Raw genomic sequence first — 70,922 nt, 5'->3', positions numbered from 1 at the left:
CCTCACAGAACCAAGGTGACCATGTTGTACTACAGAACCTCGTGGAACAAGGGGGTCCCTGGTGACATTGCAGAACTGTTGCTGAGAGTATGAAAGCTCATGGAACCAGGAGTCCATTGTGACCAAGGGGCCACTTGGACACTGAGGATCCAAGGAGACCATTGTGACACTGAGGACCCTCATGGAACCAAGGGTCCATTGTTACACTGTGGGGACTCATGGAACCAAAGGCCTATTATGACATTGCAGGCCCTCATGGAACAATGGAGACAGCTATGAAACAGAACCACAGAATGAGCGAGGTTGGAAAGGACCTGTGAGATCATCTAGTCCAACCTATGACCTAACATCACCTCACCAACTAAACCATGGCTCTGAGTGCCACGTCCAGTCTTTTTTTAAATGCCTCCATGGGTAGTGACTCCACCACTTCCCTGGGCAAGAGATTCCAGTGTCCAATCACTCTTTTAGTGAAGAATTTTTTTCCTGATGTCAAACATATCCTATCCTTGGCTCATCTTCAGACTTCAGACTCTCTTTGTGTCAGTGGTTGCCTGGGAGAGGAAACAGACCCTCATCTCACTACACCCTCTGTTCAGGTGGTTGTAGAGAGTCCCACTGGAGACCATTGTAGCCATTGGGGCCATTGTAGCATGGCAGGGCCTCATGGAATCAAGGGGACCACAGTGACAGTGTGAGGCTCTGTGGGACAAAGGGGCCATTCTGACACCATGGAAACAAGGAGAATTTTGTTACAGTACTTGACATCATGAAACCAAGGATGTCATTGTGACACAGCAGGGCCTCATGGAACCAAGGAGGCCATGATGACACTTTGAGGCCACGTGGAACCAAAGGACCATTGTGGCACTGCAGGGACTCATGGAATCAAGGGCACAAGAGTGACACTGAGCTCCAGGGAACCAAGAGGGCATCCTTACATTGAAGAACCAAGGATACCATAGTGACACTGTGGGGCTCCATGGAATCGAGGGGCCATTGTGACACTGTGGAGTCTCATGGAATCATGTAGGGACACATATTGAGAAATCAAGAAAATTACAGCCTGAAAAATATTCCAGGCTGCAGCTTCTCAGCTCTGTTCCCAGCCAATAAGCTGGTCCAGCTCAACGCAAGGGAGAATTATTCCCACGGTGATAATTTGGTCAAAATAAAAAGGAATTAATAACAAGATAGAACACCTGCTGTGGTGCATGACCTGGGAATGGGGTGTCTTCTCTCTAAACCAATCACCTTTTCTCTACTCTTGGAATTGCGAGTCATGCTATAAAACCAAGTGTGTTTCTGAAGAAACTTGTCTCTCTCTTTCTATCATGAAAGACGACCGTGTAACTGTGCATCTTATTTCTGCTGCACTTAAAGAGTTAAAACCCCTTTCCACAGCTACAGGGAGGTGCTGAAGGGTCGTGCAGGGACGTTGGGGATCCTATCAGAACTTTTTGGGGAATTCAGAGGGTGCCCCTCCCTGCCAAGCCTGGCGATCTAGGGGCTCAGTGTGTTGGGGAATTGGGGTCGTTCAGGGTTTCTAGGGGGCATCAGGGATACTGGGGGGACCTGGAGGGAATTGAGGGTCTGGTGGCAGTTCAGGATTCCCAGAGGTAGATGGGGAATCAAAGTCACTCCTCCGTTTTTCCTTTGCAGATGCCAGGAAACACCAGGAGAGGTGAGTGCAGGCTTTGACCATGATTTGTGTTTTCCCCAAATCTCGAGGACCTCCCATCCTCTTCCACACATCCCCTTATTCCCACGGAGCCCCCATGGTGGAGGATCCTCAGGTGGCCAATGTGGAGCTGCAGGGGCCACATGGGCAACCATGGGAACCCCGTGACATCTGTGACATTCTACAACAAAAGTTGTGACCCTCGGGGAAGTGGGAGGCACTGGAGTGATGGGAAGCCCCCATAGTGGAGGCAGAGATTGGGCAGCACCCAGGGCCCCTGGGCTGGGGGAGACTGAGCCCGCAGTGACCTCGGCTGGGGGTACTGAGAGCTGTAAGGGGAATTTGGAGGGTCTTGGTTGGGCTCCAGGGGGATCACTGGGTGGGTTTTCAGGAATATTGATGTGGCACTGGGAGACCCTGGAGGGTTCAGGGAACTCTTGGAGGGTCATGCAGGAATGTTGGGGGATCTTTCTGGGGTCCTGGGGGACTTTGAGGGGTGCCCCTACCTGCCAGGCTTGGAGTTTTGTTGCTCAGAGGGTCGGGGGCACAGGGGGCAATGGGGGCACTGTGGTGCTGCAGAACTTCTGAGGGATTCAGGGGTGATTGGAGTGTCCAGGGGCAATCAGGGGTGCAGTGGGAATCGGGGTGCAGTGGGAATTTTTGTATCCCATGGGTTGTTGGAGCTGCCAAAGTCCCAGGAAGGGTCAGGGGTCCCGGGGTCCCCATGGTCACACCCTCCCATTTTCCTTGCAGCTGCCAGGAAGCCCCAGGACAGGTGAGTGGGAGGCTCTGGCCAGGACTCCCCTTTCCCCCCTGCCCCAGACTCCACCCAGAGCCCCAGTTACCCCCATAGGACCCCCTGGAGGAGGGGGCAGTGATGGACCCCAATGCTGTGGGCACTGAGTGGGCAGGGGGTGAGTATGGGTGAGAATGGCAAGTCACCCACAGGTGTCACCCCCACCCAGGTCTCCAACCCTGGAGTCTCTCTCAGGTCCCCGCCCAGCACATCCCCAGGTGACCCACACAGAGCTCCTGGGACCCCAAGGACGACAGCAGGACCCTGGTGACATCTACGAGAACGTGCTGTGACACTGGGGGCACTGGGGGTTCCTTTCCTAGGGCACCCCCCCCTTTGGCACCCCCCAGGCTCCCATGGGTGCCCACCCTGACTGGGAGATGGCCACGAGTGGTGGGTCCCATCTGGGGCTGCACAGAGCTCCACGTTCCAGTGATCCCAGTGCTCCCAGTATCCCCAGGGGCTCCCCATTCCCTCCCCCAGTACCAGGGGGCAGAGGACCCTTGTCCCTCTCATTGGACAAAATGCAGCTTTAGGATTAAACTGGGAGAAATGGTTTTGGTTTGTTCAGCTCTGCCTGCTCAGCTCGGCCCGAGGAGGGTCCCGGTCAGGCTGAGCAGATCCTTGTGGGATTTGCAGCAGTTTTGGGGCTCTCTCAGTGCCTTGGGCACAGGGACCAAATGATCAATTGCTGCATTTCCGGACTGGTTCCCTCGCAGCTGCCCCCGCAGGGGGGGTTTCCAGCCAGCCCTGCTCTGAAAACCATCAAAGGCCCTGGCAGAGCCACTGCTGGGGCTCACACCGGGTTTTGTGCTTCTTGCAGGGCTGAGCAAACCACAGCCACGCCTTTTTCCCCCACAGAATTCTCACCTTTGCAGCAGCTCGAGAGCTGCGAGAATCAAAGCCAAGGGGGCAGGGGGAGCCTCAGGTCCTGGCTGCCACCTGGGGCTGGCCAGAGCAGGGCTGGCCAATGCCCATCCCTGTGCCCTGGGCTGGGCCATGGCTGGGCCCCACACTTGGATGGCCACTGGCTTCAAGGAGGAGCAGTTTGGGAGCTCCTTCCTGCCTGGAGCTCCATTCCCAAGCTGCTCTTGCTGGCTCAGATCCTGCAGGGGTCAAGAATGGAGAAGTCTGGAAAAGGATTTCTCCCAAAACCCAATAAACTCAAAGTGTCCCAATGCCTCAGGACAGAAACCATGTGGGAGGAGTGGGGAGCAGGAGAGGGAGGGGACAAACCCCCACGAGCTTCATCCCACCCTGATGTGGTATTCTGGTCCCCCCAGCATCAATCTGGGGCCAAGTCAGGGATTTCCAGCGGGATAAAACTACATGTTTTCATCTCAGTGCTGGGGGCAAGGGGCAGGATGGTCCTTGGGTGTTCTGGACACAGAGGAGATGCTCAGGGACGTCACGAGTGTTTAATTTTGGGGTGTCTTGTCTGTCTCCTGGTTCCCAGTGCTGAGACTCTTTGAGGGGTGTGCAGGTTGTAAGAGTCCATTCAGAGTTTCCCTCATTTTGCCTCACGACTGTCACAAGAAGACCCCGAGGACCCCCACCCAATTCTGGCCTGGCCGAGGTGGATGCTTGCCAAGGGACTGTGTGCAGGTGCTCGCTGTGCTCCATGGTACACTGCTCTCGAGCAGGCACTAGCTGGAGCAGCAGGTTCTGTACACCTGTTTATTGCAGCAACCCTCACAATGGTCCATAAATCTCCCTACTCCTTGGCCAGAGGCCACTTGCTTTGGAAAAGGACTATAAAAGTGACTCTCCGAAGAAGATTTTTTGAGACCCCCCCCCCCCCCCCCCCCACGGATGAAGACCCGTCTGTTGGCTGAGGACCATGAAAACATCTCTCTCTTCTGTTGGTAGCTATTCCCCCATCCCCTTCTTTCTCTCTCTATACTCTGTTTCCTATATCTCTCCCCTCTATCTCAACTGAGTTGTTGGCATTCAATAAAAATGCATTTCTGTGAGTAAACTGATTTGTCCCCTGCTGTGTCTTTTGCACCCCTGAGATCAAACAATCACGACCTCTGCCTGTGTTGGCAGATTGTGACAGGCCCTCATCCCCCATAGTGGCCCCATGGCCCTCATCCCCCATAGTGGCCCCATGGCCCCCAGATCCCATAGTGGCCCCATGGCCCCTGTTCCCCCAGTGTTCCCTATATCCCCCATCCCCCATAGTGCCCCCATGGCCCTCATCCCCCATAGTGGCCCCATGGCCCTCATCCCCCATGGTGCCCCCATGGCCCCCATCCTATAGTGTTCCCTATGGCCCCATACACCCTTAGTGCTGCTATATTCCCTGTACTTCCCCCATTTCCCTCTCCATAACACCTCCTAGAACTCCCATCCCCTGCATCCCCCCAGCCCTCCTGGATGGTGGATTGAGATGTTCTCCAGCTTCTCCATCATGTCCACCATGAAGTCCTGGATGGCCCCAGGCTAGGAGGGCTCATTCTGCTGGAGCAGTGGGACACCAGATCCACCAGGCCCTGCTGGCACCTTGGGGTTCATGAGGAATTACTGGGGGGTCACCATTGGGCTGAGAGGGGTGCATAGGCAATGGCTCAATGCCCTCGGGGCCATCCTGGCTCCATGATGGCCTCCATGGGTCAAGCATGGTTTCTTGGGTCAGCCAAAGCCACTCCTATGTGGGTCTGGGTGCTGTTCCCTGGGGACAGGTCTTAATCCTAATCCCACGCCAACCCTGCCTTGAACCTGCCCTAATCCCATCCCTCTCCATTTATAATCACATCCCATGCAATCCCAGCTCCATCACCCCTTCTAATCCTGCCCTAATCTCACCCTAATCTTGCTCCCACTCTAGTCCTGCTCTCACTCTAATCCCACTCCTAAAATCACCCCAGCCACACCCACCCATACCACAATCTCACCCTAATCCTACCCCACTCTAATCCCATCCCCAAATCCCACCCCCAACCCTAATTCCACTCCAATCTCACCCTAATCCCAACCCACTTCACTTCTCCTCCACCCCAATCCCATCCCAATCCTGCTCTAAACCCATCCCTAAAGACACCTGAACCCCCACCCTAATCTCACCCAAATCTACCCTAATTCCACTTCAATCCTACCTCTAATCCTGCTGCATCCCCAGGACTAATTCCACTCCATGCCCACCCCCAATCCCTCCATTCTCACCTCCCAGCACTCTCCACTCTGTACCACACTCTGGCACATCTGCCCCCATCTCCCACCTCTGACGGGGTCCCCACCAGCACCCTGGGGAGTCAGGGTTATTTTGGGACCCCCAGGCAGTTGGAATGTCCCAAGCCCTGGGGGCAGCCCCACAATTGGGGTGGCTCAGATGTCCAGACCCCACATCTTCTACCAGGCCCTGTCCAGCAGCAGCTCTTGGTGCCCAAAGCTCTGGCTCCCACCAGGGATCAGGACTTGTTACCTGGAACAGAGACTAGACAGAGCAAAAGGAATAAAATAGGTATTTTATTATTGCATTTATATTTCAATACATTTTCAATGTGAATTTTCAATTGAAATTTTAAATTGAAAATTTCAGGAGTATTGGGGGTTCCTGGGTGGATTTTGGGGTGAAATTTGGGAGATCCCAAGTGGGCTTTGGGGGTCCTGGATAGGTTTTGAGGGAGATTTGGGGGATTTTGGGGGGTCCCTAAGGTATTTTGTTGAGGATTTGAGGGAATTTGGGGGTTCTCAGATGGAGTTTGGGGGATCCCAGCTGGGATCTGGGAGGTCTGGGTGAATTTTGGGATGAATTTGGGGGATTTGGCGGGGTCCCAGGTGAGGTTTGGCATAAATTTGTGGGTGACTAGGTGGAATTTTGGAGTGAATTTGATGAATTTTGGGGGTCCCAGGTGAATTTTGAGGTGAACTTGGTGAATTTTGGGTCTCCAAGGTGAATTTTGGGGTGAATTTGTGAGATTTTGGGGGTCCCAGGTGGGTTTTGAGGGAGATTTGAGGGATTTCCAATGTATTGAAAGGATGCACCTTGGGCAGTGCAAGAGCCTGGCTGAGGCTACATGCAAATCAAATCCAGGATGGACCCTGGTCATGAGTTTTTACACGTTTACAAGTTTTGGTTCATCTCCATATTGGGGTCAATTATTGTCTTGGTTTAGGGAAAATTTGGGAGGAAACCTCTGAATGGGTTCCCTCTAGGAAAAAAGATCCAAGCAGTCCCTCCTCCAGTCGGCTTAGGGAAAAAAAAATTCCTCTGAGAGAAGTGGAAAAAAGAAAAACTGTTTATTCAACAGGCAACACACCTCCCAGCACAACAATGAACAATGTCAAACAGCAAAACCTCTCGCTGTTCCGAGGAGATGGCAGATTTAGAAGAGTTCTTTCCGTGGCTGCCTGGCTCACTCAGGCTGCTCTCAGTCCTCCTGTGCTGGGGAATGCCCGGTGGGCCACAGGTGTGAGCACCTGTGCTCTTCTGGGTTTTCAGTCCAAAGCAGGTTCAAACAGTTCCAGGAAAACAGAAAAAGGGAAAAAACAACAATCCAGGGGGCTTCTCTGCCTCAGCTAGCCAAAAACTAACCAAGAGCAAAGGAGAGCTCTCTCTCCCTGTCCACCGCAGACAACACAGTCTGTGTGCAGGAATGCAGGGGAGCCAGTGCAGTCTCTGGTAACAAATTCTGCACTTCTTCTTCCCCCCCTTCACTCCTGGAACCAGTCTTAAAGTTGCAGAATTTAATATTCAACACCAACAGAACAGACGATTTGGGGATATAGGCATCACACAGTCACCCCAAGACACACCTATAAAATTCTGTATATCCAAGGATAGGTACCAGAAAAAATCTGCCAGCACTGTCTAATCTGGGTGTCCTTGTCCTCCAGTGACTGCCTCTCATCTGCCCCTGCAACACTGGCACTTCCTTGTTTCCTTCCTATGGAGACCATGGTGACACTGCAGGGTACCATGGATCCAAGGGATTTTTGTGACACTGTGCGGACTCTGTGGCACCAAGGACATCACTGTGGCCCTGCTGGGCCACATGGTGCCAAGGGCCCAGTGTGAAGCAGCAGGGCTGTGTGGAACCAAGAGGCCATTGTTGCATTCCAGGGCCTGGTGCAGCCCAAGGGCCGTTGTGATCCTGCAGGGCACCGTGGATCCATGGAGACCATTGTGGCATTGCAAGGCCCCATGGAATCATGGAGACCATTGTGACACTGTGGGGAACCAAAGGGCCATTGTGACCCTGCAGGGCCTCATGGCAGCAAGGGGCCATTGTGACACTGCAGAAACAAGGAGAACATTGTGACATTGAGGGGCTCCATGGAATGCAGGGGACATGGAACAGATCTGGCTGGATTGGCCTCCCAGGGGCCACCTTACAGGTCCAGCTGACTTTGTCATGCCAAAAGCTGCCTCTCATATCCCCTTGGAGCACTGGGGCTCCGTGCTTTCCTTCCTATGGAAAAGAACCTTCCCTTTTTCCAGGAGCCCATGGCTAAAATTGGTACTGACCCTAAAAAATTCCCAGTATCCAGGGATTTCTCGCAGACAAAATCAGCCAGGACAGGCTCTGGTAATCACCTCTTATCTACCCCTGTAGCACTAAAAAAATCAGTATTTGGAACATTATTTTACAATGTTATTATATACATATAAATATATACATTAAAAAATAATTGTTTTTTACATATGCATATAATTATTTATTATATTATTATTATTTCTCTTGCACAAACAAATCCAAGCTCAAGATTAAGAACCTCTTCTGCTCCTCCATGTGATAGAGTTCCAACAACAATTGATCCTTCTGTTGGTGCTGTTTCTGGGATTCTGTTTACAAAATTCACCCTCATCTTCCTACACCCATAAGTTCTTTTCCTTGTTCCAAGTGCAATTTTTGGATGCATTTTAATACATCCTGTGGTTCAGCTTCTTTCAGCTGCCTTCCCCATTGCTCACACAGTGCTCCAACCTCAGCCCCCTTTAGAGCCAGCAAACTCCAGGGAAGGTTTTCCCCATACCTGGGAATTTCAGACAAGACTGATTCCTTACATTTACATTTAAAAAGCAACATTTTGTGGTGATCTGGCCAGACTACACCAACTTTGTTTTACCAGTGGGCAGGGGCAGCAGCAGAGACACAGACACCAAGTTCAGCAATCAGTGTCATTTACTGTAGTTCAAAGCAGCAAAGCATCACAAAAGGAGAAGCTCAGCAATGCAGCCAACCATCAGCACCAAAGATTGCCTGCAGGGATTAAGAGACAGCACCAGTCACCCTCAGACTTTGCCATCAGCCAGGTGCACACATCAGCTGGGGAAGCTGTCACAGCCAAGGACTGCAGAGCCACTCCTGGACACTGGGAATTCCTGCAGGTGCCTCCAGCCACAGGGGAGGCTTCCAACCCCGCTGTGAGAGGGCCCAGCTCTGATAGTGCTGAATAAACAAACTGACAGCACTTCTAGTGCAGGAACAGCTGCTTTCATTCTCCTCCTGGGCTCCTCCCAAAGCCTGGCCAGGCCTCAAGGAGGAACCAAGGGAGGTGCCTTTGACCATACAGCCCCAAACAAGGACAGATGTCAGATTTCATGGCCTTGTCTGGTTTCTAAATACAGAAAGGTCAATCCATGTTTCACTCATGAGTGGATACATCTATCACAGCACTAATGACCATGTATATTTGCTAATACAAAGATAACCTTTGGTTGGAAGGTTCATCCAGAGGTCACCTTTGGCTCAGGGCCTGTTGTCCAGGCCTTGGCACTTCAGGGACTGGGTTAGTGCTGGGCTTGACAGTACTGGGTGAACAGCAGGACTGGATGAGCTCAGAGGTCTTTCCCAACACAAAGGATTCTATAATTCCAGGATTCCATCTGCTGCGTTCAGTTAGGCCCCTGTTGGCAGCATTACTTTGGTCAAAAGTTCCCTCTTGGTCAGCTCTTGTGGCCTAAGGCTTCAGCTCCTTTAGCTCCTGGTGCTGAGCTGCTCATGCTGAACGAGATGGCTCAGAGAGAAGAATACAGTTCATCCAATTCCTCCTGGGACACTGAGAGGGGAGGCTGTGGAAACAGGAGCATTGTTTGCTGTGCTCTCCTCCCTGCCCTTCACACCTTTGAGCACTTTGAAGCAGCCAAGAGCTTTCTCCAAGGGTGCAGTGAAGCAGCTGTTCCTGCTCCCAGCTCTGGCTCTTCCCAGTCTCTGACCTTGACTGGTTTTGTCCCTCTTGCTGTGCCCTCTGTTCCCCCTGTGCTCGGTGGCTGCTGCCCAGGACTGTGGGACTGGCACAGATCAGGGGCTCCAGTCCCTCCTTTCTGTGCCCTTGGAGCTGCCTGCTCACAGCAGCCTTTTCCATCTGGAAGCTCCACATGGACAGGGAGTCCCCACCTCTGTTCCCTGCACAACCTCCAGGAGCCCAGGGCTGCCATCTCCAGTCCCTGCTGGCCCTGGGGGCTCCCAGGTGGCCCAGGCTGCTGTGACACCACTGCACTCGGGAGGGAAGAGTGGCAGGGGCTGTGCTGAAAGTCAGGTCCATGTGCTGCTGCTGCTGCTGCTGCTGCTGCTGCTGCTGTGGGGGTCATTTGTCCAGCCCTGCCCCAGAGTCAGGGATCAGATCCAGGCCCTGCTGCTGCTCCCTCGGGATCAGCCACAATTTGGGGGTTGCTGTCAGTGCCAGCAGAGGCGGTGGCTGCAGCAGTGGGTGCTGACAGTGCCCCAAGCCCCGGGGCCAGAGGGGTCCCTGGGCTGGGGGCTGGGAGGGAGCTGCCCCTTGTTCTCCCTCTGCCCCACACAGAGCTGGGCTGGGCACAAGTGGGGCAGCACAGCAAACAGGAGCCTGTGAGTCTCTGCCAGCCCTGTCTGCTCAGAGTTTGGCCCTTGCAGCTCCAGGTGGACAAAGGCAGCTGCTCCTGGCCCCTCTGTGTGTCCCCGTGCTCTGCAGTGCTGCTCCACCAGTCTGTGCCCAGCAATGGGGAAAAGCCTCAGCCCTGCAGGGCCAGGAGCTGCCGGGCTCTGCCTGAGCAGCTCAGCCAGGAGGAAGGAGCTGCTCCACACGGGAACCAGCAGCAGAGGACACTCCTTTTTTATGGCATGTTTTCTGTTTTAAGGAAAAGAAAAAGGAAAAAGGAAAAAAAAGCCTCTATAAAATGTGGAAGATAAAAACACCCAAGTGTGCAGTCAAAAACCTTCTGTTTCAACTTTCAATTAAGAGGTAACTGATCTTTTGAAACAGAAAACTCAGTTATTTACTCTGTAAATGAGCTGATGGCATTGATGCATCTTACTGGCCTCAGTAACCTTTTTAAAAAAAAAATTTGGGGTTTGTTTCCAATATTATTTTAAATTGTGGTGAAACTGGTGGGAAGCAAGAAGAAATTCCTTTGTGCCCTGCCAACTCCAAGCAGGACTGGGAATCTAAATTCTGTCACAGTCCAAATCCTTTAGAAGATGCCCTTCCTTCTCACCCTGTGAATGAGCTGCACATTCCCTTTGAAATTATCAGGGGTTTCTTAAAGAGAGTCTCACTTATGGCTTTTTGCTTGGTTTGGAAGTACAGAAGGGCAATTCTCCATCCTCAGCTCCAGCCTGCACTGCCTTAGGAGCATGGCCCACTCACTAGGTTTTGTCCACTCAGGGCACTTTTAGAGAAAGAAGAAAGTGCAATTGCACAATTCCAGCTAAGAAGGAATGAAGAGTGGGACCAACAAAACATCCTGTGGAGATCCAGGTGTTCAGCTGGGACTGTGGAGAGTTTGGGCTCTTGCCAACTGGATGTGTGTCTCTAACTGCAGTGTCTTGGCCTGCAGGAGAGTCTCACTCACCTGCAGAAGCACAAAGCTCAGGTGCTGTGCTGGGAACGGGCTCATCTGATGCAAAGCTGTCAGAGCCATGTGAGGGCAGAGCGGGCCCAGCCGTGCCCAGGGCTGAGCCCAGCAGAGCCCTGGCAGAGCCCAGAGCAGCCTCAGCATCCACAGAGCCCGGCTGCAAGGAGAGAAACCAGAAACCGCCCGTCAGCTGAAGGCTCCTGTCCCCCTTGTCCCAGCTCCCACCGTGCCCAGGCCATGCTGGCCGTGCCCAGAGCGGTGCCCAAAGCTGCCCATCATTGCTGCCTTGGGCACAGAGCAGGAGGGCAGGACTGTGCCCAGCCTGCAGCCAGCCAGGGCACATCCAGCCCCTCAGAAACTGCCCAGAGCCAAAAAGCAGCTTGGCAGCCCCTGAAGAATTCATTGCATCTGCCCCAGCAAAGGGGGGAACCTTTGGTGCCCGGCCAGGCCACGCTGTGCCCAGATCTGGGAGCATCCCCCTGGCTGTGGACTCACCCACAAACTGGGTGTGGATCTGTGCAGAAGGTGCCAGAATCCAAGTCCATCATCTTCAGCTGGCCAGGTCGAGGAACAGATTGTCATCATTGAGGTTGTCCTTGGTGTCTCCAGCAGCAGCCCCACCTGGTACAGCTTCTCCAGGGGCTCCTTCTCCTTCCCTGGGGGCCAGACCAGGCTGTCAGTGTTCTGCCCAGGGCCCCAGCCATCAATGAACCAGACAAGGAAACCCAGGATGGATGGTGGCCCCCAGTGCTTGCCACACCAGGTCTCCAGCTCAGCTCCAGCCCAACACCTGCGTGTTCCCTTCTGATGATCCCTGCTCAGAGCTACAGCAGGACAAAACCAGTCTGGTTTGCTTTGCCACTGATTGCCAAGAGATGTGTGCAGCTGTTGCCTGCCAGGCTCCTGGATCCAACTGTGCCCGTGGATCTCTCCCATCTTCTGGGGCAGATGAACACCCTGCAGCCAAGGATCACAGAAAAGGTCTTCTAAGGACAGCCTGTCCAAGGGTTGTATGGACAAACACCTCTTAATAACATCTTGGCACTCTGAAGAGAGAAACCAGAAATCACCAGTCAGCTGGAGAAGTTGCCCCCCCCGGTCCTGTGCTCAGGCCATGCTGGGTGTGCCCAGGGTTGTGCCTAAACTTCCCCATGGATTCTCTATTTGGAGGAGAGCAGGAGAGCAGGACATGTGCCACCTCCTCAGCAGCTGCCAGAGCAGGATGCTCACGAGCCTGCTGCTGTCTCCCAGCACTGGTATTCCCCCCGTGCCCAGAGATGAGGATCCACCTTGAGAGAGCCGTCGTGGGAACAAGATCCATCCCCAGATGATCTCCTGGCCCCTCCTGAACGGCTGCTTCCCCATGACCAGGTGGTACAGCAGGAGGCCCAGGGACCAGATCGTTGCTGCCTCGCCGTGGTAGCGTTGGTGGTGGATCCACTCTGGTGGGCTGCAGGACAGGGCTCCTATGGAATACAGATGAAATTTGTTATAAATGAGAGACAAAAGTCTTGATATTCAGCAAAATTGAGATTGCTTTATTTGATATAGTCAGAGCAAGAAGCACTCTGTGGAACATGAGGGGTCACCGCCCACTCTACACTCCAGTGAACCCCGGCCTGCAGCCTCTTCTTATACTATTGTTTCCCACTACAATCAATCATTTTTGTTTTTTTAGCTGTCACAATTTTGACAGGTAAGCAGTGGTGGTCGAATAAACATCCTTATCCCAATTCACAAAGTCTCTGGCCATAGCCATTTTCACAGATAACCGTCTGGTCTTTGTATATAACCACCAGTGAAATTCTGGAAGTTTGGTCCTTGAGATAGGCAGCATTGATCAGACAAAGGCAGGAAGGGCTATCGGGAAGTCTGATTTGGGGTATTTGGAAGTTTGATTTTGCAAGCTGGTAGTAGATGCAACTTATTTGGAAAATATAACCTAACCTAACATAACCTAACATAACATAATATAATATAACATAACAAGGTTATTTTAAACAGAATGAATTTATCATATAATTTCCTTTATCTAGTGTCCATGCTTCACTTCAGAGCTTAGTATTCTGGTTTATACAAACCCCAATGCTTTTGTGATTAGCATGAATCTTTTATCAATTATCACAAGTTCATCAGGGGGATGCTGCTGCTCCCAGAGCCTCATCCCAGCATCCCTGGGCATGCAGGGGCTGCCCCAGTGGCACAGGGCGTGACCCGCTGTCCTCTCAGCAGCACCTGGGACTTGTGTACAAACTCGGGGTTGGAAAAGAATTCACTGGTGCTGGAAGAGGGCATCAGAAGCCCCAGGGAGGCCCAAGCATGACATGCAAAAGAAAACCCCACCCAGTGGTGGAGAAAACCCACTCTTCTCCCCACCTGCATGGCCCCCAAAAAATGTTAATAAGCCAAGGCAAACAAGGGGAGCAGAGCAGTTCAAGCCCTTCCTTGCCTGCACACCAAACTGAGCAGTGCACGGGTCTGACCCCCCTCTCTGCTACCCCCATGGGTTTTTATCGGCCTGGCTGCCCCAGCTCCAGCTCCAGCCCAGGGCAGAGTGGGTGATGAAGGCTGTCAGCAGGGCTGGGAGCGGGCACCCCTCACACCCCCACCCAAATCAACTTGGCTCAAGCATTAATCCCATCCCGGCTGTAACAGGGGGAAGCCTCGGTGCTACAGCCAGGCTGGGCCATGAGATGCCCAGGAGCATCCTCTGGGAGGGCTCATCTGCAAACTGGGTGTAAGTTGTCCTGGAGGAAGGTGCCACAGCCAAACTCGATCAGTTTCAGCTCCCCAGTGGCCAGGTCGAGCAGGATGTTCTCTGCTTTGATGTCGCTGTGCAGGACCCCGCAGCGGGATGCTCTTCATCAGGGATGCAGCACTCACCCCACGCCCGCTCTCCCAGCAGCGAACCCAGCCGGTTCTGCTCCTTCAGTCCCACCTGGGCCTTCCCTGCCGGCGAGACGCGGCTGTCAGCGCTCGGCCCGGGGCCAGGAACGGCCCCCGAGCGCCCCTCAGCCGCCCCGGGCCGGGCAGCCCCAGGCGTTCGCTCTGTGGAACGGGACAGCGGCGGCTCGGGGCCGGCGGCCGCGCTGCCGAGCGGCGGAGCTCGGGCCGGGGGAGCCGCAGCGCAGGCGGCGGGAGCGGCCGCGCCGCGTGTGTCCTCCACGGGCCCCGGGAGGAGCCGGGGCCGGGGCCGGGGCCGGGACAGGCGGAGCCAAAGGGAGGCGATGCTGCCCCAGCCCCAGGCACTGATGCCCGCCCAGCAGCTGCACCGGCAGCACGCCCAGAGCCAGGCGAAGGCGAGACCGCGGCGGGAAGGGCGGGGACATGGACGGGAACGGGGACGGAGACGGGGATGGGGGGCGGTGACGGGGACGGAGCAGTCCCGCCCGGAGTCCGGGGCATGGCCCGGCCCGGAGTAAGGAGAGGGACGCCGGGGAGGTGGCAGGTGGTAGGGGTAGAGCACCAAACAAAGAGCGCGACAGGGTGTGGGACAGCTGGAGAGGGAGATGGGGAACAAGAGAAGGAACACAGTGAGTCGGTGAAATCGCTGCTTTTTTGCCACTGCCGAAGTGCCGGGAGCGTTTGTCCGCGTGTCTGTGCGTCCATTCCCCGTGTGTTCGTTCCCCGTGTGTTCGTTCCCCGTGTGTCCATTCCCCGTGTGTCCATTCCCCGTGTGTCCGTTCCCCGTGTGTCCATTCCCCGTGTGTCCATTCCCCGTGTGTCCATTCCCCGTGTGTCCATTCCCCGTGTATCCATTCCCAGTTCCGCCCCTTGTGCCCCACAGCCAAGCCCCGCTCCCCTCGGGGCAGCACGGGCCGCTCCGCTCCAGGGCCGAAGCAGAGTCACGGAACATTTCTTCTCCCTCTCACACCCACCCCAAAACCACCGTCTTGTTTAGCTTATTCGAACTTCTATTTCTGGCAATCTTGCAACTTGCCCCTCGTGCTCGCATGCCCCGGGCCCCATCCCGCCCGCCCACCCCGCTCTGCGGTCTGTTCCTCACAAGCAAGCAAAGCGCTGTCCGGACTCTCCCCTGGAGCAGAGGAAAGTGCTGAATGAGGAGCCTGGCAGCGCCAGGCAGAGCCAGCCCCGTGGGAGGGCAGAGCAGCACATGAGGAGTGAGAAATGCAGCCCCTGCAGGGCAGCGCTGCTCCCCGGCCGCTCCGGGTGGGCAGCGGCAGCAGAGGGGCCACACCCGGCTCGGTGCCCTCGTCCCCAGGGCTGTTCCTGTTTTCTTGTCCGGTTCCAGGAGAAAATCAGAGACACTCTGGGTCTCCATGGAAACAAGGGGCCAGTGTGACACTCTGGGTCTCCATGGAAGCAAGGGGCCAGTGTGACACAGCCAGGCCATGTGGAACCAAAGAGACATTCCGGCATTGTGCAGTCCCATGGAACCAAGGAAACCATTTTGACACTGCATGGCCTCATGGAAGCAAGGGGCCACTGTGCCACTGCAGAGCCAAGGAGACCATTGTGATACTGCTGGGCCTCATGGAAACAAAAATCTGTTGTGATGCTATGGGGCCACATGGAACCAAGGGGCAATTGTGATGCTGCAGGGCCCCAAGGACACAAAAGCATGGAACAGGTCTGGCTGGCTTGGTCTTCTGGGGACGGCCTAACTGTTCCAGCTGACCTTGCCATGTTGAGGGTTGCTTCTCATCTGCCCCTGAAACCTTGGAGTTCCATGCTTTCCTTCCTGTGGGAAAGAACTTTCCTTCTTCTCCAGGTGCCCAATGGCCAAAATTGGGATACCTCCTCCAAATGTGATTATATTCTTGGATGGCTCCCATATGAAACCTGCCAGGACAGGCAACTCTGGCTGGCCATGATCTCTTAGGGGCCACCTTGCATCTGCCTTTAAAACAGTGAGAGGCCATGCTTTTCTTTCCATGGAAAAAAACATCTTTCATGTCCAAGCATCCATGACCGAAATTGGGAATGATCCTCCAAAACACCTTATATCTAAGGATAGCTCCAAGACAAAAGCTGCAAGGAATGTCTAGGTTCATTTGGCTTCCTTAGGGCCAGCTCTCATCTGCCTTTGAAACACTGGGGCTCTTCCCTTTCCTTCCCATGGAGAAGAACTGTCATTGCAATCCAGGGACTCACAGCTGAAATGGAATTCCACTTCGAAAACTCTACAAATATCCAAAAGTTGCTTTCAGACAAAAGCTGCAAGGACAGACAGGTCTGGCTTGCATTGGCCTCTAGTGAGAACCTCTGATCTGCCTCCAAAACCTTGGAGTTCTGTAGTTTCCTTCCTGTGGAAAAGAAACATCCTTGTCCAGGTGCCCATGGCCTCAGCACATGAGCACTGTATAGGGACAAAGGAGCTCTGTGCTCAGTGGAGTGGAGATTGAGGACAGGAGAGGAGAGCCCTGGGAGGGATTGAAGGGTGATTTCAGAGATGGTGGATCCTTTTGACATAGAGAACAGCCAGAGAAAGAAAGAAATAATGCCAAGTGCAGCTAGGGTGATCCAGAGTTGACAAAAGGATAAAGGAATTTCTCTCGCAGGGCAGGCCTGTGGTGCAACACATCCCCCAGAAGGAGTCTGGGGCAGCCCAAGGCTTTGTGTGTGCAGGCAGAGGCAGGCAGGAGGCAGAGCTGTCAGCAAAGGAAGGGGCCAGCGAGGTGGGGCAGCCGGGGGATGACGACAGCCTGCAGGGACAGAGGCGCAGGGCATGGACACCGTAGGACAGCCTGGGCTGCAGAGGGCACAGGGATGGGCAGCAGCTGAAAGGCCCTGACACAGCCAACTCCTGCAGCACTTGGGCCATGCAGGCTGGCCCTGGGCCTGAGGCCAGCAGGGGACAAGTGAGCCTTGCTGTGCTGGGGCCTCATTGCCTCCTTGTCCCTGCTCAGCAGCCTGGCAGGGGCCGCCCCATGGTGCTGCCCTTGGCATTGCACATGCCCAGAGCCCAGTGGGCCGGGAAGAGCCCTGAGCAATGAGGGAGGGACAGGATCTGCCTTGCCAGGGGCTGGGGCTCAGCCCTTGGCCCTTTGCATTCCTGAAACACATCCAGGTGTGCTCAGCATCAGAGACACCTTTCCCTTGTTTGTCCCCACCTGTCATCAGTGCCTCCAATATTCTGCTCCAACTGGAACCTGGGGACAATTTCTCAGTCATATCCCTCAGTGGAATCCATTAAAACTTCAAGAAACTTCGGAGTCTGAATCTGCCTCTGAGTTCTTGAGGAGTTTTCCTTCAGCTCCCTTTCAGGGACTGATGTCCAGGGACTCAGCACTGTCAGAAAATCCCAGCTCTACAGAGATGGGCCAACTGAGAGGCACTTTAAAATATTCTCTTCCATTATCAGTCTCCTTGAAGGGTGAAACATCAGAGATGTAAAACTCAATGCCATTCTACCACAAGCCAAGTTATTTCCTTGTTATAAAACCTTAGAAGTGTTTTTCAGCATATTAAGTTTTGCCACACAATAGTGGTAATAATTCTAACAACAATATCCTATTATTTTACAACACATGGTCTTGCCACAATGCATCTTTCACAGTTCTAATTCTCAAAAATATCTGGTATTTTTGCAAGGCCATTGTTTGAAACTTGTTTCTGGTTCAATCTCTCTCTCAGCAATGTCTTCTCTATTCCAGGGCCATTCTGAGTCAGCACACCTTATCTCAGAGTTTGCATAGAGATGTACAAGGGTGTGTGAGCTTTCAGTCAGGCTTTGAGAATCCTTTACAAATCCATTTCTCACAAATATCAATCACAGAGTGCTGCAATCACCTCTGCTCTGAAGAGAACATTAATAAAATACATTCTTGAAAATTGGAATGGATATTTCTAAGAAGGTCTTTGTCATATTTCTCCATAACTGGAGTTGAAAAACTTCTGAATGAATGGCACCAAACCACCAGAGGGAAATCAAGGCAGAACCGTGGTTTGAATTTCCAGAATTCAGTCATAATCAAACTCTAAATTTTCTAATACTGTTCATGGGTCCCACTGTGGGACACGACTGAGAAAGTGTCCCCAGGTTCCAGTGTGAGCAGGAAATTGGAGGCAGAGATGACAGGTGGTGTGGGAAATGCAGGCACAGAGAGCTCTCAGGGCCTTGTGCATACAGGCTCAGAGATTGAGATGGATCCAAGGTTTGACCTAAGACTTTGGAGAAATCTTGGACAATCAGAGCATTAAAAGTAAAATAGATCTAAACCAAGACTATAAGCTTTTAGTTTAAGTAGAAATATGTTTTAAGCAAACAGAAATATGCATTATGTAAGCAAAGCAGTATGTTAAGTAAGATAGTAAAAGATTGTAAAGTTTAGCAATAGAACTTGTAATAAAGCTAATTAGAAGTTTAAGATATATCAATGTAGGTTTGTGAAGTGTTATAGGATTGGTTGAAAAATGATGCATTTCTGAAAAGCCATGAGAAGGAAAGCAATTAATGATTGGTGTAAAAGGATGCTGGCAAACTTCACAGAAGTATTTGATTGGATAAAAAGCTAACATAAGGCATTGTAACTAAGAATGAGGCAGCTTCCGATATTATGGTGTTGGATGTAACACCTTTAATGTCTCAGCCTTCTATGAGACTGACACCATGAGGCCATAAACCATCTTTTACAACGTCTCTCAGTTCCCACTCCCTTACTATATCAATGTTCCAATGCACATTTTTTGACATCAGACATGACTAATGGAATCAATAGGGGCTTATGGACACCAGGTGTATCCCATTAAAGTCAATAGGGATTTAGGGACACTTGGTTTATCCATTAAAGTCAGTGGGGATTTTGATGAAATTTGGTCCTAAAATGGGGAAATTTGGGTAAATTTGGGGGAAATTATGTGCTGAATTCTGGGAATTTCTACTCCAGGATAGTAGTGCTGATGCTCTGGATGTCCTGGATGAATTCCTGGAGGCCAATCGCGAATCCCTGATCCCTCACCTGCGGTCCATGCTTGAGCTGTGCCTCCAGACAAGCCTAAAAATGTCCATTTTCAGTCCTAAATCTGGGAATTTTGAGCCCAAAACTGGGATCTTTAGCACCAAAAATTTTGGGACATCAGCTCTGCCCGCTGAAGTCAAAGGGGATTAAAGAACACCAGATCTACCCCAGTGAAATCAATAGGGATTTTTAGGGACACCAGGTCTACCCACTGATAGAGTGGGAAGAGTTACTGTTTAAACTGGAACCACTGGGAAGGGTTAAGGGGGTACACGGGGGTGACTGGGAGCACTGAAGCAAAAGTGGGACCACTGGGAGGGATTTGTAGAGATAAATGGAGATAAACAGGACTCCAGGTCTAACCCATTGAAATCAATAGGAATTTAGGGACAGCAGGTCTACCCTTTAAAGGCAATGATATTTACGGGCACCAGGTCTACCCAATCAAAGGAATGAGGATGTTTGAGACACTCGTTTTGGGAGGCCCCAGGGATTTTTGGCGATCCAGGTATCCAAGGGGTACCCAGGTGTAACCAGGTGATTTTTGGGGGTACCCAGGTGATTGGTGGTGGGGATCCAGCTGATTTTGGGAAATATCCACGTGTACCCAGATAATTTTCAGGGATATCCAGGTTGTTTTTGGTGCATCCAAGTGCCCTGACTCACCCTGACAGGCCAGGAGAAGATGATGGCCACTGTCCTCCCAGTCAACATGGACACAGATGACCCTTGGCAGCTGCGGGGCTGTCACAGGGCACCCCAACATTCAGGGGGTACCCCAAAACTCCAGGTGAGGACATCAGGGATGAGAGGGAGCCCTGAGTTATCTCAGGGGAGGATGCAGATCAGGTACAGCCAGGTGCTTTGGTGCATGGGGTTGGTGAAGATGGTATTCTGCAGCAGCTCCAGCTCTGGGGTGGGCAAAGGAGGCACCCCAAAATCTCAGGGGGGGAAGTGGGGGAAACCCCAATATCTCAGTGGGGGCACCCAGGTATCCAGGAGTTCAGGTCTACCCATTAAAGTCAATGGGGATTTAGGGAAACCAGATTTACCCATTCAATGCAACTGAACCAACCAGCTCTCACTATAGGCAAGGGACGGGCTGGAAAATTTTGGGGATCTTACAAAATGGTGGGAGTTTTTTGGGGAATCCCTCAGCTTCCTTCAGCCTTCCAGGGGGCAGTGCCCTTGCTGTAGTTCCTGGTGGGCATCAGCAGCCCCAGGCAGTGTTGCCAGGCTGAGAAGTTGGAGAAGCTGTGTCTCACCAATGCCCTGGTGAAGGCCAGCTCAGCCTTGAGCTCCTGCCCTGCTGCAAGGGCCTACCAGTGTTCCCAGGTGTGGACTGGGAAGGCACCAGTATAAACCAGTAAGCACTTGGAGCCGCTCCTGAGGCCCATGGCAGCAGCTCCCAGTATAAACCAGTAAGGCCTCATGCACCCAAACCCATTCCCGGTGTAGTCTAGGGAGGCTCCTGTCACGATCCGCTATTAATGCAGAGCGGGGGTCGTGATGGTTCTTTTGATCTCAAAGGTGCAAACAGGCAAAATGCAGGGGACAAAATCAGTTTATTCAACAACAGAAAATCAGTTTAGTCAACAACAGCAATGCATTTCATCAAATGCCAACAATTCAGTTACGGTAAAGGGGAGAGGTACAGGATAAGGAAAGGGGAAGGAAAGGAAGGGATGGGAGAATAGCTACCAACAGACGAGACGGGCGTCCTCGCGGGTCATCCGATAGACGAGTCCTCGTCCGTGGGGAGATCTCAGGGGTCTTCATCAGTGGAGAGATCTCAAAGGGTCTTTTCCAGAGGGTCGCTCTTTTATAGTCCTTCTCCAAAGCGAGTGGCCTCTAGCCAAAAGGTGGGAAGATTTATGGACCATTGTGTGGTGCTGCAGGAGACAGGTACGGACAATCAGTCCTCAGTTGATGCAACACAGTCTCTGGTTGGTGCCACGACAGCACGGTCCAGTGAACACAATACACCAGCACACAGTCATGAGCATCCACCTTGGCCCGGCCAGTAAACCATTGTTCGGAGTCAGTCTGGGTGGGGGTCCTCGAGGTCTCCTTGCGACGGTCGGGAGGCAAAATCGAGGGGAACTTCGGACCGACCCTTACAGCTCCTAGTGTGGTCCTGAGGCTCCAAGGTTTTTACTGGGAGGGCACCAGTATAAACCAGTAAGGACTGGGAGTCACCACTGAGCCCATGGCGACAGCTCCCAGTATAATCCTGTAAGGCCAGCACAACCTGAAGTCACTCCCAGTAGGTCCCAGGCCCCATCCCAGTATAAACCAATGAGGCTTGGCACACACTTCAGGACAGTGTCTGTTTGTAATGGGAAACTCAGGAGTTTTATCTTGCTACAGAAAAAGAAAAGGAAGAAAATCCATGCTTGCCTGAGTGCAGCCAGTTCTCAAAGCAAAGCAGGTCCCAGGTGAGTGAGGACAGACAGGATGGGGTTGGGGAATGTGGAGCAAGGTTGTCCACACTGGCTCAGACCTCAAGGCACAGCTTCTGTGAGCAGGCCAGACCTCCTGAGGAGAGACACTGCATCAATATCAATCACAGAATGCTGTAATCACTTCCTGCTCTAAAGAGAATAGCAATAAAATACACCCTTCAAAACAGGAATGTGTATTTCTTAGAATCTCTTGGAATTATTTCTCATAACTGGATTTGAAACTCTTCCTAATGAATGGCACCAGGGCAGAAGGAAATCAAGGCAGAGCCATGGTTTGTCAGGACTTGCTTGATCCCAATCAGCCCCGTAGTCCATTTGGTGCTGAGCCCTTGAAACTCAGGGCCTGAGAGGAGATTACACAAACCCTTCTAGGAGTTCCAAGTCAGAAGAAAAACCCAAAGTGTCTCAAAGCATTAATGGGTCCCACTGAGGTTCATCCCCAACACAGGCTCCTCATGGACTCCTTGGAGGAGAGAACTGGACGTCAGGATTGCCCAAAAACCTCTCAGAAACTCAGAGAGAAAGGGAAATCCAAAGGAAAATCCAAAGTACCTTTAAAACCTTGAGTATCTCAAAGTATTAATGAGCCCCACTGAGTGTCAATACAAATTTCTCAAAGGACTAATTAAAGTAGATAACTGGGGGCATCATTGCATAAACTACTAAAAGAGTTGGTGTCAAAAGGGAACCTCCAAGTACCTTAAAAAAACAGAGTACCTTGAAACATTAATGAACCCCACTGAGTATCATTAGTGACAAAGCCTCTCAAGGGACTAATTAAAGCAGATAATTGGAAGCTGTCACTGCACAAACCTCTCAGAGGCTTAGTGTCAAAAAGTAGAACTTAAATTAACCCTGAGTACCTTGAGGCATTAATGAGCCCCACTGAGTGTTGTTACTGACAAAAGTTCTCAAGGGACTAATTAAAGAAGATAATTGGAGGCCATGATTGCGCAAAGCTCTCAGAGACTCCAAGGCAAAAGCAAAACCGAAAGTGCTCTGAAAAACCTGCAGTGCCTGGGAGCATGAAGGAGCCCCCAGGGCCATTCCTGACCAAGGCTCCCCAGGGACTCGTCCCAGCAGATCCCTGAGGCCACTGGGATGTGGGGGGATGCTGAGGGCAGGACAAGGGGTGACAGTGGTCAGCCTTGCTGGGGCTGTGCCAGGAGGCCTCAGTGGCTCAGGACAAGGTGTCTCCTCCCAGCCCTTGGTGGCACACACCCTGCTGTCCCCACTTGCCATCACTGCCTCAAATTTCCTGCTCTAATTGGAACCTGGGGACACTTTCTCAGTTGTGTCCCTCAGTGGGACCCATTAAAACTTCAAGAAACTTTGGAGTTGGATTATGACTTAGAGTTCTTGAGAGGTTTCTTCATCTCCCTCTCAGAGATTGATACTCAGGGCCTCAGCACAAACCCCAAGAGGGTCATTAAAGTCCTTGTGCTGTGTCTGTGCTGCTGAGCTGGGCTGGGCTCCTGGCACAGAAGGCGATCCTGGCAACCAAGAAGAGCTTCAAAAACACATTTCTCTTCATGAGCAGCTCCTTTCCCAGCAGAGCAGGGCTGGGGCTCTGCCTGCAGCCACCTCGGACACAGCACAGAGGCACAGAGAGCTTCAATCAGTCAGGGCTGGGAAGATGCTCAGAAGTGACTGGAGCAGAATCACTCCCAGCCCTTGACCCAGGAAGCCTCTGGCTGCAGGACAATGCAGCTGCAGCTCCTGCAGTGATCTCCTAAAGCTGGAACATCCCAATGCCTGCAGACTGTGTGAGTACATTCTCTGATGATCTCTTGTGCAGAACAGCCAGGGGTGCCCAGGGCTGTCGTGCAGAGCAGGGTCCTGCAGCCCAGGGCGCTGTGCTGGGGCAGGGACTCTGCTGCCTGCCAGGGACAGCTCTCAGCCAGCCCTGGGAGCTGCTCCCAGCACTGGGAAGAAGCTGTGGGGGCAAGGAGAGACCCTGAGCAGGGCAGGTGCTGCTGCTGAGAGGTGCTGTGTGGGGCAGGGCTGCTCCCAGCTCCAGACCAGCCTGGGCACAGCTCCAGAGGACACTTCCCAAAAGATGCTAAGCCTGGGATTTGTGCAAAGATCAGGGGTTTTCCTGAGAGTATTTTCAATTTCTTCCTTGGAGAAGGATGGAAAAAGTTGGGGTGATGACAAAAATATTTTTGCTTTTTGTACATTTTTCATATATTCATAGCTCTGAAAACTACTGCTATATAGCTATAAAATTATAATCATTAATGGACTCTATTAAACTCTTAATTAATTCTATTAAACTACTATTATATACTTATATACTATAATCCTTAATTAATTCTAGTACATTTCCTAACCTTTCTCTTAGGTTTTAGAATAATAAGCTGACCTTCTAAATACATTCCAGAAATACTGTATAGTCTTATTATCAGGAGGACGACCTACAAGAACAATTTTTTTTCTAATCAGAATGTGAGCAGTCATAACAAAATTGGGGCAAGAAGCCTTGGACCTTTTCCAGTGGGTTCACCCAAGGGTGTGTAACATGGGAAACTGAATGCCCTATTGGATATTCCTGTTAAATATCCTAATTAATCAACCTTAATAAGGTGTTAAAATCGGGGCTAGGTGTGCCCCATCCACACTGGAACACCTGGAAGGTTCTGATAAAAGTCTGTTTTTTATTTTACTGTTCTAACAGTGTTTCAAGGGATTTTTTTTCTTTTGATTTTAGACAACAGGAGGATGAGAGAAGCAGAACAGGAATTGTAATCACAGAACCACAGAATATTCTGAGTTGAAAGGGACACATCTGGATCATCAAAGCAATGTTTGAACATTTACAGAGACTCCAGATCTGTAACTTTGGGGGGTCAATGTCTCTGCTGGGAGCCTCCCAAAGGGCCTTCAGCCACTCCTCAGCCCTGGGCAGCACCAGCATCACCTTTGCAGGGCCCAGCAGGGCTCTCCTGAGCTGCCCTTGCCCACCTGCAGACAGAGCCTGCCCAGGCAGGGCCCTGCAGACAGGCAGGTTTCTGCAGGGCCAGGTGAGTGCACAGAGGGTGGGATGGGCTCTGTGAGCCTGGCAGGGACAAGGCAGCTCTCAGGAGGGAAATGTCCAGGCCCAGGGGGATGCTCAGGGAAGGAGAGGGGGCTGAACAGAGCGATGCTGGGGGCAGGAGGGCACTGTTGGTGTGTGGGAGGTGCCGTGCACAGCTGGGCACAGGAACACTGTCCTGAGTGCCCGGCTGTCTCTGCCCTGCCCTCCCAGGCACAGCACCACAACATCTTCTCTTGTTTCTGCACTCCTCTGATATTGTCATTGTTATCTGCTGCTCTCAGGGAGCCTCTGGGGTTTGCAGCAGCTGAGTCAGGCACTGCCCTTGGGAATCCTGCCAGGCTGGGGTGTCCATGGGAATGGGGTGTCCATGGGAATGGGGTGTCCAAGTTTCCCTGTGTCCTGTGGGGCTGAGGGCAAAGCAATCCATGGCAAAGGGGAATGAGCTGAGCCCCCCTCCCTGAGATCCCATCATGGACACACCCGGGGCTCTCCTTGCTGTGTCCTTCCAAGCTCTCTTGGGAGGGCACCCAGGAGCTGCCCTCCTGGGTGCAAATCTGTGCCAGAGCCTCTCAGAGTTCCCTGAATGTCCCTCGGGGAAGTGCAGAGATGCCACAGCTGAGGAAATGCTGTTGGGTTTGCCAAGGGAGCCGTGAGTGTCCTTGGCAGAAGGGGGTGCTGAGATCTTGCTCAGAGACATTTAGAGAGGGTGAGATGTAACGGCTTTTTCCCGGCCTATACAGAGTCTTTCACCTTCCACCGGTCTAGCTCAGGTCTTGGGGTGATATTCCTCTGGGCCTTAGCCACAGAGACGTAGATAAGATATCAAAAGAGGCTCTTTCCCCTGATAAAGTTACAGGTTTATTTCTCGTGGGTAGTGAGTGAAAAGGGAAGGGAAAAGAGAATGGGGGAAGAGAAAAAGGGGGAAAAAGGGAGAGCGGGATAAGAGATCTGGGGGAAAAAGAGATGCGGGAAAAGAGAGGGGGGAAAAAAAGAGAGAACGGGATAAGAGAGAGTGGGGGAAAAAAGAGAACGGGGCAAGAGAGAGTGGGGAAAAAAGAGAACGGGGCAAGAGAGGGGGAAAAAGTGCGGGAAAGAGAGCGAGGTCAGCGGGTCCTGACCTTTTCTAGGGTCTGGAAAGGGGGGGCGGGGAGAAATTGGATCCCAGCCAGCTCTGTGTGGCCAGGAGGGGAGAGGGACCAAGATACAGGGCACAGCAGGGGTCACGGGATGTACCATTTACAATGTATCTAGAGAACGCAACATCTCCCCGTTTTTTGTTTAACAAAGTTGAAAGAAGGATATTGGTATCATTCAAATTGCGATTTTGCCCACCACTTGTAGCTGGTGGGAGGGTTAGATTGTTTCAAGTCTTTCATTTCTATGTGATTGACTACTGAGGTAGAGGGAATGAGGCTATGAATAGCCTTGAAAACCAAGTGACGTAGGATCCCGAATGCCATTATTACAAGGAAAAGAATAACAAAAATTAACACAATTGTTTTGACTATAGATGTCCACCACCCTGTGAGTCCCCAGCCTTTGAACAGTCCATTGAACCAATCTTCAGATTCTTGCTTTATTTGTCCGATTAAGTTGTTCATGTTTCGGAGGGCAGTATGGATGTTGGGAGCTTTCGAGGTCAGGTCCATACAGCAAAGTCCTTCAAATTCCTGGCACTCATGTCCGTGTAGTAGCAAGAGAAAATCTATAGCAGCACGATTTTGGAGTGTGGCCTGCCTGGTGATTTCCTCGTCTTCTAGGAGGGAGCTGATTGCGGTGGATGTTAAGTTTGCCTGTTTGACAACCCAACATTCTAGGTGGCCCAATTCGCCTAGAGCTTTAGCTGCTGCAACCCACGGAAGAAACAGGGATGCAGCAATTCTTTTGGACTTGGCCCAATGGAAAATTTCAGAATTACAGTTTGGGTCCATATTGTCTGCACTTCGTTTTTGGATTTTATTACCTGATTTGTTTTTGTGAGTCCAATCGCTAATTAAGGTTTCGTTGGGTGCCAACAGGGACAACCGCCCGAAGGTGCATGGCCCTCCTAAAAGCCGAGAAGGAATTCCTGCCCACGCCCGGTCTCCACAAATTAAGAACAATCCCTTTGGGAGGCTTTTGGGGCTTGAATAAGTTGGGGTATCAGTTGCAATATGGCTTATAGTATTGCACCACCTTTTGGCAGTGAATTCCCCACGATGTTGCATTATGTTGTGAAATTCCTTTATGCTAGAAGGTTTTGGGAAGATTCTAAAGTGAATGCAATATTGTGCTGGGTAGGAACCTAGCAGTTCTAATTCTTGGGGTTCTTGAGCTGTTTTGGGCAAACTTGGCAGCAGCTCTTCTATGGGGTTTTTATTTACTCCAGCTTGCTGCCTATGATTTTTGTGTGATGAAATGGTGTGTGACTCAGGAATTTCATTGGGCAAGTGTGTTTCAAAACTGGCTGAATATTCTCCAGCCTTCAATGGGATTCCTACCAGGCAGGTGGACATAGGGTTTGCTGTTGCTGCTGTGGACAGACATATGTTTTCTTGTTGGAGCGTCTGTGCCAGGGTCACCCAGACGTTCTGACGTGGCTGAGGGACGATCCATGCAGCTGCTAGACTGTTCAGTGTTAGCAGGAAGACAGCTTGGATGGGGTTCATCACGGGACTGAGAGAAGAGAAGGTTTTCTTTAGAAGGAAAAACAAACATTATAAAACCTATTAAAAGTCTCTATTTGCCGGAATGCCACCTTCTATGAGGATTTCTTTTCCCTTTTTTCTGCGGCGTCTTCTTTTTGAAGCCACTGCTACTTGCTCCTCGTTCTCCTCAGTTGGAGCAGGATGTTTGGGAACAAATGGTTTCACCCACTTTTGGGGAATCCACCGAGGGCCTGAGGGAGTGGATACACACGCATAGCCACGCCCCCAGGTAACAAGTTCATAGGGACCTTTGATTTCCCAGGTTTCTGGGTCCCTAATCAAAACTGGAGGATGTTGGGATAACTTGAATTGTTTACTACTGTTAAAGTGACGTACCGCAGGTGGACTCATGTTTTCAAATGATCAATTTAGGAAATTGATAGTAAACATGGCTTTGCAGAGCTTCTGCTGTGGAGACATCCACACAGTTGAACTGCTCTGTTTAGCCAAAACCTGCTTGAGTGTCTGATTGGCTCGCTCCACTATACCTTGGCCTGTGGGGGAGTGGGAGGTGCCAGTTTTATGTTCCACTCCCCACTGCTGGACGAATTCCAGGAACTCCTTGGACTTATACGCTGCGCCCTTATCAGTTTTGATTTCCTTAGGGATCCCCAACACTGAAAAGGCTTGCACTAGGTGTTGTTTGGCATGCATAGCCCTTTCTCCTGCATGGGCAGAGGCATAAACTGCACCTGAATATGTGTCAATGCTTACATGAACATATTTGAGGCGACCAAAACTAGGAATGTGTGTGATGTCTGTTTGCCATACCTCACAACTGCCAAGACCTCGGGGGTTAACCCCCATGCCCATTGAGGGCATGGTGTGCAGCTGACAGTTGGGACAGGTGGCCACAATGGCTCGAGCCTGACTCCGTGTTAGCTGGAACTGACGCATTAGACCTGGTGTATTCTGATGATACTGCTGGCGGCTCAGCTTTGCCTGTTGGAAGATGTCAGGAAGGCGTGCTGGTTCTGCTGGGGTTGCTTGTTCTGCTGGGGTTGCAAGGGAGTCTGCCTGACAGTTCCCTTCTGTAATTTCGCCTGGCAAATCTGTGTGTGATCTCACATGCATCACATAGAACGGATGTTCTCTATGAGAAATCAAATAAATTAGTTTGGAAAGCAACCTGAATAGCTGCTCATTTTCGATGTTTCTGAGCACTGCCTGCTCTGCCCTGGACACTATCCCCGCTACATAGGCTGAGTCTGTCACCAAGTTTATTGGCTCTGAGAACTTCTCAAAGGCTCTCACGACTGCTGCCAGTTCAGCTATCTGGGGTGACCCTTCCACAAACTCAACATCAGCTTCCCAATGCTGAGTCTGAGGATCTCTCCAAGTCATCACCGACTTGTGGGATGCCCCAGATGCATCCGTGAACACTGTGAGAGCTTTGAGTGGTCTCCGACTCCTCTTCTCACGAGGAATGAGGTGGAATTCCTCATTAAACAGCTTGTGAGACGGGGCATGGACTGATATTTGTCCTCTGTAGCTGTCCAGGGCTAATTGGAGACTGGCATTGCTCTGGAGCAAATGCTCAAACATCTCTTTAGTCAATTTGTCAGGAGAGTTCTTTCCCTCCTCAGACAGTTTAACAGGGAGGTGAATACATGTGAAGTCACAGCCAGCCAGTTCATACAGTCTCATCCTTGCTTTCCGAATCAGCTGAGCTATTAACTCTTGTGGCTTAGTGATAGTTTTGGATCTCTGGTGGGAGAGGAAGACCCACTCTATGATTAAGAGTGACTCTCTCTGCTCCTTGATCCATTGGAATATTAACCCGTGTAAGTGTGGCAGTTTTCCTAGGATAATGAATTTGAAGGGCAGCTCGGGCTGGTAACGGTGAGCTTGCCTCTCTCCTAAGGTCTTTTGTACCTTTTCAATTGCAGTCTTTGCCTCTGGGGTCAGTTCCCTGGGAGAAAGCAGCTCTCTCTCCCCTTTCAATAAATTGAAGAGAGGTTCTAGGTCCTCATTAGTGAGGCCTAGCCAGGGCCTAACCCAATTCAATGACCCACACAGGGAATGGAGATCTGCTAAGGTTTTTGGATTACAATTAATTTCCAATTTCTGCAGAACAATGGTCCGTGCAGTGATTTCCAGGCCCAGGTACTTCCAAGGTGGCATCCTTTGGACTTTGTCCTCCTGCAATTCAAATCCAGCAGAGGTTAAAACTTTAACCACTAGGTCAAGTGTGTCCTGGAGTAGAGAGTTATCGGGTGCACACACTAGCACATCATCCATGTAATGAAGGATGATGGCCTCCCCTCTCTGGGCACGCACCTGGGACAGCAATGAAGCCACATACCACTGGCAGATGGAGGGACTACATTTCATTCCCTGGGGCAGAACTCTCCAGTGGTAGCGCTTCATTGGGGCCTCTCGATTGATGGTAGGAACCGAGAAGGCAAACCGTGGGGCATCCTCTGGGTGTAGGGGTGTATGGAAGAAACAATCCTTGATGTCTAGAACAGCCAATTGCCAATCTCTGGGAAGCATTGTTGGAGAAGGCATTCCAGGTTGGAGAGACCCCATGTCTTCAATTACTTTGTTTATTTCCCGGAGGTCGTGGAGCAGCCTCCACTTGTCTTTCCCTGGTTTCTTTACCACAAAAATCGGGAAATTCCATGCACTTGTGGTCTCTTCTATGTGGCCTTTAGCCAATTGCTCCTCCACAAGCTCCTCAAGCGCCCTGAGCTTCTCCTTACTCATGGGCCACTGTGCTACCCACTTTGGGGTATCATCTAGCCATTTCAACTTTTGGGTAGGGCGCCCCACAGTGGCTGCTTCTAAAAATCCCGAGGAGTTTTAGGAATAATTAATTTCACCCCCCACTGGGACATGGTGTCTCTCCCCCATAGAGGGCATTTATAATCTGTAACAAATGGACGGATGCTAGCCAATTTTCCATCCGGCCCCTCAATTTGTACGATGCTTTTTGATATTTTTGCCAATTTGACTCCTCCTACACCCTGGATTCTGCCTGCCACAGGCTGAAGTTCCCAATGTGACGGCCACATCCTTTCGGGTATGATAGTCACATCAGCACCCGTGTCCAGTACCCCCTCCACATGGAGGTGATCTGATCCACGGGTTAGGTTACACGCCAGAGAGGGCTTGTCCTCACCCACCACTTCTGCCCAGTAGACTTCAGGTGATTTTCCATCTACTGGGACCTCCTGTGGAACAGGAATGGCCTGGGCAAGGATTTGTCCCTCAGCCAGGTAATATGGTGGTAGAGGACATCGAGCCAGGAGAATGAGGCTAGTTATGCTTCCCTTGATGGTCATGGGAACCACCTCAATCTCTAGGGGTGTGTGTGCTGTGTCACCGACAACAAAGTACTCACTGTCCAGTTTCATGTGGTTTAACGTCACGTCCTGTGTACTGTTAGGTAAGTCCACTGTTATGACTGTCCAATCAGGTGACCTGAAATGAAAACCTCTGGTAGTCACAAGCCTAAAATGGCCTAGTGGCTTCCAAACCTTGTTAACTGAACCTTTGATATTTTCATTGACATACATCCCCACACCCTCTATCCCATCCTCCCCCTTTTTGTTTATGAAGAGAGAGTCTTTTGCGAGTGTGGAGCCCGCAGTATTTATAGCTGAGCGCGCTATGGTGTTAATGGCGGGTACGCGCTGTAAAGATAGTTTTTTTGTTTGTTGGTTTTCTTCTGCTTCTGGTTGTGTGGACAGTCCCTGGCGAAGTGTCCTGGCTGCTTGCACTGGAAGCAGATGATGTGCTGCAGTTGCTCTGGTGTCATTGGTTGCTTCTTGGCTTCCGGTGTCACAGCTGCCATGGTTCTTGGGTGTGCCAGTCCTGGATTTCTTTCGTGTCCACTGAACAGTTCTGCTTTTCTGGCGCAAGCTTCCATCATCTGTGCTAAGCTAGGTGCTGGCTCCAGGGGAAGGCCAAGGATAACCCTACGGCAGGTTTCATTAGCATTCCTCTGAGCCATTTCTTTAATTAATTCAGCTTGTAATACTGGATCAGACACTTGTCTTTCTACTTGCATACAAAGGCGGTCCACAAACTGTAAGAAACTCTCAGAAGTAAACTGTTTAATGTTAATATAACTGCCTTTAGTATCTACTGTTGGTAATTGATTAAAGGCTTTTTCTGCAACATTGCATATTTTATCTAGGACAGACTTAGATAATACTCTAGTTTGGTTTTCAGGGCAATGCCAATCTTTTTCCCCACATAGGTGTTCATATGTTATATCATTATTATCAGCATCCTTTGCATTATCTGAGCTTTTTAAAAGCTCTTGTAAAAGCACTTTTAAAGATCTTTTCCATAGGCTTTCCCATAGATCATATTCTGAAGGAGTTAACAGACATCGGAAAAGCTCTTTGATATCATATGGAACCAGTTCATTTGAATTAAAAGTGGCTCTCATCATGCCTTTAAAGATTTCACTATTCCTACCAAATTCTCTTTGTACTTTACAAATTTCTTTTTTATCTTGGTAGGACAAAGGTTGATAACTTCTTTTTCCGTTTCTCTTACCAAGATAAACTACAGGAGCAACTGATGGTACATACTCTTTCTCCTGGTGCTGACTTTCAGGGTTAGGCATCCCCCCCCCACCAGGCCCAGGAGGCTGCCCACCCCCCCCCACCACGGGAGCACCATCCATCCCCCAGGGGCTGTGAGCTGATCCCCCCCCACCCCCACCCCCACCGGCACTGAACCCAGCAGGGGCTCCATTGCCCTCCCCCACCCCGCAGCAGCTTGGAGGGAAGGAATGTGAAACCGGAGAGGGGGAGGGGTGGTGGATCCAGGGTTGCAACACCTGTGGGCGGGGTCGTGCAGGACAGGGTCTTGGAGGGGGGAGGGGGCGGTGGAGCCGAGGGCAGGGAGGAGTTATGGGAGGGGACAGGCTTAGGGGCTGGGACCAGAGGGTAAAGGGGGTTGCGGGATGAAGGAGGAGACACGTGGCTGTCACCATATCGGCCCTCCCCCACTCCCTGAACCGCATGTCCAATGCTATCTGGGACCCCGATCCTGACTTGTCCAGATACGGCCAGGTGTTCGTGGCCCGGGGGGGAAGGGAACAAGGAAGGAGAGCTGATAATTTTAGAAAAATCATCAGAACCGGGATACTGGGGAGGATTTGGGGTTTCAGCACAGTTACAGCCGTGCTGAGCATGCTGCATTTTCAAGGGAGACCCTGGGGTGCTTTCCAGGTTATGGTTATAGGGATTTTTGGAAAGGGAAGGTGAGCTTGAATCATTTTGCTGCTGCTGTCTGTTGTTTTCTGTCTGAATTAAAACTTTCCGAATTTGTAAGAATATCGGAAGGAATACAGAGGCAGTTTTATCTCCATTTTCTACTTTTGAAGTCAATAAATCCCCTATTTCATCCCAAAATGAAATCGAATTTACATTTTGCAATTCAAGGTCCGATATTTCAACAGACAGCCAGCTGGCAAAACGGGATAATTTTTTATTAGATATTAAAACATTTCCTGAACTTAGTATTTCTTTGAGTTGTTTTGTTATACTCTTTTGTAAAGCAGATTGCTGTATCCCCATAGTGTTAGCAATTTGCACTATATCTACCCCACTACCGTTAAAACACAGGAAAGGAGTTAGTTGTTAAGACGTACACCACGGTTTTCAGGCTTTACTAGATGCGGAACCGATGTTAATTTCACCGGTTTTTTGTCAGCAAAACCTACGTGTGGCGCCCGCGCCGCTGTAGGGACCGCCCCCGCGCCGCAAACACCCGTAAAAACCGCAAAAACGCAAAAAAACCTCCCCTGTGCCGCACCTTTGAAACCGATCAAAGCTGCCTGCCTGCCGCGCCGCGCCTGGGGTGGCCGCGTCCAGCCCCCCCCAGCCCCCGCGCCGCACCACGTGGCCGAGGGCTTCCAAGCCCCGCGCACGCTGCAAACACGCCCGTGCCGCCTCTGCTCCCGAGAACAGCGCCGGGCCGGCAAAATGCCACCGGTGAGACCCCCTGCGGAGCTCCGGGAACCACCCGCCACAAAGGGACGCTTCAGTCACCTTTTCTCTTGCAGGCAGACACGTCTGTGTACACGGTAGTGGATCCACGTCCTGAACCGACCTGTCTGGGACTGACAGGCTGCCGGTTCGTGCTGAAAAGTCTTCGAACTGCACAAAATGCAGCTTAAAGAAATTTTAGCTAGTTGATCAGCTCCTATGCTGGTCGAATCCCGAAATTAGGGATCACAGCGAAACGTGGGTGCTTTATAGAAACACGCACGTGGGGCGCCAACTGTTACGGCTTTTTCCCGGCCTATACAGAGTCTTTCACCTTCCACCGGTCTAGCTCAGGTCTTGGGGTGATATTCCTCTGGGCCTTAGCCACAAAGACGTAGATAAGATATCAAAAGAGGCTCTTTCCCCTGATAAAGTTACAGGTTTATTTCTTGTGGGTAGTGAGTGAAAAGGGAAGGGAAAAGAGCGGGGGAAGAGAGAGAAAAGAGGGGGAAGAACAGGGTAAAAGCGTGGGGGGGGGAAAGAGAACGGGGGAAGAGAAAAAAGGGGGAAAAAGAAAGAGCGGGATAAGAGATCTGGGGAAAAAAGAGATGCGGGAAAAGAGTGGGGGAAAAAATGCGGGAAAGAGAGCGAGGTCAGCGGGTCCTGACCTTTTCTAGGGTCTGGAAAGGGGGGGCGGGGAGAAATTGGATCCCAGCCAGCTCTGTGTGGCCAGGAGGGGAGAGGGACCAAGATACAGGGCACAGCAGGGGTCACGGGATGTACCATTTACAATGTATCTAGGGAACGCAACAATTGTGTTTTTAACAGAACCTGCCCTGCTGGTGTATCGGGGTCTATGCCTGAGTACATTTGCAAATCCTTTCTTAGTCTCTCTAACCATTCTGCTGGGGACTCATCTTTCCCTTGGTGCTCACTCAGCGATTTTCCTATATTTTGTCCCCTGGGCACTGCTCCCCGAATTCCTTGGATAATCATCCACCTGAAATCCCTCATATTTTGCCTGTGTTCTGCCTCCTGATTATTCCAGTTTGGATCTGCCATAGGCCATTTCTGATCTCCCTGGTCTGGCCCCTGATGATCTCTATTCCAAGCCTGTATTCCTGACTGTCTAATCATTTCTCTCTCTTCCACTCTAAACAAGATTCCTAAAATCACTCAGATGTAAATATTCAGCCCTAAAAACTGATCTAGTCTCTCTGCTACTCCAATAGGATTTTCTAGAATCCTGCCCATTTCTTTCTTAAATTCCCTAAAGTCCCTAGTATTCAGGGGAACACTCATAACCAATAGGTCCCTGTCCTGGGGCCAGATTTGCCATTGGAACCTCTCTAAGAGGGTATAATCTATCTTCCCTTCCTGCTCCCTCATCCTCTTTGCCACTTTCTTTTTCCTGTGCCCTTCTGCCTCTAGTTCTGTGTGCTACTGGCTCGTCCTGAATAGGGGGTGCATCAGGGACCAGGGGCTGGACAGGCTGGCCAGGCTGTCTGTATGGGGGTGGGAGGTGATCTAACGGGTCCCATGGCTTTATCTGGTCCCTTCTTGCTGCCTGTCCTTTAGTTTGCAAAGGGTGTAACGAATAACCTACTTTTTCCTGCCTTTGAACTACAAATTCACCCCCCTCCCCTTTTGGAAGCCACAAAGCAGCATATTCACTTTCTTCCTTGTTAAAAGGTTCTTTTGAATTCATGTATAGATTTAAAGCCTGGCAAATCTAATCTTCAAATGATCCAAACTCTGGCCAGTATAAATTGTCTGCACGGATCTTTTCTTTTGTCCACTCATACAGTACTGTATCATTTTCTGCTTACTTTTTTCTCTTTGGGATCCCCTTGTACTTTAGTATTGTAACACTATCCCCAGGGGGCTGTCCTGAGGAATCTCTCTCCCCTTCTGGGAAATCCCCTCTCAGTTCCCAGGCACACCGGGTTCTCGCGAATTTTTCTCACACTTCACAACCCCTGGGTCAGAGATTTTACTTTTCCTCTGACCCATCTCTGGCAGCAACATCTCCCTTGCTCTCTCTCACTCGTTCTGCAGTTCAACTCCTTCGCTTAATATACACTATCTTACTTCTTTTGCCAACCTCTTCTTTCCCACCTAATTCCTTCTTTTCCTTTCATTCCCTCCCCAACTTCTCTTTCTGGCCACTCTCCACAATCCTTCTTAATCACGTACCAAAACTTCCATCTATTATCCTCCCAACAGATAGTTGAACCTGGTTCATTCACTCCCTTCTTAAATCACTTTTCTGAGCATCAGCTCCTTTCTCAAAGACATTTCCCGTCAGTTCTCGGGCTGGGACTTTCCCTCCCGCTCCCTCCCGGGGTATTCACTCGCTCTCCCCTTTCAGACCTTCCTCACTCACACACGAGCACACAGCCGCCCACTTTACCCAACCCCGTGGTGCTCACACAGCCCCGTTTTCACACAGGGCTCTTGTGCACAAGACGTTTTACAGGCACCTTTCCCTTTCTGCCGGCATTCCCACAGGAGCCTTCTTCTGGCACACCTCCTTGTAGCGAGCTTCTTTGGCTTATGCTTTATTTTAATTTGGAACTCCTTCTCCAAGAGACCCTGGTCTAGCCTCGGGACCACCTTAACAACTCGTGGGGAACTCCTTCCCAAAACCAGCCACTCTTCACTGGGACTGGAGTTCCCGGGTTTCGGCACCAAATTGTTATGAATGATGTTCTATTTTTTCCAATTTATCAAGCAACAAGATTAAATTTAATAGTAGATATTTAATAGTAACAAAATGAATACAATCAAAGTATAGGTGATGACAATTAAAGTATTGGAGATGAATACAATCAAAGTGCATATATTTCAGAATATACAAAATTTGGCAGTAAGTAATTCAGTATAATTGAGGTTCATATAAAGCATAAGCAAAACCGATCAGGGAGGGGCCCCCCTCCGACCGGGGGTACGGGGAGTGGCTCCCATTCCTCACGTACCAAAGCATCCAGGCTAACAATCCCACTTATATACTGTAGGCTACAGAAGTTTCTAGAAAACTCCTCCTAGTTTCTATTCCTAAAATTTACGTAACTATACTGCACGGCGCATGCTCTACTAATGGGTTAGGGGGTCTCTCATCCTTTTAAGGGTCTTATTTCCGGTGAAGGTCCATCATCTTCCTCAGTGACCGAGGTGTGACCTGCAGGTAGCGCAGGCGCCCTGTGTGACTGAGCAGATGTTTTCCATAACATGACTCTAATTAAGTCCCATGCTTGGAATCATTCCATTTTTGACAGCTTCAAGGTTGAAGCTCTATTTCTAGATGCTGCTTATCAGACCTCCGTCCTTCTACTATTCTTATCTGACTTTCTTCTAACCTCCTTCTTCGACTCCCAACATCTGGAAGATGTCTTTTATCCTGTCTCACCCATCTCCCCCCCTTTCACTCGGTAACAATAGTCTTCTATTGATCTAAATACAATTTTGCTAATATAGTTACAATTTAATTAGCACGAATCACATTTATCACATAACCATCTGGCCTTGGTCGATAAAGAACAGCAGAAGTGGGAAGTCTGGTCTTAGCAGATAGGTTGCAATTGACTGCACAAAGGCAGGAAATCTGATTTTGCAAAATCTTTCAAGCTGTGGAAATCTTGTTTTACAAACTGGTATCAAATACAATTTATTTAGAAAACACAATATTCATAACAGCTGGATTTAAACAGAATGGTTTTAATTATGTATTTCCCTTTATCTAGGTCCATGTTTTTATCTAAGTATTCTGGTTTATATAAACTCCAGAACTTCTATGATTAACACGAATCTTTTATCAATTATCACACTTGTAACACCCTGGAGCCAGGGGAACCCCACAGCCCCAAAACGCCCAGGAGTTGCATGCCTCTAGCAGCCCTGTCCCACCCGGTGAACCCGATTTCAAGACCAATAAATATTTTTGACAAGTTTTTTTAAATTTTATTTCGATTTTATTTTATTTTATTTTGTTTTATTTTATTTTCCTTTTCTCCTTTTTTTGAATGAATGCCTCTTCTATTTTCTTGGAACAAAAAACTTTTTGGGAAAAATTGGTTTGGGAATATTTCTGGGTTTGGCTTGGAGGCAAATGTCACACTGTCGGGTTACCTGAACCTGAACCAGGGCATCTATTCCCCAGGGTGTTTTTTGGTGCTCTTTCTTTACTAATGACTATAACAGATGAGAAGGGATGGCCATTGTTCCTTCTGCAGTAACAGCTCATCTCTTTTGGTTATATGTTCTTTCTTGATTTTTAATTAGTTTTCTATTCTTTTTGGTATATACTGGCTTACTTTCAAGGGAGATATGTTTATTTGGAATTAAAGCTTCCTTAATCGTTATTTCACTTTTTGCTGCATCTTTTGCCTCTTTGTTTGCTAGCTCGTTTCTTTTTTCCAATTTTTTGGTGTGCTTTAATGTGCATAATTGCTATTTGCTCAGGGAGCTGAACTGCTTTTAGTAGCCACAATATTTCTTGCACGTGTTTGATACTTTTCTTCTGTGAGTTTAACAGTCTTTTCTTTTTCCAGATGGCTCCATGTGCATGTATAACTCTAAATGTGTATCTTGAGTCTGTATAAATATATATGTATTTCTTGTGATCTTTAGGGGGCGAGTTAAAGCAATTATTTCAGCTTTTTGTGCAGAGGTATTTATTGATGTCTCGGTTTGAAAGACAGGTATTTGTTAAGCAAAGGCGAGAACCCCTTTCCTGAGATGCAGAATGCAACCCCCTCCCTTTTAATTATTTTAGTTTTAAATCAGAGGCCTTCAGGCAGGAGATGTGGGGATAGGAATAACAGTTCTTTACTGATATCTAACAAGGCAGAAAACAACAACAGCTATAAAAACTGACAACAGAACAGAACAGTCTAGCTCAGCTCCAGTCCCTTTTGGCCACAGGCCGTCTCCCTGCGCTCAGTTCCCGGTGCTGGGGGCAGGGCAGGTCCCGCGCAGTTGAAGAGGGCTGGGTGATGGCCGGGGCCCAGGGGTGAGAGGGATGGGGAGGCGACTCCCCCTCACGGTGTCGGTCGTGGTGCTTGGCAGAGTGTCCGGAGGTAGGAGGATGAGGTGGGAGAGGAGCAGAGCGGTGTTTGATAGCAGGGAGTGTGGATCTCAGCGCTGGGATGGCAGGGGAGATGCCAGATCAGAGCCCGGGCCGTCCTCCCACTCCACGAGCCAAGCGAGAGAGCGAGAGCCCCCCCAGACCCCTGTCCCACCTTTCCTTTTCCGGTGTCCCCCTATCCCCCACCCCCTGCGAGAGAAAACTATTGCTACTAAGGTGTAGCCACAAATACTTAGCATAACAATGGGAAAAATTCCACAGAAAGAAAAGGGAACAATTCAACCACAAACACCCCCAGACATCTTTCTTGAGTTCCCCAGCCTCTGGCCTGTGTCTCCTCATCGCTCTCTGTAGACTCTCCATGAGGTCACCCCATCCACGACATTTCCCCATCAAACCCATACCTCCTGTCCCCCCGTTCCCCCACGCCAGGTGCCAGCCCCGTCTGTGTCCCCACAGTGCCCGTGGCCAATGCCACCATCACCCCTGGTCCCCCGGCACTCCAGGTGCATGCAGGTGACCCCGTGACCCTGCGCTGCTCAGTGCAGGTGGGCTCAGCCCCTGTCACCTTCACCTGGCTGCACGATGGGCAGGAAGTGGCCCGGGGTCCCCTCCTGGATCTTGGGGACGTCGATGTGGGACATTCAGGCACCTACCAGTGCGTGGCCACCAACCAGCTGGGACAGGACGGGCACGGCGTGTTCCGGGCACTCAGCCCAGAGCTGGCCCTGGAGGTGACACCCTGGGGACATGGAGGCACAGGTGGGGTCACTCGGGGTTCCTATGTGGGTCTGCAATCCCTTGATCATAGATGACCCAGGTTCACCCCCTGCTCTGTCCTTGGCAGTGACACAAATGGAACAGGGCACAGGAGGGGAGCTCATGAGGTCACTGGGATTGCAGAACCTCTGGGGTGACCCCGGGGACCCCAGTGTGTCCCTCTCTATTTCCTGCAGAGGCTGCATGGGTGGTTGGGTCCCTCTTGTTCCTGGTGCTGCTCATGGGTATCATTGTGGCCTTTCACTGGTGGATCCACATGGGTGGAATGGAGGGAATTGAGGGTCTGGTGGAGGTTCAGGATTCCCGGAGGTGGATGGGGAATCAAAGTCACCCCTCCATTTTTCCTTTGCAGATTCCAGGAAACACCAGGAAAGGTGAGTGCAGGCTTTGACCATGATTTGTGTTTTCCCCAAATCTCCAGGACCTCCCATCCTCTTCCACACATCCCCTTATTCCCACGGAGTCCCCATGGTGGAGGATCCTCAGGTGACCAATGTGGAGCTGCGGGGCCACATGGGCAACCATGGGAACCCCGTGACATCTGTGACATTCTACAACAAAAGTTGTGACCCTCGGGGAAGTGGGAGGCACTGGAGTGATGGGAAGGCCCCATAGTGGGGGCAGAGATTGGGCAGCACCCAGGGGCCCTGGGCTGGGGGAAACTGAGCCCGCAGTGACCTCGGCTGGGGGTACTGAGAGCTGTGGGGAGAATTTGGAGGGTCTTGTTTGGGCTCCAGGGGGATCCATGGATGGGATTTCAGGAATATTGGTGTGGCACTGGGAGCTCCTGGAGGGTTTTGGGAACTCTTGGAGGGTAATGCAGGGATGTTGGGGGATCTTTCTGAGGTCCTGGGGGACTTTGAGGGGTGCCCCTACCTGCCAGGCTTGGAGTTTTGTTGCTCAGAGGGTCGGGAGCACGGGGGGCAATGGGGGCACTGTGGTGGTGCAGAAGTTCTGAGGGATTCAGGGGTGATTGGAGTGTCCAGGGGCAATCAGGGGTGCAGTGGGAATTTTTGTATCCCATGGGTTGTTGGAGCTGCCAAGGTCCCAGGAAGGGTCAGGGGTCCCGGGGTCCCCATGGTCACTCCCTCCCATTTTCCTTGAAGCTGCCAGGAAGCCCCAGGACAGGTGAGTGGGAGGGTCTGGCCAGGACTCCCCTTTTCCCCCCCGTCCCAGGCTCCACCCAGAACCCTAGTTATCCCCATAGGACCCCCTGGAGGAGGGGTGATGATGGACCCCCATGCTGTGGGCACTGAGTGGGTAGGGGGTGAGTATGGGGGGGTACATGGGCACGTCACCCACGGGTGTCACCCCCACCCAGGTCTCCAACCCTGGAGTCTCTCTCAGGTCCCCGCCCAGCACATCCCCCAGGTGACCCACACAGAGCTGCTGGGACCCCAAGGACGACAGCAGGACCCCGGTGACATCTACGAGAACGTGCTGTGACACTGGGGGCACTGGGGGTTCCTTTCCTAGGGCACCCCCCCTTTGGCACCCCCCAGGCTCCCATGGGTGCCCACCCTGACTGGGAGGTGGCCACGAGTGGTGGGTCCCATTTGGGGCTGCCAGAGCTCCACGTTCCAGTGCTCCCAGTGCTCCCAGTATCTCCAGGGGCTCCCCATTCCCTCCCCCAGTGCCAGGGGGCACAGGACCCTTGTCCCTCTCATTGGACACAAAATGCAGCTTTAGGATTAAACTGGGAGAAATGGTTTTGGTTTGTTCAGCTCTGCCTGCTCAGCTCAGACCGAGGAGGGTCCCGGTCAGGTTGAGCAGATCCTTGTGGGATTTGCAGCAGTTTTGGGGCTCTCTCAGTGCCTTGTGCACAGGGACCAAATGATCAATTGCTGCATTTCCGGACTGGTTCCCTCGCAGCTGCCCCCGCAGGGGGGGTTTCCAGCCAGCCCTGCTCTGAAAACCATCAAAGGCCCTGGCAGAGCCACTGCTGGGGCTCACACCGGGTTTTGTGCTTCTTGCAGGGCTGAGCAAACCACGGCCACGCCTTTTTCCCCCACAGAATTCTCACCTTTGCAGCAGCTCGAGAGCTGCGAGAATCAAAGCCAAGGGGGCAGGGGGAGCCTCAGGTCCTGGCTGCCACCTGGGGCTGGCCAGAGCAGGGCTGGCCAATGCCCATCCCTGTGCCCTGGGCTGGGCCAAGGCTGGGCCCCACACTTGGATGGCCACTGGCTTCAAGGAGGAGCAGTTTGGGAGCTCCTTCCTGCCTGGGGCTCCATTCCCAAGCTGCTCTTCCTGGCTCAGATCCTGCGGGGGTCAAGTGAAAATGGAGATGTCTGGAACAGAACTTCTCCCAAAACCCAATAAACCCAAAGCTCCTAAGCCCTCAGGACAGAAATGTCATGCAGGGGATTTTGGGGAGCAGGAGAGGGAGGGGGAAGCCCCCCAAGAGCTTCACAAGTGTTCCATGTGCAGGGTCTCATCCATCTCCTGGTTGCCAGCACTGAGACCCTGCAGGGGTTTTGGGTATGAGGGTGGGCTTTGGGTGTTTTTGGGGTGTCTGTGCACTTCCTGACTGGCACCAGGCCATGTCCTTCCCTCCCCACTCAGCCCTGCTGGGGTTTTTCCCCCACAGAATGATCTTGATGGGCTGTGGCATGGGGCCGAGGTGCTGCACCTGTGAGGGTTCCCAAATGGGGATTGAGGGCTCCCAGATGGGTGGGGGCAGCCAATGAGGGGGTGTAGAGTGGCCGGGTCACACCCCAAATTGGGGCACCCCAGAGGTCACAGAGGTCACAGTGCCCCACTGAGGACAGAGGGGGCTGGCAGGGCCCCCTGTGCCCTACCCTGGACAGGGACTTCCTCAGGGAATGTGTCCAGGAACCCTGCCCAGAACCGTCATCCCCCAGGACAGGATCTCCCCTGCTGGGATGTGTCACCACTGGAACAAAATCTGCCCAGAACGTGTCACCCCCAGAACAGGATCCCCTCAGGACAGGAACCCCTGGATGTGCCCCCCCAGGACAGAACTCCCCCCTGTGTGACTCTCAGCACAAACAGCCTCTTCCTTCTGCTGCAGGAGAGAGAAAGTGAAAGTGTTGGGGGGCACAGCTGGACACCCCCATCCCCCACAGCCTCCCCACCCCTCCCTGGAGACCCCTCACCCCCTTTTCTCCCTGCCTGGATTCCCCCCCAACCCATTCTCTGCCCAGCTGCTCCCCAGGATTTCTGAGCCAAGAACTGGGAGTGGTGGGGAATGGCACAAAAGTGAAGAAAATAAGGAAACCAGAGAAATAAAGAGAGGAAAAAGTCAAGCGTGGGGAGGGCACAGAAGCAGAGCTGCTCAGGACCCCCATGTGATGCCTGCCCAGGAAACACTCCAGGGGGGCAACGTTGGGCCCTGGGTCACCCCAAAATCTGAGGCACCCAGGGTAGGAGTGGTGACCCATGGGGCCTACCCAGGCACTGCCCATCCCTGGCACCCCCATTCCCCTGGGAACCCAACCATGGGACAACCATTCCTTCTGTCCCCTCTTCCCTGGGACCCCCATGCCATGACCTCCACTCCCCAGGATCTCCATTCCCAAGGACCCTCATCCTGGTAGTTCCAGCCCCTGGGACCCCTCCCTTCCCTTGGGGACCAAGATTCCCCCAGGACTCCCATTCCCCTGACACCCCAATCCCTGGGGTCCATCCCATGATCACAAATCCCTGAAGGCCACGTTGTTCTGGGATTCTCATCCCTGAGTTTGAATCCACCCAACCCTTGGGACCCCATTCCCATCCCTGGAACTCCAATCCCCTGGACACCCATCCTTGGCTCCCTGCACCTCCTCAGCCTCCAAATTCCGGCAACATCCTGTCCCACCATGTCCCACCATCACCCCCATGTCCTACAAGGTCCCCACCCTGCCCCCATCCTGTCCCACCCTGCCCCCACCGAGGGCCACCTACACATGGGGACGAGAGCTGACCTCGCTTCCTGTCCCTTCATCCGAAGAGCCGCCAGCCAGGGGACAGGGGACAGCCACAGCAGTGAGTGACAGCCAGTGCCCATGGCCGGGGACAGCGGGATGGCCGGGAAGGTGGCTCTGCTCCTGTGGGGTGAGTGCCCCGGGCACGGGCCTGATGACCCTGGGGACGGGCCCTGGTGAGGCAGAGAGGGGTGGAGAGGGGGCACAGGGGGGCTGCGGGGTCCCCTGAGGTCCCCAAGGCCAGCACAGCCAGTGGGGGACAGAGCCAGTGGCTCCTCAGTGTGTCCGGGGTTTTGGGGTGGCCCTGGGAACAGGAAAAGGGGAACTGGGATTTAGGAGAGGGATGTGGAGACAGGGATGGGGACAGAGTTTTGGGGACAGGGATGTCAGGTTTGGCTCCACGGGGCTGGGGCAGCTGTGGGGACAGGGACAAGGGGAGAAGCACCACGGGGATGTGGCCGTGGGGCTGGCGGGGGTGAGCTGTGCCAGCACGGGCTGGCCGTGGTGTCCCTGTCCCCGAGGCGTCCGTGCCACCCGGACGTGTGACACAGAGCTGTCCCCTGGGAGCCTCTCCAGACCTGTTGGGGACCGTGCCCGGGCATTTTCCCACAAGAAGCCGTGTCCCCACGGGGACAGCTCGGGGACAGCCTCACACCCTGTCCCCACGGAGCCAATTCCACCTTGCCCTGTCCCTTCTCCCTTCCAGCCCAGACCCTCAGCCTCGCTGGTGAGTCCTCGGGGGATGCCATTCCCCCACCCCGCTGTCCCCAGCCCCTTGGTGGCCCTGGCAGGCTGGTGTCCCCTGTCCCCCGCAGGTGCCCAGACCCCCCAGCTCCTGGTGGAGCCCCCCTGGACTCCGGGGGTGCTGTGGGACCGGGTGACACTGACCTGCCAGGCCTCGGGGACCGCCCGTGCCACCACCTGGTACAAGGACGGGCGGCGCTGGGGGCAGGAGGGACGTGACCGCTTCCTTGTCACCGAGAGTGGCACCTACCAGTGTCAGAGACCCGGCAGTGGGCTCAGCCCCCCCGTCATGGTGTCAAATGGTGAGGGGGGATCTGAAATGCTCAGGGTGGCTCCCTGATAACTCTGGGTGGGCTCCACTCCGTGGGTGGCCTCACAACCCTCGTGTGACAGGCGAGAGCCTGTCCCCTGCACACAGGGACATCCCAGTGCATCCCAGTGCATCCCAGTGCACCCCAGTGTGTTGGGACTCCCGTGGTGACAGCTGTGCCACGGGGCTGCTCCCTGGGACCCTCCTGCGCAGTGGACACTCCAGCCAGATGTCCCCGGTGCCGTGGGCACCCACTTTGGACCTGTCTCGGGCTCCTCAGTGACACGGGACCCTCCTGTCACACAGACCCGCTGGTGCTGCAGGTGCCAGCACGGGCGCTGCTGGAGGGGGACACGGTGACACTGCGCTGCCGGGGCTGGCAGGACAACCCTGCCACCAGGGTGCGATTTTACAAGGACGGGAAGGATCTAGGGGGGTCCCTCAGGGGCGCCAAGCTGTCCCTGCCCCCCCTGAAGCTGCACAACAGCGGCCGCTACCGCTGCGAGGGCTTGGTGGCCTCAGGAATGACACTGTCACCACCGGTGACAGTGACAGTGCACGGTGAGCACTCCCACGGCTGGAACTCCGATATCCTGACACCCCCAAAGCCACTTCTCAGTGCAATCAGAGTCACAGTCGCCACCCCCATCTCCTTCCCAGAGCTCGTGCCGGTGCTGAAGGGTCCCCCCGAGCTCACCGAGGGGTCCCCCCTCAATCTCAGCTGCCTCAGCACCCCCAGCCCCCTGCGGCCCCGAGCCCCCCTCCTGTACAGCTTTTACCGGGACGGGCAGATGCTGCAGGGCCCGCAGGGCTCCCCGCAGCTCCTGGTGCCCGCCGTGGGGGTCTCCCACTCGGGGAATTACAGGTGCGAGGTGCTCTCCGAGGGGGGGGCCGTGCGGAAGAGCAGCGCCCGGCTCGGCGTCACGGTGCGCAGTGAGTGCGGGGATGGGCACGGGGAGCCCCCACCGCCCTCCCAGATCTCCCATCCCTGCTCAATCCTCTGCGAGCCCCGCCTCCTTCCCAGCTCTCTCCCTGGGTCCCCCCCTTGCCCATTGCATCCCTCTCAGATCCCCTTACCCATCCCTGGGTTCCTCTCTCCCTCTCTGAGGCCCTTCAATTGTCCACAGGTCCCTCCATTCCTGTCTGGGTCCCTAAACCGTTCCCTGTGGTTCCCTTCAACCCTCTCCATGTGTCCCCTCGCTGAATCTCCCATCCTTCCACCCCTTTCCAAGCCTCACTCCGTCTCTGTGCCCCCTTCTTCCTCACTGGGATCCCCCCAGCCCTCTCTGATCCTCCCTCTCCATGAGTCCCTCACTGCTCCCTGCTGTCCCCCACTCGTCCCATGTCCCCAGTCCCTCCTGTGTCCTCCCCACAGGGGTCCCGCTCTCTGGTGTGTCCCTGTCGGTGCAGCCCCCCGGGGGACAGGTGGCACTGGGGGACCACCTGGTGCTGAGCTGCGCAGTGGCCATGGGGACAGGTCCCCTGTCCTTCTCCTGGTTCCGGGAGGGTTCGCAGACACCACTGGGCACCGGTCCCCGCCTGGAGCTGCGGCACGTTGGGGACAATGACAGCGGCCACTACCAGTGCCGGGCCAGCAACAGGGACAGCGTGGCTGAGAGCCCCACTCTGAACGTCACTGTCGTGGGTGAGTGGAACCCTTGGGCTGGGGGTGACCCCACCCACAGCATCCCCAATTCCACACATCCCAAATTCCACCCCATTCCCCCCACACCAGCCCCAGCCCAGCTCACAGTGCCAGCCCTGGTGTCACAGACCAGCGAACAGGGACCCTCTGGCTCCAGGGATCCCCACCCAGGACATCCAAGCCATGCATCCCTAAGCCCAGCTGTCACATTCCCCACTGCACATCATGTCACATTCACCCTACTGAGCGTGACCCTCCCAGGGCACTGAGACCCTTGGCATTGTGGTGATGCCCCCGTTGATGTTCCTCATGGCACCCATCACATCCCACCCACGCCATTCTGTGCCCCCCACCAGGTGACAGCCATCCCCACCCTTGGACACGGCATCCCTCATCCCACCTTCCCCTCACCCTCATCTCATCTTCATCCCCCACTCCTCATCCATCACATGCTCTCCTCCCACACCTCATGATGACCCCCAGCACCATGGGGTCACTGTCCTGGGTGAAGGAGACCCTCTGTATCCAGGAGTCACCATGCAGACTCCCTCATCCCCCCTCACCAGGTGCCAGAACCTGTCCCCGGCCTCAGCCCTGTTTGTGTCCCCGCAGTGCCCGTGGCCAATGCCACCATCACCCCTGGTCCCCCGGCACTCCAGGTGCATGCAGGTGACTCTGTGACCCTGAACTGCTCGGTGCAGGTGGGCTCAGGCCCTGTCACCTTCACCTGGCTGCACGATGGGCAGGAAGTGGGCCGGGGTCCCCTCCTGGATCTTGGGGACATCGATGTGGGACATTCGGGCACCTACCAGTGCGTGGCCACCAACCAGCTGGGACAGGACGGGCACCGCGTGTTCCAGGCACTCAGCCCAGAGCTGGCCCTGGAGGTGACACCACAGGGAACCACTGGACACTGGAACAGAGGTGGGATCACACGGGGTCACTGGGATTGCAGGACCCCTGGAGTGACAGGTGACCCCGATTTGTCCCTTCTGTCCCCAGCAGTGGCCGCAGGCATTGGCGGGTCCCTCCTCTTCCTGGTCCTGCTCCTGGGTGTAGCTGTGCGCTGGCATCGGTGGAACAACATGGGTGGGTGACAATGGGGACCATGGGGAGCCTGGGGAGCTGGGGGACCACCTGCCTGTTGGGGTGATGGGGTGGCACCCAGAGCCTCTGACTTGGCAATGATGGCTCAGGACCTTTGGTCAGGGTCCTGAAGGATTTGGGGTGGTGTTGGAGGGACTTGCAGGGATTTTGGGGGTTCTTTCAGTGATCCTGGGGGAATGTGGAGGCTACCCCATACCTGGCAGGCTTGAGCTTCAGGGGGCTCTGGGGGTCCAGAGAACAGAGCAGGGGTTCTGGAGGGCATCAGGGATGCTCAGGGGTCCTGGAGGATATTGAGGGTGTAGTCGGATTTCAGGATTGCTGAGAAGGGTCAGGACCCTGGGGACCCCACAGTTATCCCTCCCCTCTTTCCTTTGCAGCTGCCAGGAAGCAGCAGGAAAGGTGAGTAGGGGGCTCAAACCACACTCTCGTCTTTGACCCCAACCCCCAAGACCTCCCATTCCCTCCCACACATCCCCTTGATTCCCTCAGGGCGCCCCCGGAGCCCCCGGCCCTCCCAGAGGAGGGGAAGGTGCTGTACACCCACGTCATGATCACCAAGCAGACGGGGGGTGAGTCCGGGCTGGGGCACATGCAGAGGGACACGTCACCCATGAGTGTCCCCCCGCCCAGATGCCACAGCCCGTGTCTCTTGCAGTGTCCCCCCGTCCCACCACACTCCAGGATCCCCAGGTGACCTATGTGGAGCTGCCAGCAACCCATGGGCGACTGCGGGAATGAGGGGACATCTACAGGAGTGCGCTGTGACACTCGGGGCATGGCTGGGCACTGGGGGGCTCTGGGGGCACTGGGGGCACTGGGGGACCTCACCCATGGGCAGCCACACATGTGTGTCCCCTGCACTGTTCCCGTGGGTGCCCAACATTCACGGGTAGGTGGGCACAAGTGTGAGGCAGCACAGGGCATCCAGAGCTCCACATGACCCCAGAACCCACAAGGATTTCCCCACCCCCCCTCCCACTATCACCAGTGGCTCCCCATTCCACATCCAAGTGCCCCCAGTACCCTCAGAGACTTCTCCATTCCCTCCAAACTGTGCTGCCAGTACCCCCAAGGGCTCCCTCTTTCCCCTCCCAGTGCCTCTCCATTGCTCCCAGTCGATCCAGGTGGTTCCCATTCTCTCTCCCAGTACCCCTGTACTCCCAGTGCCTCTGCAATGCCCCTCTCAGCACTCCCAGGACACCCACGGCTCAACATCTCTCCTCCCTGTGCCAAGCGAACACAGGACTCGTTTCCCTCTTACTGGCACCAAAATGCAGCTTTTTAGTTCAACTGGCAGAGATGGTGTTTCTTTGTTCAGCTCTGTTGGGCTTTAGGAATGGGATTCTCCAATTTTGGGCTGCCACTCAAAACCAGTGCTCTGGGTTCCCTTCTGCCCTGTCTCAAACCCCTCCTGTGCTGTGTTCCCCACATGATGATGTCCCAAAGGGCCTGGGGGGATTCTGGACCCTCCCCCTTTTCCAGAGCAGTCAGGATCAGGCCATGGCACAGGGTGGGGTGTCAGGGATAGGAAAAGTTTGATGTCTCAAAATATTTTGGAACACCTGTGTGTGGCAGGGCTGGGTCAGGCCTTGCTTTTGGTGGCACAGGGCCCCGTGTGTCATTCAGTCTGTCAGCCATAGCACACTGGGGACAGTGTGACGCTCTGCCAAACCCAGCTCCTGATTACCTGAGGGACCAGGAGTCCTACCTTGGCAGAGGGCCCTTGGTGGCCCAAGGGCTTAAAAAGCAGAGCAAGAGGTGGCCAAGTGTCTGACTTTGTCTGCTCTTGAAGTGCCTGCCCCATTCACGCTGGAACCCAGGAGTTGGAAACTGTCATGATTTAAAAGAGAAACACCTGCCATAGAAAGCAGGAACTCTCCTGGATTGGAAAGAGGACCTATGCCTCCAAATTTTTTTAAGTGTGAAGTTTATGGGGCTTCCAGGCAAAAATGTAGGAAAATGAATAACAGTTCATTGCTAGGAAAGTTCTAGAACAGAACAGAACAAACAGCAACACAAGAAAAGAAATTTCCAACCCGCTCTGGGCAGTTTGTTCATCTTTGTGCAGTTATGACCACGGCCAGCAGGGGGCGCTGCAGGAAGCACTCCCGGCCAGCAGGGGGCGCTGCAGGGAGCGATCACAGCCAGCAGGGGGCGCTGCAGGGAGCGCTCACAGCCAGCAGGGGGCACTGCAGGGAGCGATCACAGCCAGCAGGGGGCGCTGCAGGGAGCGATCACAGCCAGCAGGGGGCGCTGCAGGAAGCACTCCCGGCCAGCAGGGGGCGCTGCAGGGAGCACTCACAGCCAGCAGGGGGCGCTGCAGGGAGCGATCACAGCCAGCAGGGGGCGCCCCGGTGCCGCTCGAACCCCTCAGGGGCCATGGCGGCCTCGTCGGGAGGGACGAGAGGAAATCGCTCCTTTTGCAAACTCACGGGCACCAATCGGTCCCGGCACCTCCCCGGCAGTGCCCGGGCAGGACAGACGAAGGCAGCAGCTTGGCTCCTAGTGCCCAGTGGCAGCGTAGCAGTGTCCCGGGGCCAGGCACACACCCTGCTAAACTCCTGCGATTGCTCTCCCTGATGCCGAACAGAAAGAAGGCAGCACCCAACCCCAGGCAGGTCTCAGGTGCTCAACAGCACCTCTCCTGGCTTTACACCACACTTCCTGAAAACCCTCGGCCTTTCACTCCCTTTTCCTCCTGCAGCACAGGCACAGCATCTTTGGAAATGTTGAATTCCCCTGCGATGTTGAGGAAAGCAGGTGCTCCTTGCTGACAGTGCCAGGCCTCCTCAGGGAGCTCCAGCCACGGGGGGGAGGAGGAGGAGAAGGAGGAGGAGTCTGAGAGCAGAACCGCAGACCCGAGGGCTCTGCAGCTTCAGTTGCAGCTCCAGGGACAGCCAGGGATAGGAGCAGTGGCTTCAGAGGGATAAATGTGGTAAAACTGGAGCTGCTTGGGCCAATGCCCCTGATCTGCTCTGGGTGTTGCAGATACTTAAGGAGATGCTGAAATTACCACCAGGGTTCCCAAAATTCAGCTGTGCTGCTAACCCATCCCTGTGCACAAACACACAGCGCTGCTGCCTCTCCCTGGGATTTTGGGATACTATGGCGGCATTGGACATATTTTGGGGGTCAGATGCCCCCAGCTCTGCCCACAAGGAGATTTTGTGGCTGCCCGGAAGGTTTCCTGGAGCTTCTCACCTTCGCCACTGCACAGGGATGGGCATTGTCCCAGCCCTGCTCTGGCCAGCCCCAGCTGGCAGCCAGGACCTGAGGCTCCCCCTGCCCCCTTGGCTTTGATTCTCGCAGTTCTCGAGCTGCTGCAAAGGTGAGGATTCTGTGGGGGAAAAAGGCGTGGCTGTGGTTTGCTCAGCCCTGCAAGAAGCACAAAACCCGGTGTGAGCCCCAGCAGTGGCTCTGCCAGGGCCTTTGATGGTTTTCAGAGCAGGGCTGGCTGGAAACCCCCCCTGCGGGGGCAGCTGCGAGGGAACCAGTCCGGAAATGCAGCAATTGATCATTTGGTCCCTGTGCCCAAGGCACTGAGAGAGCCCCAAAACTGCTGCAAATGCCACAAGGATCTGCTCAACCTGACCGGGACCCTCCTCGGGCCGAGCTGAGCAGGCAGAGCTGAACAAACCAAAACCATTTCTCCCAGTTTAATCCCAAAGCTGCATTTTGTGTCCAATGAGAGGGACAAGGATCCTGTGCCCCCTGGCACTGGGGGAGGGAATGGGGAGCCCCTGGGGATACTGGGAGCACTGGGAGCACTGGAACGTGGAGCTCTGTGCAGCCCCAGATGGGACCCACCACTCGTGGCCACCTCCTGGTCAGGGTGGGCACCCATAGGAGCCTGGGGGGTGCCAAAGGGGGGGTGCCCTAGGAAAGGAACCCCCAGTGCCCCCAGTGTCACAGCACGTTCTCGTAGATGTCACCGGGGTCCTGCTGTCGTCCTTGGGGTCCCAGCAGCTCTGTGTGGGTCACCTGGGGGATGTGCTGGGCGGGGACCTGAGAGAGACTCCAGGGTTGGAGACCTGGGTGGGGGTGACACCCGTGGGTGACGTGTCCCCCCCATACTCACCCTCTGCCCACTCAATGCCCACGACATGGGGGTCCATCACTGCCCCCTCCTCCAGGGGGTCCTATGGGGATAACTGGGGCTCTGGGTGGAGTCTGGGACGGGGGGAAAAGGGGAGTCCTGGCCAGAGGCTCCCACTCACCTGTCCTGGGGCTTCCTGGCAGCTGCAAGGAAAATGGGAGGGTGTGACCATGGGGACCCTGGGACCCCTGACCCTTCCTGGGACCTTGGCAGCTCCAACAACACATGGGATACAAAAATTCCCACTGCACCCCCCATTCCCACTGTACCCCTGATTGCCCCTGGACACTCCAATCACCCCTGAATCCCCCAGAACTTCTGCACCACCACAGTGCCCCCATTGCCCCCCATGCTCCCGACCCTCTGAGCAACAAAACTCGAAGCCTGGCAGGTAGGGGCACCTCTCAAAGTCCCCCAGGACCCCAGAAAGATCCCCCAACATCCTTGCATTACCCTCCAAGAGTTCCCTGAACCCTCCAGGATCTCCCAGTGCCACACCAATATTCCTGAAAACCCACCCAGGGATCCCCCTGGAGTCCAACCAAGACCCTCCAAATTCTCCCCACAGCTCTCAGTAGCCCCAGCCGAGGTCACTGCGGGCTCAGTTTCCCCCAGCCCAGGGGCCCTGGGTGCTGCCCAATCTCTGCCCCCACTATGGGGCCTTCCCATCACTCCAGTGCCTCCCACTTCCCCGAGGGTCACAACTTTTGTTGTAGAATGTCACAGATGTCACGGGGTTCCCATGGTTGCCCATGTGGCCCCTGCAGCTCCACATTGGTCACCTGAGGATCCTCCACCATGGGGGCTCCGTGGGAATAAGGGGATGTGTGGAAGAGGATGGGAGGTCCTGGAGATTTGGGGAAAACACAAATCATGGTCAGAGCCTGCACTCACCTTTCCTGGTGTTTCCTGGCATCTGCAAAGGAAAAATGGAGGAGTGACTTTGATTCCCCATCCACCTCTGGGAATCCTGAACTGCCACCAGACCCTCAATTCCCTCCAGGTCATCCCAGTATCCCTGATGCCCCCTAGAAACTCTGGATGACCCCAATTCCCCAACACACTGAGCCCCTAGATCGCCAGGCTTGGCAGGGAGGGGCACCCTATCAATTCCCCAAAAAGTCCTGATAGGATCCCCAACGTCCCTGCACGACCCTTCAGCACCTCCCTGCAGCTGTGGAAAGGGGTTTTAACTCTTTAAGTGCAGCAGAAATAAAATGCACAGCTACATGGTCGTCTTTCATGACAGGAAGAAAGAGACAAGTTTCTTCAGAAACACACTTGGTTTTATAGCATGACTCGCAATTCCAAGAGTAGAGAAAAGGTGATTGGTTCAGAGACAAGACACCCCATTGCCAGGGCCTGGTCAGGCACCACAACAGGTGTTCCATTTGTTATTAATTCTTTTTTATTTTGACCAAATTATCACCCTGGGAGAAATTCTCCCTAGCCTTGAGCTTATTGGCTGGGAACAGAGCTGAGAAGCTGCAGCCTGGAATATTTTTCAGGCTGTAATTTTCTTGCTTTCTCAATATGTGTCCCTACATGATTCCATGAGACTCCACAGTGTCACAATGACCCCTCCATTCCATGGAGCCCCACAGTGTCACTATGGTATCCTTGGTTCTTCAATGTAAGGATGCCCTCTTGGTTCCCTGGAGCTCAGTGTCACTCTTGTGGCCTTGATTCCATGAGTCCCTGCAGTACCACAATGGTCCTTTGGTTCCACGTGGCCTCATCATGGTCTCCTTGGTTCCATTAGGCCCTGCTGTGTCACAATGACATACTTGGCTCCATGATGCCCGGTACTGTAACAAAATTCTCCTTGTTTCCATGGTGTCAGAATGGCACCTTTGTCCCACCAAGCCCCACACTGTCACTGTGGTCCCCTTGATTCCATGAGGCCCTGCCGTGCTACAATGGCCCCAATGGCTACAATGGTCTCCAGGGAGACTCTCTACAACCACCTGAACAGAGGCTGTAGTCAGGTGGGGGTCTTTTTCCTCTCCAAGGCAACCACTGACAGAATGAGAGGACACAGTCTGAAGGTGAGCCAGGGGTAGGACACGTTTGACATCAGGAAAAAATTCTTCACTGAAAGAGTGATTGGGCACTGGAATCTTCTGCCCAGGGAGGTGGTGGAGTCACTACCCATGGAGGCATTTAAAAAAAGACTGGACGTGGCACTCAGAGCCATGGTTTAGTTGGTGAGGTGATGTTAGGTCATAGGTTGGGCTAGATGATCTCACAGGTCCTTTCCAACCTCGCTCATTCTGGGGTTCTGTTTCATAGCTGTCTCCATTGTTCCATGAGGGCCTGCAATGTCATAATAGGCCTTTGGTTCCATGAGTCCCCACAGTGTAACAATGGACCCTTGGTTCCATGAGGGTCCTCAGTGTGACAATGGTCTCCTTGGATCCTCAGTATCACAATGGCCCCTTGGTCACAATGAACTTCAGGTTCCATGAGCTTTCATACTCTCAGCAACAGTTCTGCAGTGTCACCATGGACCATTTGTTCTACGAGGTTCTGTAGTATAACATGGTCACCTGGGTTCTGGGAGGCCCTGCAGTGTCACAATGCACTCATGGTTGCAGGAGGTTCCACACTGTCACCATGGCCTCCTTGGATCTGCAGTAGAACAATGGACCATTGGTTCCATGTGGCCCCACAGTGTCACAATGACCCCTTGGTTCCATGAGGCCTTTATCTGTCACAATGGACTTTTGGTTCCATGAGGTTTTTCAGTGCCACAATGGTCTCCTTGGACCTGCAGTGTCACAAGGGACCATAGGTTCCATGTGGCTCCACTCTTTCAAAATGGATTTTGGTTCCATGAACTCCCACAGTGTCAAAAGGCCCCTTTGTTCCTTGGGGTGCCATAGTGTCACAGTTGACACCTTGGTTCTGTGAGGCCCTGCTGTCACCAAATCTTCAAAATATCAAAATAAGACTCCTTAAAACTAATTTGGTGTTGAAGAGGGCATCATTTCATTCAGGCCTCAGGTCCAATGTTAGATAACTCCTAACCTTAGATGGATATGTAATTCTACAAGTGTGTTGCTTATAGTCAGTCACTACATGTGTATTACAATTTACCTATTTAGATAAAACCCACCCTGTAGCCGTGGAAAGGGGTCTTAACCCTTTAAGTGCAGCAGAAATAAGATCCACAGCTACATGGTCATCTTCCATGACAAGAAGAAAGAGACAAGTTTATTCAGAAGCACACTTGGTTTTATAGCATGACTCGCAATTCCAAGAGTAGAGAAAAGGTGATTGGTTCAGAGAGAAGACACCCCATTGCCAGGGCCTGGTCAGGCACCACAACAGGTGTTCTATCTTGTTATTAATTCCTTTTTATTTTGACCAAATTATCACCCTGGGAGAAATTCTCCCTAGCGTTGAGCTTATTGGCTGGGAACAGAGCTGAGAAGCTGCAGCCTGGAATATTTTTCAGGCTGTAATTTTCTTGCTTTCTCAATATGTGTCCCACACCACCCCAAGTTCCAAGGTTCAGTCTTTGTTTTTTCTATCACTGCACCCTTGAGCCAGATGTCTTCTTCTTCTCTTCCAATCATCCTTGCTGACAAATCAGCTTCTGCATGCCTTGTTCCCATGCCAAAAGTTCACAGGCACGGTAAAACTTGATTGAACCCTTTTGGTATGAAGCTCAAACTCTGTGTGTCCAGGCAGAGGCAGGCAGGAGGCAGAGCTGTCAGCAAAGGAAGGGGCCAGCGAGGTGGGGCAGCCGGGGGATGACGACAGCCTGCAGGGACAGAGGCGCAGGGCATGGACACCGTAGGACAGCCTGGGCTGCAGAGGGCACAGGGATGGGCAGCAGCTGAAAGGCCCTGACACAGCCAACTCCTGCAGCACTTGGGCCATGCAGGCTGGCCCTGGGCCTGAGGCCAGCAGGGGACAAGTGAGCCTTGCTGTGCTGGGGCCTCATTGCCTCCTTGTCCCTGCTCAGCAGCCTGGCAGGGGCCGCCCCATGGTGCTGCCCTTGGCATTGCACATGCCCAGAGCCCAGTGGCCCGGGAAGAGCCCTGAGCAATGAGGGAGGGACAGGATCTGCCTTGCCAAGGGCTGGGGCTCAGCCCTTGGCCCTTTGCATTCCTGAAACACATCCAGGTTTGCTCAGCATCACAGATACCTTTCCTTTCTTTGTCCTCACCTGTCATCAGTGCCTCCAGTGTTGTGCTCAAACAGGAATCAGGGGACATTTTCCGAGTCATATCCCTCAGTGGAATCCATTAAAACTTCAATAAACTTTGGAGTTTGAATATGACTTTGAGTTCTTGAGAAGTTTTCCTTCAGCTCCCTTTCAGGGACTGATGTTCAGGGACTCAGCACTGCTGGAAAATCTCAACTCTACAGAGACAGGAAAACTGAGAAAGGTTTTAAAAGATTTTATTCCATTATCAGTCTCCTTGAAGGGTGAAACATAAGACATGTAAAACTCAATGCCATTCCATCAGAAGCCAAGTTATTTCCTGGTTACAATACCTTAGAAATTCTTTCAGCCTATTAGCTTTTGCCACACAATGGTGCTAATAATTCTAACACCAATCACCTTGTATTCTACCCCATGTGCTCTTGCCACAATGCATCTTTCACAGTTCTAATTCTCAAAAATATCTGATCTTTTTGCAAGACCATTGTTTGAAACTTGTTTCTAGTTCAATCTCTCTCTCAGCAATGCCTTCTCTATTCCAGGGCCATTCTGAGTCAGCACACCTTATCTCAGAGTTTGCATCCAGATGTACAAGACTGAGTGAGCTTTCAGTCAGGCTTTGAGAATCCTTTACAAATCCATTTCTCACAAATATCAATCACAGAATGCTGCATTCACCTCTGCTCTAAAGACAACAGTAATAAAATACAGTCTTGAAAATTGGAATGGATATTTCTAAGAAGGTCTTTGTCATATTTCTCTATAATTGGAGTTGAAAAACTACTGAATGAACTGGACCAGACCAGAGGGAAATCAAGGCAGGACCATTGTTTGCTAAGAAACATCTCAAAAATTCAATCATAATTAATATCCAAAGTTTCTGATTCCGTTCATGGGTCTTGCTGAGGGCCACGACTGAGAAAGTTATATAGTTATAATTAGTTCAAGTAGAAATATGTTTTAGGCAAGCAGAAATATGCATTATGTAAGCAAAGCAGTATGTTAAGTAAGATAGTAAAAGTTTGTAAAGCTTAGCAATAGAACCTGTTATAAAGTTAGTTAGAAGTTTAAGATATATCAGTGTAGGTTTGTGAAGTGTTCTAGGACTGGTTGAAAAATGAAGCATTGCAGCAAAGCCATGAGAAGGAAAGCAATTAATGATTGGTGTAAAAGGATGCTGGCAAACTTCACAGAAGTATTGGATTGGCTAAAAGACGAACATAAAGCATTGTAACTAAGAATGAGGTGGCTTCTGATATTATGGTGTTGGATGTAACACCTTTAATGTCTCACCCTTCTATGAGACTGACACCATGAGGCCATAAACCATCTTTTACAACGTCTCTCAGTTGCCCCATCTCTTGTAATATCAATCTCCCAATACACAATTTTTTGACATCAGACACGACTAATGAAATCACTAGGGACTTATGGACACCAGGTCTATCCCATTAAAGTCAATAGGGATTTAGGGACACCTGGTTTAATCCATTCTATTTCATGGGGATTTTGGTAAATTTTGGTCCTAAAATGGGGAAATTTGGGAGAAATCTTGGGCTGAATTCTAGGAATTTCTGCTCCAGGATCGCAGTGCCAATGCTCTGGATGTCCTGGATGAATTCCTGGAGGCCAATCCCAAATCCCTAATCCCACACCTGCGGTCCATGCTAGAGCTGTGCCTCCAGGTAAGCCCAAAAATGTCCATTTTCAGCTGAAATCTGGGAATTTTGTGCCCAAAATTGGTGTTTTTAGCACCAAAAATTTTGGGACATCAGGTCTGCCCATTGATGGGACTTGAATGGGAAGAGTTACTGTTTAAACTGGAACCACTGGGAAGGGCTAATGCGGGACACTGGGGTGACTGGGAGCACTGAAGCAAAAGTGGGACCACTGGATGGGATTTGTAGAGATAATTGGAGATAAACAGGACTCCAGGTCTATCCCATTGAAATCAATAGGAATTTAGGGACAGCAGGTCTACCCTTTAAAGGCAATGGGGTTAAGGGCACCAGGTCTACCCAATCAAAGCAAGGAGGATGTTTGAGACACTAGTTTTCGGGAGGAGCCCAGGGGTTTTTGGTGATCCAGGTGTCCAAGGGGTACCCAGGTGTATCCAGGTGATTTCTGGGGGTACCCAGGTGATTTTTGGGGATACCCAGGTGTACCCAGGTGATTGTTGAGGGGTATCCAGGTGATTTTGGGCAGTATCCAGGTGTACCCAGATAATTTTTGGAGATATCCAGGTTATTTTTGGGGCACCCAAGTGCCCTGACTCACCTTGACAGGCCAGGAGAAGATGATGGCCACCATCCTCCCAGTCGATGTGGACACAGGTGACCCTTGGCAGCAGCAGGGCTTTCACAGGGCACTACAACATTCAGGGGGTACCCCAAAACTCCAGGTGAGGACATCAGGGGTGGGAGGTAGCCCTGAGTTACCTCAGGAGAAGATACAGATCAGGTACAGCCAGGTGCTTTGGCCCATGGGGTTGGTGCAGATGGTATTCTGCAGCAGCTCCAGCTCTGGGATGTGCAAAGGAGGCACCCCAAAATCTCATGGGGGCAGCAGGGGAAATCCCAATATCTCGCTGGGGGCACCCAAGTATCCAGGAGTTCAGGTCTACCCATTAAAGTCAATGGGGATTTAGGAACACCAGATCTACTCATTGAAGTCAATAGGGACTTAGGAAAACCAGGTCTACCCATTCAATGCAACTGAACCAACCAGCTCCCAATTTAGGCAAGGGACGGGCTGGAAAATTTTGGGGATCCCACAAAATTGTGGAAGTTTTTTGGGGTATCCCTCAGCTTCCTCCAGCCTTCCAGGAGGCAGAGCCCTTGCTGTAGTTCCTGGTGGGCTTCAGGAGCCCCAGGCAGTGTTGCCAGGCTGAGAAGTTGGAGAAGCTGCGGCTCAGCAAGGCCCTGGTGAAGGGCAGCTCGGCCTTGAGCTCCTGCCCGGCCACAAGGGCCCACCAGTGTTCCCAGGTGTGGACTGGGAAGGCACCAGTATAAACCAGTAAGCACTGTGAGCCACTCCTGAGCTCCTGAGGCCTGTGGCATCAGCTCCCAGTATAAACCAGTAAGGCCTCATGCACCCAAACCCATTCCCAGTGTGGTCCTGGGGCTCCCAGGTTTATACTGGGAGGGCACCAGTATAAACCAGTAAGCACTGGGAGCCACCCCTGAGCCCCTGAGCCCATTGCAGCAGCTCCCAGTAGAAACCAGTAAGCACAACCTGAAGTCACTCCCAGTAGGCACCAAGTTCCATCCCCGTATGAATCAGTAAGGCCAGCATTCCCAGAAGTTGCTCCCAGGGAAGTGCCAAGCATCCCAAAGCCCCCTCCCGGTATAACCCAGTACACCCCAGTATAACCCAGTAAAATCCAGAATATCCCTGTATAACCCAGTATAAACCACTACAATCCAGTCACTCCCAGGACCACATCCTGGTATAACCAGGTGACCCCCATCACCCCATCCCAATATAACCCAGTATAACTCGCAGTCGGCCACCAGGTCCTCCAAGCCAGCAGGGGGCACTCACACAGCCCTGCTCCCTTTCCCAGTAGAACCCAGTACAAATCAGTAACCCCCCAGCACCTCATCTGTGTATAATCCAGTAACCCCCAGCACCCTATCCCAGTATAACCCAGTATAAACCAGTCACTCCCAGTACCACATCCCAGTATAACCCAGTACAGACCAGTAAACCCCCAGCACCTCATCCCAGTACAAAGCAGTATAACCCAGTAAAACCAGTACACACAGCACTAGGTCTTCCCAGACACTCACACAGTCTTTCCCAGTATAACCCAGTATAACCCAGTGACCCCAGCCCCATCCAAGCACCCCCTGGACCCCATCCCAGCACAAACCAGTACAAACCAATACAACCCACTCACAGTTGCAAGGGTCGGCCACCAGGAGGCGATCACACTGTGCCAGTTCCTCCCAGCCAGCAGGGGGCGCTGCAGCGCGGCCCAGCACCCAGCCCTGGTGGTGCCACACCCCGTAGGATTTGGGGCTCACCCCCAGGATCTGCCCCATAAACGACAGCTCCAACAGCACCCTGAAACCTGTATAAACCAGTCCAGACCAGTATGGACCAGTATAAGTGGTAAAAACCAGTAAAAAACAGTATCCAACTGTGTAATACATACGTAGTAACCAGTACAAACCAGTATAGACAAGAAAAAACGAGTACAGACCTCTACAAACAAGGAAAATAGGTAAAAACCAGTACAAACCAGTGAAAACCCTTGTCTGTTTGAGGAGCCAAGCTGGCTGGGCCTGGTAACAAACCTGCTGCCCAAAGTCAGTAGAAATGTTACGACCCATTTCAAACACCTCAACACCCATCCCTTCACCCACCAAGTGATTTGTAAAGACATGAGCACACATCTTTCCTCTCACATTGATGGTTCCTGTGCTGGTGACAGTCTGTTAAACCCAGCCTTCAGCCTGAGCTCTCTGCTGTTGCAGTTCCATGCACAGAGGTTGTTGTGTCTCAGCCCTTCCATGGGCAGGCTGGTGTTCAGCCATCTCCAGGACAGCAGGGCCCCAGCCCACGTCACTGTGCCCTGGGAAGACAAAAACCATCACTCCAAATGTCCCCTTCTCCTTCTTCCCAGGCATTTGGTCCTGCCAGTGGGGTTTGCTGGAAAAAGGAGACCCTGTGACACTGTTGGACCCATGGGAACCAAGAGCTCATTGTGACACAGCAGGGCCACGTGGAGCCAAGGAACCATTGTGACACTGGGGAAACTCATGGGACCAAGGGGCCACTGTGACATTGTGGAACCTCATGAAACCTGTGAGCCATTGTGACACTGCACGGCCTTGTGGAACCAAGGAGACCATGGTGACACTGTGGGGCCTCGTGGAACCAAAGATTCCATTTTGAAATTGAGGAACCTCATGGAACCAAGGGTCTGTTGTGACACTTTGGAACTCCAGAGGCCATTGTTGAGTAGAGAAACTCATGGAACCAAAAGTCCATTGTCACAGATCAAGGCCTCATAGAACCAAAAAGAGCATTGTGACTCCATGGGACCCAATGGACCCAAATCTCCATTGTGACAGTACAGAACCTGATGGAACCAAAGGGCTTTTGTGACACTGCAAAGCCTCAGGGAACCAGGGAGTCCAAAGGTCTGTAATAATCCTTGCAGGGTTCTACCTTGGGAAAGGGGAACCTCCTTGGTGGCACCTTGGGCTTGGCACAAACCTGAGGAGTGTGTCTGTTTGCAGTGGGGAGACTTAGGATTTTTAGATAGCTTCCAAAAAAAGCATGAAAACACCTGTTTGCCAGAGTGCAGCCAGTTCTCCAAGCAAAGCAGGTCACAGGTGAGTGAGGACAGACAGGACAGGGTTGGGCAATGTGGAGCAAGGTTGTGCACACTGGGTCAGACCTCAAGGCACAGCTTCTGTGAGCAGGCCAGACCTCCTGAGGAGAGACCCTGGATCAATATCAACCATAGAATGCTGCAATCACCTCTACTCTAAAGAGAACTGTAATTAAATACACCCTTGAAAATAGGAATACATAATTCTTAGAAGCTCTTTGAATAATTTCTTCATAAATGCACTTGAAAACCTTCCTAATGAACTGCCCCAGACCCGAGGGAAATCAAGGCAGAGCCATGGTTTGTCAGGACTTGCTTGATCCCAATCAGCCCCGTGGTGCATTTGGTGCTGAGCCCTTGAACCTCAGGGCCTGAGAGGAGATTGCACAAACCTTTCCAGGAGTCCAAGTCAGAAGAAAAACCCAAAGTGTCTCAAAGCATTAATGGGTCCCACTGAGGTCCATCCCCAACACAGGCTCCTCATGGACTCCTTGGAGGAGAGAACTGGATGCCAGGATTACCCAGAAACCTCTGAGAGACTCAGAGAGAAAAGGAAAAGGAAAGTACCTTAAAAAACTGAAGTACCTTGAAGCATTAATGAGCCCCACTGAGTGTTGTTACTGAAAAAGGCTCTCAAGGGACTAATTAAAGTAGAAAATTGAAGGCCATGATTGCACAAAGTTCACAGAGACTCCAAGGCAAAAGCAAAACCCAAAGTCCTCTGAAAATCCTGCAGTCCCTGGGAGCATGAAGGAGCCCCCAGGGCCATTCCTGACCAAGGCTCCCCAGGGACTCATCCCAGCAGATCCCTGAGGCCACTGGGATGTGGGGGGATGCTGAGGGCAGGACAAGGGGTGACAGTGGCCAGCCTTGCTGGGGCTGTGCCAGGAGGCCCCAGTGGCTCAGGACAAGGTGTGTCCTCCCAGCCCTTGGTGGCACAGACCCTGCTGTGCCCCAGGGCACCAAGACTTGGCTTCTCTGTGTCCCCTCCTGTCAACACTGCCTCCAGTTTCCTGCTCTACCTGGAACCTGGTGACACTTTCTCAGCTGTGTCCCTCAGTGGGACCCATTAAAACTAGCAGAAACTTTGGAGTTGGATTATGACTTGGAGTTCTTGAGAGGTTTCTTCAGCTCCCTCTCAGGGACTGATGTTCAGGGACTCAGTATAAACCCCGAGAGGGTCATTAAAGTCCTTGTGCTGTGTCTGTGCTGCTGAGCTGGGCCGGGCTCCTGGCACAGAGGGAGATCCTGGCAACCAAGAAGAGCTTCAAAAACACATTTCTCTTGATGAGCAGCTCTTCTCCCAGCCCAGCAGGGCTCAGGCACTGCCTGCAGCCACCCCAGGCACAGCACAGAGGCACAGAGAGCTTCAATCAGTCAGGGCTGGGAAGATGCTCAGAAGTGACTGGGGCAGAATCACTCCCAGCCCTTGACCCAGGAAGCCTCTGGCTGCAGGACAATGCAGCTGCAGCTTCTGCAGTGATCTCCTAAAGCTGGAACATCCCAATGCCTGCAGACTCTGTGAGTACATTCTCTGAATGTTTCTAGGGGAGAGGAGGTGAAATTCTCATAAAACTCTGACAGGTTGTGGGTTTATGATCAGTCATAGAATATTTCCAAGACAAGGATTTTGATAAAAATGAAGACATTTCCTAAGACTTTGTATTCAGTTTCATACTATTGGAGAACGGCAGGAAGGAGGGTATAAATATTAAAGGTATTATAAATTTTGATAAGTGCTTGAGACATCCGAACTGTTATTTTTAGTGATCAATAGGTTCACAGGAAATTCCTGATGTGTTTTCAGTCACTCTGCCCATGCACAGCACCAGCATCCCCTTTGCTGGACCCATCAGGCTCAGTCTAACCTGTCCTCTCTCCCATCTGCAAACAGAACCTGCCCCAGCCAGTGCCCTGCTAACAGGCACGGTTCTGTAGGGCCAAGGAGAGTGCACAGAGATTTGGGGCCTGCGAGTGCTGGCAGGGAGAGATCAGGCACAGGGAAACACCTCCAGGAGGAAAATCCCCAGGACACAGAAAGAATATCAGGCAATGAGAGAAAACAAAACCCAGAAATGTTGTAGCAGGGAGAGTTCAGAGGTCTCCATAGGAACCCCTGCAGTGCAGCCCCTCCCTCTGAACAAGCCCCCTCCCTCCTGTCCCCCAGACAAGCCTCTGCCCTCAGGGCCGGGGGTCCCAGGTGTGGAGCCCCTCCTGTGCAGGCAGAGCTGCAGCAGAGCCGTGGGGCAGCTCTGCAGCCCCGGGCCCAGTTCCCTCTGCAGAGCACAGGGCTGGGAGCAGCTGCCTGGCACTGGGGGCTCTGGGAGGGGGCACAGCTGGCTCAGGGTGACGCTGTCCCCAGTGCCCGGCTGCTGGCAATGCTGTCAGTGCAGCCGGGGAAGGAGCTGGATCTGCCTTACTCCAATGCCATCACTGGGACACTTGGAAGTGTCTCTGAGATTTCAGTCCAAGCTGGGAGCTTCAATCCAGGATGCAAACCTGTCCTAGACCATCTCCTGGTTATAAAATTAATGGAGAAAGGAAGAGATGTTCTGACACTGAAAATTCTGTTAGGGTGGTGAAATGAGCAATGTAAGTCCTTGGATACAAAAATGCTGCTGTGCTGTGGTGGATACATTGCTCCCAGCAATATCTGCTGATCTTTAAGAAAAACAGGGCAGTGTGAACATCCTCCATTTGAGAAATATGAAAGCCCGAAGAAACTCCGAAAAGAATGAAGAGACAGATCATTTTCCCTCAGTCTCCACTGATCATCTTGCCTCAGGGAACTCACTCTGTTCTACCAGAGGGCAGCAAAAATGCTGAGGGTTTCTGATATCCAAGAATACCAGTAGAGACGTGGGGGGAGCTTAAAATACAAAACCTCAGAACTCTGAAACACCAAAGTGTATCTGTGTGTGTTACTGGGGAGGGCGTATGGGATATGGCTTTGATTTTGGTACAGCCATCTCCTCTAACTCCTCAATAACTTTTTCTCCATGAACAGGTCCCCATGTCTGCCAACAGCAGCTCCATCAGCCACTTCCTCCTGCTGCCATTGGCAGACACGCGGCAGCTGCAGCTCCTGCACTTCTGCCTCTTCCTGGCCATCTCCCTGGCTGCCCTCCTGGCCAACGGCCTCATCATCAGCGCCGTAGCCTGCGGCCACCACCTGCACACCCCCATGTTCTTCTTCCTGCTCAACCTGGCCCTCAGCGACCTGGGCTCCATCTGCACCACTGTCCCCAAAGCCATGCACAATTCCCTCTGGGACACCAGACACATCTCCTATGCTGGATGTGCTGCTCAGCTCTTTCTGTTCGTCTTTTTCTTTTCAGTAGAGTTTTCCCTGCTGACCATCATGTGCTACGACCGCTACGTGTCCATCTGCAAACCCCTGCACTACGGGACCCTCCTGGGCAGCAGAGCTTGTGCCCACATGGCAGCAGCTGCCTGGGCCAGTGCCTTTCTCAATGCTCTGCTGCACACAGCCAATACATTTTCCCTGCCCCTATGCCAGGACAATACCCTGGGCCAGTTCTTCTGTGAAATCCCACAGATCCTCAAACTCTCCTGCTCACATTCCTACCTCAAGGAACTTGGGCTCATTTCTGTTAGTGCCTGTTTAGCACTATGTTGTTTTGTGTTCATTGTTTTCTCCTATGTGCAGATCTTCAGGGCTGTGCTGAGGATCCCCTCTGAGCAGGGACGGCACAAAGCCTTTTCCATCTGCCTCCCTCACCTGGCTGTGGTCTCCCTGCTCCTAAGCACTGCAGTGTTTGCCTACCTGAAACCCCCCTCCATCTCCTCCCCATCCCTGGATCTGGCCCTTTCTGTTCTGTATTCGGTGGTACCTCCAGTCCTGAACCCTCTCATCTACAGCCTGAGGAATCAGGAGCTCAAGGCGGCAGTGTGGAGACTGAACACTAGATGGTTTCAGAAACATTAAACTGCTTGCCAATTTCTGAAAATCACTTGTAATAAAAGTCACCTTTGATTCTTCTTGTTGGTTTGCTTGTTGGTTTGTTCTTTTCTTTCCTTTGTTTTAGCTTTTCAATATAGTCTACAAAGAAATGTCATTATTTGTGCTGTATTTCCTTTTGATTTTCTCCATCTTTTCTGTGACCCAGAGACTGTGTCAATGAGGGGCTGTGCTCTTGGTAACTTTAAACAAAATAAAGGATCTCTCTCCCAGCAAAGTTTTATTCAGAGATGCCCCTTCTGTTTCCTTCTCTGCAGCTGCAGCAGCAATGTCTGTGTGCAGAGCTGGGGCAGATCAGTGCTGGCACAGCAGCTGTGCCCAGCAGCAGCAGCAGCACTTGGTGTTGCCAGTGCTGCTCCCGTGCCACTGCCCCGCTGCCCTCCTGGCCCTCGTGTTGCTGCAGGGCCTGAGTGCTCTCGGGGCCGGGCACAGCCCTGGGGGTGGCAGTGCCAGGGCTGCAGCAGGGACAGGCCATGGGCACTGCTGGGGCAGCGCTGACGCCTCAGGGCCGGGCCTGGGGGCTCCAGGCTCCTTGACCAGGCTCTCTCCACAACGCTTGGCCAGGCCAATGCTGAGCACAGAAAAGCCCCACGAGCAGCCCCAGGCTGGCTGTGGGCAGGCTGGGGGCAAACAGCATGGCTGGTGCTCTGCAAGCTCCCTGCAAGGGGGACACCCTGGCAAGGAGCAGCAGAGCAGGGGCTGATCCATCCCCACTGCACTGGACACCCCAGGGCAGCGTCCCAGAGCGTCCTCATGCACCTGCCAACAACATCCCCCCTCTGCAGCCCTGGCCTCTCCCCCAGCTCACACAGGAGCCGCATCCTTGCAGGCACACACACGGCAGCACTGGCTCAGGAGCCCCTGTTTGCATTGCACACAGCAGGCTCAGCACCCCCATGGTGCTGCTGTGGGGACATGGAGCTGAGTGAGCACAAATGCCATCAGCCCCTGGGGCCAGCAAGGGCTGGGGGACGGCAGGGAAACCACTCAGCTTTGTTGTGGCCTCTGAAGTCAGCCAGAAAGTTTGTTCCCATGAACTGTGAGTTTCCTGTCCCACTGCAGATGTAGTTGCTTAGAGCCAGGGCTGCCTGGCAACCAGCTCTAAACTGCCCTGAGCATTTCCTTGGCTTCACTTTTGGTTTCTTTCCTCTTACCTTCTCAAGATTTTTTCCTCTTGCCCATCCATGTTCCCTCACCTGGAAACAGACAATCCTTGTTTGCCCTTTCCTCCCTGGTCCCACTACCCATTTCAGTTCCTGAGCTGGCACCATGGGAACATCCCTTGGGCAGCAGGATCATCCTCCAAGTGCTTCAGGAATTGTCTGCAGGGTCCTGCAGTGCCTCGTGCTGCTCCCTTGCCAGAGGCACCACAGGCCAGGGGGGCACATCTGGGCTGCTGTGTCTGGGTGTGGGGCTCCCTGTTGTGGGCAATGAGGAGGGGCTGGAGAGGCTCTGCGGGACTGACAGAATGGGCTTTGGGGCTGTGTGGAGAAGCTGAGGGACCTGGGCTGCTGGACCTTGTGAAGAGGAGACCCAGGGCTCATCCTGCAACTGCTCCAACGGTGGTTTCAGATAATCAAAGAATCAGTCAGGCTGGAAAAGACCTTAGATATCATCAAGTCCAACCTGTGCCCTGACACCACCTTGTCTCCCTGAGCCTACTCTTCTCCAGGATAAACATCTCCAGCTCCCTCAGCCCCTCCTCACAAGACTTCTGTTCCAGACCCCTCACCAGCCTTGTTGCCCTTCTCTGGACACGCTCCAGCCCCTCCATGTCCTTCCTAAATTGGAGGCCCAGAACTGGACACAGCACTCGAGGTGCTGCCCAACCAGTGCTGAGCACAGGGGAAGAATCACTGCCCTGCTCCTGCTGGCCACACCATTCCTGATCCAGGCCAGGTGCCATTGGCCTTCTTGGCCACCTGGGCACACTGCTGCCTCATGTCCAGCCTGCTGTCCATCAGTGTCCCCAGGTCCCTTTCTGCCTGGCTGCTCTCCAGCCACTCTGTCCCCAGCCTGGAGCACTGCAGGGGGTGTTGTGGCCAAAGTGCAGGACATAGCACTTGGCCTTGTTAAACCTCACCTTGTTGGATTTAGGCCCTGGATCCAGCCTGTCCAGGTCCCTCTGCAGAGCCCTCCTACCCTCCAGCACATCCTCACTCACACCCAGCTTGGTGCCATCTGCACATTTGCTGATGGTGCACTCAATGCCCTCATCCAGATCATCAATGCAGATATTGAAATCCACGCTGGCTACAGCCATCCTGTAGGTGCCCTGGGATGGCACTCAAGGTGATCTGTTCCATCACCTCACCAGGCACCCAGGTCAGGCTGACAGGCCTGCACTTCCCCACATCCTCCTTCCAGCCCTTCTTGGGGATGGGCTCACATTGGCACCTCCAGTCCTCTGGCACCTCCCTGCTGAGCCAGCACTGATGAGAAATGATGGAGAGCAGCTTGGGCAGCTCATCCAGCAGCTCCCTCATCCCCCTAGGATGGATCCCATCTGTTCCAAGAGACACCTGTTAGGATCTGAGTGGCTCAGCAGGTCCCCATCTGCTTCCTCCTGGATTACAGGGGGTCTGTTCTGCTCCCTGTCCCCATCTCCCAGCTCAGGAGAACACTTGTCCTGAGGACAACCTGTCCTATTGTTGAAAACTGAGGCAAAGAAGGAGATAAGTATAGCAGCCGTTTCCTCATCCTATTTATTATATTCCCCCTATATCCAATAAGGAATGGAGGTTCTCCTTGTCCCTCCTTTTCCCATAAATATATTTTTAAAATCATTTCTGTTATTCTTCACAAAAGTGGCCAGGTTACATCCTAATTGAGCTTTCACTTCTCTCATTTTCTTTCTGCATGACCTAACAACATCCTTAAACACTTCCTGAGTTTTCTGCCCCTCTGTCCACAGGTGATGCACCCTCTTTTTTCCCTGAGTTCCTGGAAAAACCTCCATGCCCAGCCAGGCCTGTCATTTTCCTTGCTAGGTCACTGTTCACTTTTTGGCACAGAGGGACAGGCTACTCCTGCGCCTTCAAGATTTCATTCTTGACGTGTGTCCATCCTTTCTGGAATCCTTTGTTTTAAAAGGCTGTTTCCCTTAAGAAAATCAGTACCTGATTTGGTGCTCCACATAGCCACATCTTGAATAGGCCAAAGTCTGCTCTCTCTAAGTCCAATGTAGAAGTTTTGTTGATGCCCCACCTGCATTCACAGAATATTAAAAAACTGCATTATTTCATGGTCACTGTACCCCAAACAGCCTCTGAGCACCACATCTCCCACCAGCCCTTCTCTGTTTGTGAACAGCAGGACACAGAGCTTTCCTTGTGAGTGAGACGAGAAGGAATTTTGGTTTTAATCAAGGGCATATTATTTTTATTTTTCAGTTCAGAGAAGGGCTGACTGAAGCATTCCTTAAGTGATCTTGATGCTGAATGTCTCCTTAGGAGGTCTGGGCATGCAGAAGGATGAGCCCCTTGCAGGCCAACCCTGTTTGGACAACCTGCTCCTCACCCCCAGCCTCACCGTGTCTGACATTGCCTAGCTGGGACTGACATCCTAAAACATAAAAAACCCCTATCAATTTATTATTAATATTGTAATTCAATTAGATAATAAAAATATAATTATGCTTTTATATTTATAATACTGTTATTGTTTTTTTCTATTTTTTTATATTTACAGGAAAAAAATCTCTACATTTTTAGCAACCAGAAAAATTAATGGTCATTGGTTTTAAGTAACACAATTCACTTCATTAATTGGCCACTTTTGGCCATTAATTTCTCCCTGTTTATGATAATTAGTCCTATTTAATCCCTTTCTCATCTTTTTAATCATTTTGCAAAGACAGGATAAAACTGGGCCACTTTAGGGTCCATGAAGACATTTCTGGAGTACATTTTAGGAAGTTTTGGCTCTGGGGAGGGAATTTAGAGACAACTTGAAGGTCTGGAGGACACTTCAGGTAGCCAGGTGGTCACTTAAAGATTCTGACAGAAACTTCAGGGTCCGAGGGAGCTCTTGGGGGTCCAGGGTGGGCACTTGGGGGTCAGGGAGGGGAATTTGGGGCCATTCGGGGTCCAAGCGGACACCTGGGGGGCTCTAACGGGGCTCTCCGGGGCGCGGGGGATGATGGGAGTTGTAGGCACAGGTATAATACGGTTCAATAGGGCCGCGGAGCATCATGGGAGTTGTAGGTGCAGCTACAATGCCTCTCGGTGGAGTGTGGTGCATGATGGGAGATGAAGTCATGGCTGCAATAGCACTCTATGGGAACCACGGAGCATGATGGGAGCTGTAGTCCCGGAAGTGGCTCAGCCGGGGCGTTTTGGGGTCCGGGAAGGCACCTGGGGGACACTTTTGTGTCCGAGCCGAGACTTGAGGTGCTCAGGACGGAACGTGAACGGTTCGGGAGCACTTGGGGGGAGCTTGGGGAGCTCTAACCGGGCTCTTTAGTGCTCAGAGCACGGCAGGAGTTTTAGGTACAGAACTGTGTTATGAGGGACTCTGAGGCTGTGGGAGATTACAGGAGATGAATTCCAGAAGTGACTGTAACGGGAATCTGTGGGGTTGGGAGCATTCAGGGGATCTGGGGACACTTTTAGGGGGTCCCGAATGGGTGCTGAGGAGGCACTTCTGAATCCTGGAGGGTCTGGGGGACACTTAAGGGACATGTGGGGGACGGACACCGGGGTTCTGTGGGGCACGGGGCATGAGAGGTGTTGTAGTCCCGGCTCCAGTCAGGCTCTGTCAATCCCAGGATGTCCCAGGATGTCCCTGTGTTTTTAAGTGCAGCCCACAGTCCATCCCAGTCCACCCAGATCCCCCCTCAGCACTTCCCATCTTCCCAGGTTGTCCCAGTGCTCCCCAGTGTTCCCAAGGAAACTTGAACTTCTCCCGGTTGCTGTGGCAGCCAAAGCCAGCAGTGGGGTCAGTGCAGTGTCCATGGCCACAGCCCCTGGCAGTGGCCCAGGGCAGGTTGGGATGATGATCCACCCTCAGAGCTGGCCCAGGGCAGCTCTGCAGTGGTTTTGGTGTTATCTTGAGCTGGCACAAACCTGAGGAGTGTGTCTGTTTGCAGTGGGGAACATTAGGAGTTTTAGATTGCTTCAAAAATTAAAAAAATTCGAATACCCCTCTTTGCCAGAGTTCCTGAGGAGAGACCCTGGATCAACATCAATCACAGAATGCTGCAATCAGCTCTGCTCTAAAGAGAACAGTAATAAAATACACCCTTTAAAATAAAAATGGATCTTTCTTAGAAGCTCTTTGAAATATTTCTCCATATCTGGAGTTGAAACCGGCCTAATGAACTGCACCAGACCAGAGGGAAATCAAGGCAGAGCCATGGTTTGTCAGGACTTGCTTGATCCCAATGAGCCCCTTGGTGCATTTGGTGCTGCCTAGGAGCTCCAAATAATATTTTGGAAATATTGGCTCTCTCTCTGCAGCTCTGCCTTTGCCAGGAGCCCGGCCCAGCTCAGCAGCACAGACACAGCACAAGGACTTTAATGACCCTCTCGGGGTTGGGGCTGAGTCCCTGAACATCAGTTCCTGAGAGGGAATTGAAGAAACCTCTCAAGAATTCCAAGTCAGATTCAAACTGCAAAGTTTCTTTTACTTTTAGTGAGTCCCATTGATAAATGTGAAGGAGGTTTCCCATGGATTGAATTAGAGCAGGAAAAGAAAACTCTCAAGAATTCAAAGTCCAAAGTTTCCTGATGTTCTAATGGGATCCACTGAGAGACATGATTGAGAAAGTGTTCCCTGGTGCAGGTTTGTTGTTTTTACATTATATTTTCAAAATGTGTGTTTATTGTTTATATTATATATTTTTCAAGTGTGGCCTTATTGATTTTATGTTGTAATTTTTGGTGGGGACTTTTTGTTTTTCCAAATGAAGCAGAGAGACAGGACTTCTGAGTTCCTTTAGAAAGTGTGCTTTATTTCTTGTAATTTTCTATCCAGGTAGAAAGGGTAAGTTTTTCTTACAGATGGTCACAGCATGGCTTAGAAGTCACAAGACTTATGGTTACAAGGTCTTTTAAGGATTTATTAACCAATAAAACACTGTTAACAGAGATATTTATGTTTCTAATTCAATACTAAGATATTTTGTTTCACAGACTCATTCCACAGAGTGAACTTTCTTAGCCAATTACATCCTCACACACAAACTTAGATTGCTGCACTCTACAACTTCTTGTTCCCTTTGTAAGTACCTTTATTTCTTCTAGATCTTAAATTCTAAAGCTAAACCTATCTCTACTTGTGTTCAGTTTTAAACTTTGGCTTACAGACATTGCATTTTGAATTCTAACACAGCAATGAATTGACTTTGCTCTGGGTGTTGCCTGCAGCCTCCATCAGCTCCAGCTGAGCTTTGGCTTTCCTAAACA

General features: G+C 52.4%; 1 protein-coding gene across 1 annotated transcript; it reads left to right on the top strand.

Moving 5' to 3' along the window:
• The first annotated feature begins 39,652 nt into the window (after positions 1-39,652).
• LOC148219307 (Fc receptor-like protein 4) lies at positions 39,653-46,906 on the top strand. Its single transcript, XM_088157717.1, has 7 exons — positions 39,653-39,727; positions 40,361-40,451; positions 43,926-44,156; positions 44,471-44,725; positions 44,825-45,097; positions 45,540-45,809; positions 46,869-46,906. Exons 1-7 carry the CDS (start codon positions 39,653-39,655, stop codon positions 46,904-46,906), a joined length of 1,233 nt encoding a protein of 410 aa, XP_088013843.1.
• The last annotated feature ends 24,016 nt before the right edge of the window (positions 46,907-70,922 follow it).

Source organism: Sturnus vulgaris, unplaced genomic scaffold (assembly GCF_052056855.1).
Source record: "Sturnus vulgaris isolate bStuVul1 unplaced genomic scaffold, bStuVul1.hap1 Scaffold_155, whole genome shotgun sequence".
In the NCBI taxonomy this organism is placed as follows: Eukaryota; Metazoa; Chordata; class Aves; order Passeriformes; family Sturnidae; genus Sturnus; species Sturnus vulgaris.
The sequence above is the reverse complement of the archived record's forward strand: the minus strand, read 5'-3'. Positions and strand labels throughout refer to the sequence as shown.

Bases quoted from the DNA above. Each gene is read 5' to 3' on its own strand.
- LOC148219307 (XM_088157717.1), top strand. From the start codon at position 39,653: ATGGTGGAGGATCCTCAGGTGACCAATGTGGAGCTGCGGGGCCACATG. The intron at 44,157-44,470 runs GTGAGGGGGGAT...CCTGTCACACAG, and splicing joins CCCCGTCATGGTGTCAAATG to ACCCGCTGGTGCTGCAGGTG. The intron at 45,098-45,539 runs GTGAGTGCGGGG...TCCTCCCCACAG, and splicing joins GCTCGGCGTCACGGTGCGCA to GGGTCCCGCTCTCTGGTGTG.